Source organism: Pituophis catenifer, unplaced genomic scaffold, assembly GCF_029215685.1.
Source record: "Pituophis catenifer annectens isolate HBS135680 unplaced genomic scaffold, rPitCat1.0.hap2 SCAF_1, whole genome shotgun sequence".
NCBI classification, from domain to species: domain Eukaryota; kingdom Metazoa; phylum Chordata; class Lepidosauria; order Squamata; family Colubridae; genus Pituophis; species Pituophis catenifer.
The window spans coordinates 351,771,329-351,825,507 of NW_027256881.1; the positions used below are offsets into that span (position 1 = coordinate 351,771,329).

The 54,179-nt window shown below is 42.4% G+C and overlaps 1 protein-coding gene and 1 pseudogene across 1 annotated transcript; both read right to left on the bottom strand.

The window, feature by feature from the left end:
- Positions 1-9,239: 9,239 nt before the first annotated feature.
- Positions 9,240-17,255, bottom strand: LOC139313108 (vomeronasal type-2 receptor 116-like; annotated as a pseudogene).
- Positions 17,256-23,009: 5,754 nt separating this feature from the next.
- LOC139313117 (vomeronasal type-2 receptor 26-like) lies at positions 23,010-36,435 on the bottom strand. Its single transcript, XM_070938503.1, has 6 exons — positions 36,319-36,435; positions 29,695-29,826; positions 29,244-29,361; positions 26,523-26,605; positions 25,457-25,586; positions 23,010-23,914 (listed from the first exon to the last, which is right to left on the bottom strand). The coding sequence occupies exons 1-6, from the start codon at positions 36,433-36,435 to the stop codon at positions 23,010-23,012; spliced, it is 1,485 nt and encodes a 494-aa protein (XP_070794604.1).
- Between the last annotated feature and the right edge of the window lie 17,744 nt (positions 36,436-54,179).

The following is a 54,179-nucleotide window of genomic DNA, read 5'->3' on the forward strand; positions in this document are numbered from 1 at the left end:
ATCTTCGCTAGGTACAAACTCCCTTATATTTATCAAAGGGATAGTATTGGTTGTGTGGAAATGATGCCTTTTTATGTCTTCCAGCCTATTTTTCAAGAGGCCATTATGCATTTTGTCATTTCATTTCATGCAATACCAGTTGTCCAAAACTACACTCATCCCAAGTTCAAAGAGAGTGTGTAAAGGCTGATGCCTCACTGTGGGCTCCTGAGTTGAAAGTATTTGTAATGATCACATAGAGTTTTAGACTACAGACACGTTTTCTGGGCTTGCCGTTTTTACAATTTGCACATCAGCATACACACTTTCCAGGGTCTCAACATCTTCAAGATCGTGTTGTCTGAATGCAGTATTCCAAGTGTAACCTCATAAGTGCAGTACAAAACGGTGCTATCACTTCGTGTGATCTTGAACTATGCTTCTGTTGATGCAACCAATGATTGCATTGGCTTTGTAAGCAGCTGCGGGACAATCGTGGCTCACATTAAGTGGTGGCCTATAAGGACACCTAGATCCCTCTCACAGTTGCTACTTTTGAGCCAAGTACCACCTATTCTGCAGGCATGCCCTTTGTTCTGTCCCCCCGCCTCACATAGGCAGACACACGAGCAAAAGCCGTCTCTCAACAATTTATTTTCACAAGCCGACCTGAATCCTTTGGCAGATAAGCGTTCTGGCAGCTGCTGTCCGAATGCCTGCCAAGTTTCTTATCACTTCTAGAAACAGGAGTCAGCATATCTGTAGTCCATTGCTGGGGCAACCAGGAGTTCACAAGGTACAAAAGAGTAGCCAGAAGTCATTCACAAAGTCCAAGCCTTAATTCCAAGAGATATCCCATCCGAAGCTCACGATATGCAGTTTTTGTCCATCACAGAGCCTGCAGAGCAACCCCACCCACTTTTATCCCCTGTGGGGCAAGGCTCAGTGACTCAGCAATCTCTGGCCCTTCCCCACCTCTTCCTTTGCTGTGCACGCCTCTCCCTCCTCAGCTGGGGATAGACTTTTGGTGCATTAACTTCAGTTCTGGCTTTGTAAAACAGAATCCACTCTGTAATCCACTTGGCTTTAAAGTAAATCTTTTGCACCAAAATGGAGTCGAGTGTTTTTCTTGCTTAAGGGATCATGTTGGGGCAGGACCAGGGGTGAAATCCAGCAGGTTCTGACAGGTTCTGGAGAACCGGTAGCGGAAATTTTGCACAGTTCAGAGAACCGGTAGCGGAAATTTTGAGTAGTTCGGAGAACCAGCAAATACCACCTCTGGCTGGCCCCAGAATGGGGTGGGAATGGAGATTTTGCAGTATCCTTCCCCTGACACGCCCACAGAACCGGTAGTAAAAAAAAATTGGATTTCACCATTGGGCAGGACTGACAATTTAGCCCTTCTGCAAGTGTGCCATGTAGCCCCCCCCCCTTTTTTTTAAAAAAAATTGATTTATATGCTGCCCTTCTCCGGAGACTCAGGGCGGCTTACAATGTGCTCAGCAATAGCCTTCATCCTTTTGTATATTTATACAAAGTCAGCTTATTGTCCCCACAACTGGGTCCTCAATTTACCTACCTTAGAAAGGATGGAAGGCTGAGTCAACCTTGAGCCTGGGGAGATTCGAACTTGCAGTAATTGCAGGCAGCTGAATGTTAATAAAAGGCTATTAGTCTGCTGCGCCACCAGGCTCCTTTTGTCTTCTGCCACTTTAGACCTCCAAAACTCTCTTAATATTCTGTGCAGCATTTTGCCCCATTCCCTCATGCCCCACTGTTTAGTTAGTGTAGCAAGCCAGCAAAACATCTTCTCTAAAAGGTAGAGGAACCACAGTTCTGCCCTTGTGTTTTAACACTCCACCCTCCACCCAAAATGAGAATATTTGTGGGCCCAAATGTCATCCATCAAACCCAAAAGAAGTGGCCTAGAGGTTGCTGTGCCCTGATCCTGGGATTAAGCCCTGATGTGCTTAAATTATTCCTAACACCCCACAGATCACTTGAGCAGGTATATATGGAAAATTAGAAGTATGGAAATTGTTGGCAGCTACTGGGGTTCATTCATGTGAATAGTGTGGTTTTTGAAACAGCAAGTCTGGTATCAGATTCTTCAAGCCTGAGACATGCTGTATATAGAAGTCAAACGGAGAGAAGAACTGACTCCATCTCACTTGACAGGGTAAGAGAGGCTTGGATCATTGCAGAATTTCTGATCTGTCCCCGTCCACACACACACACACAAACACAGCCAGCCGAGGGTTAAGAAAGTACTTGGCACGCACACAGGTCGTTATCTCAAACTTGGCAGCAATATAATCACCGTCTGCCAAGAGCTTTTACTGCAACAGATAACATAAAATTACATACGCATTGCAAATAGTCCAGCAAAACAATATCCCTTTCAGCAGCTTCAGACGTTGTTCAAGTGACTAGCCAAAGTTCGTTTTTGTTCGTCACGGGGTTTTACCAGCCACCACCCTCTCTTATATAGTCTCTGGGGTGTGGCCCAGTGACTCAGTTCTAATCCCTAGCACGCCTCCTTAGCTGCTGCAACCGTTTATCACGCCTTCGTTGGCGTGCATCCAGGAATGACGGCTCTCCTTCACTCTCATCCGAGACACCTGGCTCCTGGCTAATCTCCTCTCCCTCGGCCAGCACCTGAGACAGTGTCAGAGGGGAGGGGCCTGGAGAGGGAGGCCTGGCTGACTCCTCTTCCTCATGTTCGGAGCTTTCTTCCTCTGATGAGATAGGCTCAGAGGGCGGGGGCACATCAATTTCTAGGCATGATCAGTGTTGACTTTTATGGGCCAATGTGCACCTTCCAAAAAAGTGTCTCCATGGGTTGAAGGCTGAATTGACCACTAGTATTTCTTTGTTAAAGCTGTCATACTTTTGTTCTGATGCAGTCAAAGTCCTTGAGCAATACACATAAGGCAAAATGTAGTTTCTTTCTGACAGGGACTCCTGCATAAGAACAACTCTTTTGACACCATCGACCATGGTATCATGTTGCGCCGGCTGGAGGGACTGGGAGTGGGGGGCACTGTTTTGCAGTGGTTCTCCTCCTATCTCTCCAACCGGTCGCAATCCGTGTTGACAAGGGGGCAGCGGTCGACCCCGAGGTGCCTTGTTTATGGGGTGCCACAAGGGTCGATCCTCTCGCCCCTCCTGTTCAACATTTATGTGAAGCCACTGGGTGAGATCATCCGTGGTTTGGTGTGGAGTTCCATCAGTACGCTGATGATACTCAGCTGTACATTTCCACCCCAGACCATCCCAATGATGCCTTGGAAGTGATGTCCCAGTGCCTGGAGGCCGTGCGGGTCTGGATGGGGAGAAACAGGCTTCGACTCAACCCTTCCAAGACCGAGTGGCTGTGGCTGCCGGCGTCCTGGTATAGCCAGCTGACGCCATCGCTGGTTATTGGGGGCAAATCACTGGCCCCCACGGAAAGGGCCCACAACTTGGGCGTCCTCCTGGATGCACAGCTGTCTTTAGAAGGGCATATGACGGCCATGGCCAGGGGGGCTTTTTATCAGGTTCGCCTGATACGCCAGTTGCGCCCCTTTCTGGATCGGGACTCCCTATGCACAGTCACTCAAGCACTCGTCACCTCTTGTCTGGACTATTGTAATGCTCTCTACATGGGGCTCCCCTTGGGGTACACCCGGAGGCTCCAACTGGGGCAGAATGTGGCTGCGCGGGGGATTATGGGAGTGACGGGGCGCTCCCATGTGACTCCTCTCCTGCGCGAGCTGCATTGGCTTCCGGTGGACTTCCGGGTGCGCTTCAAGGTGTTGGTGATCACCTTTAAAGCGCTCCATGGCTTAGGGCCAGGGTACTTACGGGACCGCCTTCTGCCACCAATAGCCTCCCACTGGCCAGTTTGCTCCCACAGAGAGGGCCTCCTCAGGGTGCCGTCGGCCAGACAATGCCGGCTGGCGACCCCCAGGAGGAGAGCCTTCTCTGTGGTGGCACCTACCCTTTGGAACAATCTACCCCCAGAGATACGAGTGATCTCTGACCTCCGGACTTTTTGTCGGGCCCTAAAAACTCATCTCTTTCAGTTAGCCGGTCTCTCTTGATTTTATGATTTTATGGTTGATTTTATTTATTTATTTATTTATTTATTTATTTATTTATTTATTTATTTATTAATCAAATTTCTATACCGCCCTACTCCCGAAGGACTCAGGGTGGTGAACAGCCAAGATAAAATACAGACAATACAAATATTAAAAATCCCTTAAAATTATTAAATATTTCAGCCGAAACACAGATTAAAACACCCAATTTATAAAATCACGAATTAAAAAATTTAAAATTTAAGAATTTAAAAGAGGGGAGTTAGGCCAGGCCAGCCTGCTGAAATAGAAAAGTTTTGAGAGCACGGCGAAACGTGCGCAGGTCCGGGATCTTCCATATCTCTGGAGGGAGCTCGTTCCAGATGGTAGGTGCCCCCACAGAGAAGGCTCTCCCCCTGGGGGCCGCCAGTCAACACTGTTTGGCCGACGGCACCCTGAGGAGCCCCTCTCTATGGGAGCGTACTGGTCGGTGAGAGGCTATTGGTAGCAGAAGGCGGTCTCGTAGATACCCCGGTCCGATGCCATGGAGCGCTCTAAAGGTGGTAACCAAAACCTTGAAGCGCACCCGGAAGACCACCGGGAGCCAGTGCAGCTCACGCAGGAGGGGGGTCACATGGGAGCACCACGTCGCTCCCATAAACACCCGCGCGGCCGCATTCTGGACCAGCTGGAGCCTCCGGGTGCTCCTCAAGGGGAGCCCCATGTAGAGAGCATTGCAGTAGTCCAAGCGGGAAGTAACAAGAGCATGAGTGACCGTATTTAACGAGTCCCGATCCAGAAAGGGACGCAACTGGCGAATCAGGCGGACCTGATAAAAAGTCCCCCTGGCCACGGCCGTCATGTGCTCTCCTAAAGACAGCCGTGAGTCCAGGAGGACACCCAAGTTGCGAACCCTCTCCGTGGGGGCCAATGACTCGCCCCCAATAGTCAGTGATGGCGCCAACTGACTATATCGGGATGTCGAAACCACAGCCACTCGGTCTTGGATGGGTTGAGCCTGAGTCTGTTTCTCCCCATCCAGATCCGCACAGCCTCCAGGCACCGGGACATCACTTCAAGGGCATCATTGGGGTGGTCCGGGGTGGAGATGTACAGCTGAGTATCGTCAGCGTACTGGTGGTACTTCACCCCGAAACCACGGATGATCTCACCCAGCGGCTTCACATAAATGTTGAACAGAAGGGGCGAGAGGACCGACCCTTGTGGCACCCCACATACAAGGGGCCTCGGGGTCGACCTCTGCCCCCCTGTCAACACAGACTGCGACCGGTCAGAGAGAAAGGAGAACCACCGTAGGACGGTGCCCCCCACCCCTAACTCCTCTAGCCGGTGCAGCATGATACCATGGTCGATGGTATCAAAAGCTGCTGAGAGGTCTAATAGGACCAGGACAGAGGAACAACCCCTGTCCCGAGCCCTCCAGAGATCATCAACCAACGCGACCAATGCCGTTTCCGTGCTGTACCCAGGCCTGAAGCCCGACTGGAACGGATCCAGATACGACGATTCATCCAGGTACTGGGGGAGCTGTCGCGCTACCACACTCTCAACAACCTTCGCAATGAAGCGAAGGTTGGAGACTGGACGATAATTTGCCAACACTGCCGGGTCCAGGGAAGGTTTCTTGAGGAGAGGCCTCACCACCGCCTCTTTCAAGGCGGCAGGGAAGACACCCTCACTCAAGGAAGCTTTTCTAATCCCCTGGAGCCAGCCTCGTGTAACCTCCCGAGAGGCCAGCACCAACCAGGAGGGACACGGGTCCAGTAAACATGTGGCTGTGCTCAGTCTGCCCAGTATCCTGTCCACGTCTTCGGGCGTCACGGAATCAAACTCTTCCCAGATAATACTCACAAGACCTGCCTCTGTCCTCCCCACTGAATCTACCCAGTCAGAGTCCAGATGTTCCCGAATCTGAGCGATTTTGTCATACAGATACTGTACAAAATCCTCGGCTCTACCCTCCAAGGGGTCCTCCCGCGCTTCCTGGTGGAGCAGGGAGCGGGTCACCCTAAACAGGGCAGCCGGGCAATTATCTGATGACGCAATAAGAGTGGCAAAATAGTTATACTTCGCCACTTTTATCGCCACCAGGTAGGTCCTAATATGAGACCTTACCAGTGTTCGGTCAGATTCAGAATGGCTGGCCCTCCAACCACTCTCCAGGCGTCTTTTCCGGCGCTTCATCTCCCTCAGCTCCTCGGTGAACCAAGGAGCCAGGCGAGATCGACGCCGGGTCAGAGGCCGCAAAGGCACGACCCGATCCAAAGCTCCAGCGGCTGCCCTATCCCAGGCGGCCACCAGCTCCTCAGTCTAGCCGTGTGCCAGAGCCTCAGGAAATGGCCCAAGCTCCGTCTGGAACCTATCAGGATCCATCAGGTGCCTGGGGCGGTACCACCTCAATGGTTCCGCCTCCCTGCAGCGGGGTGCGGCGGTTCGAAGGTCAAAGCGAAGGAGGGAGTGATCTGACCATGACAAGGGCTCGATCACTATATCCCCTATCTCAAGATCACTCAACCACTGACCAGAGACAAAAACCAGGTCTAGCGTGTTTCCCCCCGTGTGAGTAGGGCCATGAACTAACTGGGTCAGGTCCATGGCCGTCATGGAAGCCATGAACTCCCGAGCCACCTCAGACGCCTCACAGACGGATGGCAGGTTAAAATCCCCCATGACCATAAGCCTGGGGGTGTCAACCGCCACCGCGGCTATAACGTTGAGCAGCTCGGGCAGGGCTGCCGTCACGTGGAAGGGAGCCAGGTACGTAACCAGCACACCCATCTGCACCCCATGACCCCACTTCACAAGGAGGGACTCACAACCAGCCGTCTGAGGAACAGTGACCTCCCTCGGACCAAGACCTTCTCTAATGACAACCGCCACCCCCCCCGCCCCTCCCCTGTGTCCTCGGCTGATGGAATGCGCGGAAACCGGGTGGGCACATCTCAACGAGGGGAACCCCCCCCCTCCTGGCCCAACCAGGTCTCCGTAATACCCACCAGGTCCGCTCCCCCCTCCTGAACAAGATCACAAATGAGGGGGGCTTTATTTACCACGGACCGGGCGTTGCACAGCATCAGCCGAAGGCCCAGGGCCTGAGGGTCTGTGCAACCTGGGGAACGAGAGGAGCATTGGAGGCCGGAGCGCGCCACTGCTTGGAGCCAGCGGGCGCGTGCTCCCACAACCTGATGTGGCCCCCTGCTCCCGCCATATCTGCCCCTCCCACCCACAGTACTGATGTAATGACCATCCATAACACAAGCTCTAACCCCCACCTTGACCCCGGTTCCCGCATCTCTAGTGCCGTGCTCTTCAGCCGGCTCTGGCCTCCTCCCCAACAGGTTCTCCCCCAAACCCACCGAACCCACCCCCCTCCCAGAAACCTTTAAAACCTTATCTAAAAATTTCCCCAAAAAACCCCACAACCCCCTCCTCGCCGCATGCCACCTCTCGGGATTCCAAAATCCGTCATCAAGGTAGGCCCTCGATAGTGAGGAGGGCCAAACCTGCGAGAGGGGGGAGTCTCGCAGCGCAAGCAGGTCAGCAGCCGTAAACATCGCACAAAAACAGAGATGGAGAGTCAACTGGTCAGGGCTTCACCAGATCGTCCAATAATACTGGGTCAAAGTAGATCTTCATATCAGGAGCTGGTTCACTGCCCTCTCACGACAGTGAAAGGGGCCAGTGACATCCCCCCACATCTGGAGGATAATTATCCCAGTCACCCTCTCACAGTGACTGGGGCAGATGACACCGACAATAAAGTCACAATAGTCCATCCTTTCATCTGGCGGATGACAAACAGCCCCCTCAGCACCTGCACACCATTTTGCCCAGTTCTCCTCCAGTTTGGGGTCGCACAAGAAGCCAGCAATTTGTAAAGTTATTAAAAACAATGATGATAATCCCACAGGCACAAGTTCTTCTCTGGGGCGAAAGTAGGGATAGCAGACAAAAAACCCAGTCCAAGTCCAGGGTGGGTGGCCATCAAAGGCCAACACCCACACATACCTGAGGGAAGAAGGGGGGGAGAGAAGCCACCCGAGGCGACCAATAGAGCCCTGGTCAGCCTCCTGCCTCTCCTGTCCCAAAACTCCCCAAATCCCCAGTCTCAGCTCTGATGACAAACAAACCCCGGATAACAGGGGTCAAGGCTCAAAAAAGAGCAGATGGTAATCCTGAGGGCAAGGCAAGGCTGTCCGTATTCCCCCATCCACCTGCTACAAGTTCTTTCCACAGCTGGATGATCCGTGGCTGCCATTGCCTTCCGCCGGCGCCGCCGCCACCACCGCCGCGGCTGGCTCGTAACCGGCACCCTGGGCTCCCCATGGCGCCTCCAGGACCCCCGAAAAACGTCCGGAGAGCGTCCCAGAGATCTGTGAGGGGCGAGGGGATGAAGGGCACCTCCAAGCCGCCGCCGCAACATAGTAACGCCGCCCGCCGCCAAAACGCTCCGGCTTCCACTCCTCCCGGCACTGACAAGCCGGAAACAGCTGTTTTTAGCAGGCCGCCGCCCCATCTCCCGCGGCGGCTTCAAACAGCACGTCCCGCCCTGCCCTGATATTCCGGAGGGCGAAAAAGCCCTCAGCAGGCAGGGTGGGCATTCCCCTCATTGGGACTGGAGCCGGAGATTGTTAAAGCGGCTCCCGAAGACCCCTGACACCAGCGACCTCTCCATCTCCTCGCGGAGCTCAGCCGGCCGCCGCCATCTTGGGACAAGCCGGAAGAAGAAAATCTTAAATTTTAAATTTTTAAATCAAAATTTTTAAATCAAAATTTTAAATTTTGATATGGATTTTATATTGACAAATTTTAAACTATGGGCCAAATTTAATTATTTTAAATTTATTTTTAATTGTACTTTATGTATAAATGTTTTATTTTGGCTGTTCACCGCCCTGAGTCTGAAAGGAGAAGGGCGGTATAGAAATTTGAATAATAAAAAAATAAATAAATAAAAATAAATAATAACTCTGACAGTTACATTGGAAACATCAGCCTGGATGACAAATCTCTTGGAGGAATTGGAGTGTTGAAGGTACACAAAGAACTGCACTAACTGCACAGCAATTATTAAATGGACAAGTTCCGTCTTGGTTTCATAATTTTTAAATAAATGTCATCTTATTCTAAATAAGACTAAAACACAAATATAAATGTGGCCAGTTCCTGCATGAGTTAGAGATTTTTGTTCCTTATCATATTTTCTTTACAATTCAGATCGGGCCTCAGCAGAATAATGTAGCATTTGGGGAAAAAGATACAAGCCAAGAGAGCAGCTCCAGAGGTCAAAATGGAGAAGATCTCCACAGCCACCATGGACTTCCCTTTGGTGCTCAGGTAGGTGGGGAGGAAGGAGATCCAAACACTGCAAAAGACCAGCATGCTAAAAGTAATGAACTTGGCTTCGTTGAAACTATCAGGCAATTTCCTAGCTAGAAATGCCACTGTGAAACTGATGAAGGCCAAAAAAGCTAGATAGGTGAGGACCATGTAAAACATTAAAGCTGAACCTTCCTTGCATTCCAAGATAATATCTTCTCTCAATGAATGGAAGTTCCAGTTGGGAAATGGGGAAGAGGTTACCAACCAAGTGGCACAAAGAATTGCTTGGACCAAGGGACAGGCTACAACAATGGAATTAGTCAGTGGTTTTCCTAAGAGTTTCCTTGACCTGTTTCCAGGCTTTGTGGCCATGAAAGCCAAAACCACCATGACAGTCTTTGCCAACACAGAGGAAACTGCCAGGGAAAAGAGAATGGCAAAAGAAGTTTGTCAGAAGAGACAGGTGAGCTTCCCAGGTTGACCAATGAAAAGGAAGGAGCAGAGGAAGCAGAGCAGGAGGGAGATGAGGAGGATGTAGGTGAGTTCTCTGTTGTTGGCCTTGACTATCGGTGTGTCACGATGCTTAAGGAAAATTGCCAGGACTGCCAATGTGATTAAGGACAGAGAAACAGTGAGAGAAGCTAAAGTGTATCCCAGGGTCTCTTGATAGGCAAGGAAGTGGATCTTCTTGGCAATGCAGTGGTCCTTGTCCTTGTTTGAGTATTGGTCTTCTGGACAAACCTTACAATGAGCTGCATCTGAAATCAAGAGTCTCTGTTTAAATATTTCAGAGTTACTGATAGAGAGCATTTATCTCTCCCAACTAGGATCCCTTTCTGAGAGTCCAACTCAAAAAGAAAGTGAAGGAAGTAACCTGTAGGCAGTTTATGGTGCCTTAAAGGGGCAAATTGTCCAAATGCCTGATGTTTAGTTGCTCACAGATAAGGATCTCTCCCTCGCCTGTCACTGGGCATGTGCAGGATTATTTAGACTTTCTATGTGAGAAATTGGCACCTGATTATTTTTCTCTTTATATGCAAACCCCACGAAGATCGACAGATCTGTCATTCTAGAAACCTATTTGCTGTTTAGAGACATTTATCTGTTGGTATGTCATAATATGACACACACACATTGATAGGAACATGCACATATGTGAAATGGGGGGGGAAGGGAAATTTCTCTATTTAAAATGAGTTTCTTGCATCATGCTGTCAGACGTTTTGCAGGGAAGGGCTAACAGACATAAATAGGTTGATCTATTTCCTGAGCAGGCTATAAATTTCCAGCAAGATCGATAGTTTAGACCAGTGGTGAAATCCAAAATTTTTTACTACTGGTTCTGTGGGCGTGGCAGGTGGGCGTGGCAGGGGAAGGATACCGCAAAATCCCCATTCCCTCCCCACTCTTGGGGCCAGCCAGAGGTGGTATTTGCCAGTTCTCTGAACTACTCAAAATTTCCGCTACCGGTTCTCCAAAACCTGTCAGTACCTACTGGATTTCACCTCTGGTCTAGACAGAAACAGGTGACTATATAATTTTTGAGCACCTGGATGCACTGTGTCATTCATTTAGAAAAAAATATCAGTAGTTGTTTTCCCACTGATGTGTGACAGGAGGAATAGCAATAGAAATAGCACTTAGACTTATATACCACATCACAGTGCTTTACAGCCTTCTGTAAGTGGTTTACAGAGTCAGCATATTGCCCCCAGCAATCTGGGTCCCCATTTTACTCACCATGGAAGGCTGAGTCAACCTTGAACCAGTGAGAATCAAACTGCCGAACTGCAGCCAGCAGTCAGCAGAAGTAGCCTGCAGTACTGCATTCTAACCACAGTGCCACCATGGCTCATGTCCTGAAAGTTCCCTGGGTTTTAGGAGGTGACAATTTCAGAAAAGAGATGTGAGCTCAGAGCAAGATGGTAAGGAAGGATGGAAGACTGAGTCAATCTTGAGCCAGTGAAAATTGAACTGCTGGCAGTTGGCAAAATTAGCCTGCCATACTGCACTCTAGCCACTGCACCACTGTGGCCCTTCCTTCCTTCCTTCCTTCCTTCCTTCCTTCCTTCCTTCCTTCCTTCCTTCCTTCCTTCCTTCCTTCCTTCCCACTGAGCACTTAGACTTATATACTGCTTCACAGTGCTTTACAGCCCTCTCTATGCAGTTTACAGAGTCAGCATATTGCCCCCAACAATCTGGGTCCTCATTTTACTGACCTCAGATGGATGGAAGGCTGAGTCATTCTTGAGCTGGTGAGACTCGAACTGCTGGCAGTTGGCAAAATTAGCTTGCAATACTGCATTCTAACTACTGCACCACCCCAGCTCTTGCAAAGGGCAGCAAGAAATTTACAAATTGCTGCTTTGAATGCACCCCATGAGGAGAGCAGTCCAGCCAATCCTCGTTTCTCAGAGTTGGGAAGTTAGATTGGATGGGCAGAACAATTTGTATCTGCATTCGGAAGCATGCCGAGCCTAGCTCAAATGACCAAAAAGTCCTTAATATTTTGATCAAATGAATGGTTTATTCCAGAGCTCTTCAAACTTGGCAGCTTTAAGACTTGTGGACTTCAACTCCCAGAATTCTCCAGCCAGCTATGCTGGGAGTTGAAGTCCACAAGTCTTAAAGCTGCCAAGTTTGAAGACATCTGGTTTATTCAATTCATTTTAAAGGTACTTTACCTGTTTGATTAGAAACACTCCCATCTGGGCAAGGAGCACATTGGTAGCAGCAAACCTGTTCACCTTCTGGAATACTTCTCCTCTCTCCTGCATGGCACCTCTTCATGCCACACCTGGCAAAGGGTAACTTCTAAGAGAAAAAAGAGAAAGGGTAGAGATAGTTAATTTGATCAGGTGGCTACTGTGATACTGCAACGGCCATAATTTTGAGAAGTATAAGTATCATTCATTTCGAACTGTCATCACTGTCAGAGTATGAATATTCATAATTGGAATAGGCAACAGGTCAGCCAATTGGGGCACTGTTTGGTAATTGAAACATAGTATTTGTTGTATGGGGCCATAAGAGAAAGTTTGGAGCCTGGGCGTGGCTTCACTGTTCTGTATATAAGCTTGAGGGCACTAGCGTCTCTCACCTCTATTTTGACTTCTCCATTTTGTGCTTCCATTTTGTGCTGTGTTTGTACTTGCTATTTCTCTTCTCAACAACGTGAAAAAAACCTATAAAGGCAATAGTGAAACAAGGGTTTCACTTACCTTCGCTACCGATTTTGAACTGTGAGTGTGTGAGTGCAAATGGCGCTTCTGTGCATGCACAGAACCTTCTGCTCATGCACAGAGCGTCCGCGATGACATCCGGGTGGGAGGGCGGAGCTTTCCACTACCGCTGCTACCGATTTGCCCAAACTGGGGTGAACCGATAGAAACCCATCACTGCTACAAGGGTATTGTATGCCTTTTATGTTGTTATGTATATAAAGACGTTTTGAATCCTGCTGAATTGTCTGATCGTGTGTGCTGCAACACACTCTGACAATCACTTCAATCAGTCCCTGAAGAAATAGTTGCTGAATGAGGATTTAGCTATAATTGTTTTCTTTCAGAGCTGAAGAAGCTTCTTGGATGAGAAGTGAAATGTCTTCAAAGAAAAAAAAAAACCAAGAAAGTCGTTACCTCTTGAAAAAGCACCTTTGGACAACCAGGACCTGGATGACGGAGAATCTCCATAGACATTTAGTGATATAATTGTTTTCTTGCTCTCTGCCTTTCAGTTACATTTTTTAAAAAAGAAAGAAAGAAAGAATAATAACCTAACAAGAATGATCCATGGAATTCTCTGTTGCCTAGGCCCAAGTAGTTATTACCAGACACAATCAGTCCTAAACAAACATATTTTATTAGAACAGCTGAGAATTACTTCATTCTCAGCTTAGTCCAAATTAAACAGTCCTTCCGCCTTATCACAAACCTTTGTCTTCTTTGGCACCCTGCCAAGGCTTTCCTTGGCAAAACCCCACAAAGTTCAGAAGCAAGAGATGCTGACAAGAAACAAATGTAGCAACGTTGCTTTTGTACAAAGGTCCCAAGAGCCGTTGCTGCTCTTTTAAGCCTTATGGGAGGGGCCAATCATCTCCTGGCCTTACTCCCGAGTTGTCCTTTTTGCTTTAGCTGCTCTTGCCTTCTGGCAGCTGTTCGCATGCGTGCACTAGGAACAGGCTCCTCCTGTTCCTCTGCCTCTCTGCTATCAGCCTCTGGAGGCTCCGGAGTCCACGCATCACTCCCAGATGGCCCTGGCCCCCTCTCTGCCTCTGATGCAGCGCCCTCGTCCAGGCCTTCCCCTGACTCCAGGACTGGCCCATGGTCCTCCCCAGCCTCCTCACTGTCCAACTCCACTGCCAGCTCCGCACGCTGCTGGTGGACCACAACAATTTCAATCAGAATTCCCACCCCCTCACCCCCTGATCACAACCCTTATTGGATATAGCACAAATCAGATTTGAATCTATTTGATGAAAAAGAGACTTTTCACCACATGGCTATTGTCCTCTCTGAGTCAATCTGCCTTTTTTTTTCTAGTTAGAAGGACATTCTGCATCCCCCCCCCCCCGGGAGAGAATAAATTGCTGAATATTAGAATATTTCCTTCCAACTCACCTTTGTGGCCCAGATGATTTCATCCAAGTTGATGGTGAAATCCTGACCTGAGGGAGCCTGGGGATCTATTAGCCCAATTTTGATGGGGACAAAAGACAGATTGGGGAGAAAAATCCAGTTGAGAAGATCATAACGAGCAGACACCAATCCATTTTCTGAGAAGGAGATTTCATCTCCAGCACTGTTGTTGAACTGGACATTCTTCAAATAGGGAAGAATCTGAAAGAAAACAGCCACCATGTCAACTTGCAAAGCATTCCTGGTCTGCTCTCCAGTTGCCATGGGGAGGAAAGTGGGGGAGGACTGACGAAGCAGTTCAGCAGCCATGTTCAAAAGCACATTCCACACATACCTTCTTCAAGGTTGGATCTTGAAGCATGTGAGGCATGGTTTTTACAGCCTGTGAAAGTGCCTTGTTGGAGAATGTGATTTATGACACAGACTGAGAGGAGGGGGGAAACAGGGTCAGAGTTGAATTGTAAATTATGTGCGGCAGAGTTGACTTCACCCGGGAAGTTGCTGACATGTTGCTCCTAATAAATAACTGGATTTCTTTTGAAATTTGGCTCGAGGCTCATGAGTTAATTAGGGCATTTGTTGGAACCCCGACACACAGCCTGTCTGGTTCTATCCCTCCATGAATGCAAAACCACCCAGGTTAAGTCTTTAATACAGGACAACTTGATAAATCTCACAGCAGGAGATCTTTAGGACCACTTTTCAGTGAGCCCTTCTATATGTATTGAGATTCACAAAAGCTTCTTTCACACAACAAGTGGAGCAGTACAATAAATGGTATACTAAACGAATGATCTGTGTTCACTCAGAGTGCTAAGCCATAGAAAAATGGGGGAAGCTAAAATTGAGTTGAGTAATTGCAAAGAAGTTGAGTAAGTACAAAAAAGAGAAACTAAAATGATTAAAGGCCAGGAGACTAAAACATCTGAAGAACGGTGGCAGGATTTGGGTTTGGCTAGTCTAGAGAAAAGAAGGGCTAGATATCAGTGTTCCATTATTTGAGAGGCTGCCACAAAGAGGAGGGGGTGAATTTATTTTTCAAAGTACCAGAGGGAAGGACAAGAAACAATGGATGGAAACTAATCAAGGAAACATCCTAGCAGTGAGAACAATTAACCAGTGGTCCAAGGTCCCTTCCAGCTCTATTCTGATTGGGTGTTTTATTTATTTATTTATTTATTTATTTATTTATTTATTTATTTATTTATTTATTTTTATTTTATTAAAGTTTTATACTGCCCTTCTCCTGCTGGACTCAGGGCGGTGAACAGCCAAGAATAAAAAAACATCCAATACAAAATTTAAAATTATTAAAAGAATTAAACAAATTTTGGCCCAGATTTAAAACATCCCAACTAAAATCTGTTACAATTAAAATATCGAAAGGGGGGGGATTTTAACAGGCTGGATTTAGGTTACAAGCTAAAAGAATGATAGGTGGTTCAGCAAATGTGGCCAGTAGGACTCCTACTGATCTGTCGAAGCATCTTGCACAAAGATAATCAGATGTTCATATTGCTTTGGGCTCACACCTCCTCCCTGGAAGTGTGATTTGTCCCTGGAAATTCACATTATTGAAGATGTTTCAGAACCTTATAGGAAGGTCTTTCCCTTATGGATCTTATGGACAACTGGTTTGGGTAACTTCTCTCTCTCTCTCTCTCTCCCATTCTTCCTCTCCTTCTCCCTTTCTCTCCCTCCCCACTCACTCTCTCGTTTTCATTAAAACATTATGGCTAGTTCACTTTACTATATTTTTATAATTGCACTTTTAATTTGTTTTCGTATATACCATGTTTCCCCAAAAAGAAGGCCTATCCTGAAAATAAGACCTAAGTTGATCTTTACATGTGCGTGCAATATAAAACCAACTCCCAAAATAAGCCCTAATTAAGATCCCACCCACTCCGGAGTGCACAGGGTGGGATGAGGATTGATCTGGAGCTCTGTTATCGGCTGCAGAGGCCATCAGGAAAGCCTTGCTGGTCTTGCTGGCTGCAGAAGAACTTCCTGAAGGCCTCTGACAGTGAAAAGGAGGCTGGGGGTGATGTGCACAAGTGAGGTGAGTTAGTGGAAGACATCCCCCCAAAATAAGATCTGTTGCCATTTTTGGTGGCAAAAAAAGAGAAGAGAAGAGAAGAGAAGAGAAGAGAAGAGAAGAGAAGAGAAGAGAAGAGAAGAGAAGAGAAGAGAAGAGAAGAGAAGAGAAGAGAAGAGTTGGAAGTGACCTTGGAGGTCTTCTAGTCCAACCCCCTGTTTAGGCAGGAAACCCTACACCACTTCAGACAAATGGTTATCCAACACCTTCTTAAAAATTTCCAGTGTTGGGGCATTCACAACTTCTGCAGGCAAGTTGTTCCACTCATTAATTGTTCTAACTGTCAGGAAATTTCTCCTTAGTTCTAAGTTGCTTCTCTCCTTGATTAGTTTCCACCGATTGCTTCTTGTTCGAAGACCAGGTCTTATTTTTGGGAAAACACGGGTAGTTAGATAGACAGCAAAGGAGCATTTATTAAGTAAATCAAGAAATGCCCATAGGAAATGGACATTTAAATGGACAAAAAGCCACTCAGATTACCTGCCAGGATTGGACATTTGAGATCTTCTTTCCGAGTCTCACCATGGCTGGTTGTGGTCCTGATCCCTGCATGGCATGTAATGCATGTGCCACAGCATAAATGGCATTGTAGATGTTGTAACTTTTACCCATCATGCTCACTTCAAAAATGTAAGATGGCAGATTCTGTAAATCCTCCTTTCCTGTACATTGTTTTTTCTTCTTTTGAGGGATCTCTCCTGGTTTGTAGATCTTGCAGTCCATGATGGTTTCCCACCATGGAGGGAGAAAGACATCTCCTTGTGGGTTCAAGGGGTCTAAAGACAGAAGGAAATGTCTGAATTCTGAGACGTCATGGGTATGGTCCCTGAAATGCAAAGAACCATGGAATGGCTTTAGGATTTTTAATAATTCTTGAGGTTCCAGTGCACTAACTTCCCAATGAGAAGTCAGGATCCAAACCCTTCCGAATGGTGCCTCAGTCTTTTGTTCATACATGGGCAGAGCGATATATAGCATTACAATTTTACTGGAGTCTCCAAACAAAATAACCACTTCAATTTTAATCCATGTTTGGAAAAAAGCTATTAAGCTAAGTAATATCTTAACAATATCACCAGTATTCACTATTTTGGTGAAGGCCAGACAGATCTCCTTCTCCTTCAACATTGGCATCAGAGTTGAGATGAAGTATTCCCCACTGTCATCTTCAGGAGCCACAAGCCCAACCCAGTTCCACTGGAAATGCAGAAGTAGTTGGACTAAACTCAAATACTGAAGAAATTCTTTGGGATTAATCCGGAAGAAGGAAGGATAAATCTTTCTGTCTCCTGGAGTGAACTTGAGGAAGTCAAATCCGAGCTGTAGAAAAGGAGAACCTTTATTTGGAAATGAGTTTTGGAAGATGGTCAAATGTTATGCTGATTATAAAGAAAATGTGTATAAGATGTTTTACAGATGGCATTTTGCACTGCAAAGGTTGGAAAGGATGTTTAAAGACAAATCATGGCTTAGGTCCAAGGTATTTGGCAGACCATCTGTGGCCAGCGACAGCTCTGCATCACCCGGTGCGTTCCCACAGGGAGGGCCTCCTTGGGGTGCCTTCGGCCAGACAATGTTGGCTGGTGACCCTTAGGGAGCAGGCCTTCTCTGTGGGCACACCTACCCTGTGGAATCAGCTCCCCCTGAGGCTCTGGGTGGCCCCTGACCTTCGCTCTTTCCGCCGTGGCCTTAAAACATGGCTATTTCATCTGGCCGGCTTGGACTGGAGGGGTTTTAGAGGGGATTTTAATGGTTTTTATAGTTTTATAGTTTTATTGGGTATTTTTAAAGGAAGGATTGGACTTTATGTGTTTTATTGTTGTGAGCCGCCCTGAGTCCTTTGGGAGATAGGGCGACATATAAATCCAAATAATAAATAAATAAATAATAAATAAATAAATAAAATCAGCTAATTGCTGGAAGTGTCATCAGATACCTGGATCATACTACGTATGTGGTGGACATGTGTAGAAGCCAAAAAATATTGGGCAAGAATACATACGTGGTTGGAAAAGATGATACAACAGCATATTGACTTAAAACCTGAAATATTTCTATTGGGGATTATACCTGAAATTTATAGTAAAGAGAACGTATATTTAATTATCCATGTATTAACTGCAGCTAGAATTGTATTTGCACAAAATTGGAAATGTAAAGAGATTCCGACGGACGAGAACATGATCAGAAAAATATTAGAATGTGCAGAAATGAATAGATTAACACTTGCAATCAAATAACTTTGGGTCCATTTGTGTGTGCTTATGTTTTTTATCTGATCCACACAGAGCCCCCTTACCTGTGGGACCTTGAAGGTGCTGAAGATGGAGGCCATCTGCCTTGAGGATTTGGTGTTCAGATCTCCAATGACAGAGAACAGAGTGTCCTGCCTGTCACATTTATAACCTGGAACCATTTCGCCTCTTGTAGACAGTAGTGAGAGGTTGTTCCATGAAATCCTCCTAAAAACATGTCTGTTGTCATAGATTTGGAAGCCGAGTGTGATGTTGGGGAGGAGAACCAAATCTTTGTTGATCTTTGTTACCGCAAATACCAAGGCCAGAAATAGCTGGTAGTTCTTACGTATCATACTAGAATGAGAAAACACTTTGGAATATTAGAATGACTTGTGTGTAGTGGTGTAGTTTTCCTTTCCTTCTCTCTCTCTCTCTCTCTCTCTCTCTCTCTCTGTTTTCTTCTGGACTTTGGGATGGTGAATCCATTTGTTGTGAGCATTTTGTTGTGACCAAAATGTAATTGAGATGTTATGTAGATGATACTGCCCTAACATTATGGTAAGTGCAAATAGGAGCTGAAAAGTAACAGATTTGCAACCTTAAACAGCCAAGGCTCATACATGTGAGTAATCTCTAAGGTTGCTTTAGCAGTTTGATTATCCTTTTCAAAACCTGTTTCATCTATGGCAACCACTGAGTCTCACAATACTCCACAACATAATTAGCTAAAGGCCACCAAATAGCACTAATGATTTCAAAAGTAGGTTGGTCTTTTCTAAAAACACCTCCACTCTGTAAAAGCATTGACATTTCTTTGAGTTTTCCACCATGACTTTCTCAACTTCCTCTCTAGGCCAGCACAGTTTCTAATATGTTCCCCCTTTCTCACTGTGTGTGCATCTTCCTTATGAAGAGTCCTGTGAAACTAGAACATTCATTCCTAGTTTATAAGATAACATTTATTGTCACTTTTTCTATGAACACACTGGCTCACATTTAAAAAATGAAATTCTCATGCCTGCTCACAAAAGAAAATAAATATATCCATACATATATATGACACATATACATTTTATATAGCTATACCTATAGATATAGATAGTTAGAGACAGATATGATTGACATAGAGATAGATAAATAGAGATAGAGATAAATAGATAGAGACAGAGAAATGATAGGTGAATGATAGAGAGATGGGTATAAAGATAGATATAGAGATAGACATAGAAATAGAGACAGATACATACATAGAGAGATAGAGATAGAGAAATAGATAGATATATAGATATAGATATAGATACACACACATACACACATTAATCACAGTCCATTTTAAATACATAGTGGAAAAAAAGAGTCTTGAGAGTTAACAAGATGGATACTATATGGTACAAAGCTATTACAGAATCTAGTTGTTCTTCTTCAGATAGCACAAAGCCTTCTCCTAGAACGTAACAAAGAAAACTGGTCAAGGAGAGGATATGTAGCGTCCACGACATTACTGCGAACCCTGGTCAAGCAGCATTTGTATGCCACATCCTGAATAGAAGGAAGTGAATATCCAATAATCTTTTTTTGCTGTCCTCACCACTCTAGCCAAAGCCTTTCTGTCTGAAACAATGATACCTCCAAACCAGACAATAATACAATATGACAGGAGGCTTTCAACTGTCCCTCTATAGAAAGTGGTAAGGTTAGGGGAAGTAAGACATGCTCTTCCCATATGACGCAGAAAATGCAGGCACTGCTATGACTGATTCACCAGTGTCTCACTGTTTATGAGCTTGGCTCTTCATCGAGAAAAGTACCAAGGCTCCTGTACTGCACCAGGGCACTGCCAACATCACTAGAAGAACAATTTCTGAAAGGAGCCCCTGAATCCAAAACAAAGTATAATCTTCTACCTCCTTTTTTTTTTTTAATTTGATTTATATGCCACCCTTCTCCGAAGACTCAGGGCGGTTTACAAGGCGTTAAGCAATAGCCTTCATCCTTTTGTATATTTTATACAAAGTCAGCTTATTGCCCCCACAATCCGGGTCCTCATTTTACCTACCTTAGAAAGGATGGAAGGCTGAGTCAACCTTGAGCCTGGTGAGATTTGAACTTGCAGTAATTGCAGGCAGCTGATGTTAATAAGAGTGCTTTAGTCTGCTGCACTACCAGGGCTCTTTCCCCTCCAAATGAAACAAATGGCCGATTTGTTGAGTTATTGCTACCATGGGGGTGGATAGGTGGGATTTATGGGTTTTATCTTGCTGATTTTTAAAGTTGTAAACCTCGCGGAGTCCCCTGGGAGTGAGTTGAGCGACTATATAAAATTGGTTAATAAATAAAATAAATAATACCGTTTTGAAAGTGGCATCATTGATGGCTCACTGTTGAATTCCATCTTTCTAAAGTCGGAAAAGGTTATCAGGGGCAAATTCCCCCCAATAATGAGATCACCAGGCTTATAATAGTCCTCCAGAATCTTCAAAGGGTTCCTAAGTATGCACACACCTTGCATTATCTGATGAGTGGTTGAAGGCAAGAGCCAAAGGAGAAGCAACAGCAGAATCATCCTGTTCATGATTCTCACCTTAATTCCTAGATCAAAACTCAATGTTTATTGAGAACTTATTTGGCCCCCAGGAAACCTCACCAGAACTTTAACATAGAAGAAGCAGGCTACGCAACTTGGGTAGGTTCAGGGCAAATTTATATCAAGTATGCTTTCTCTTAGCTGTGTTTGAGTTGTCACCAAAGAGAAAATTAACATGAGTGAAGTTTCATTGATTGCAAGAAATTACCACTTTGCAAGATATACTGAGGTGACATGTCTAGCCTTCCTTGGGAGAGCCCAGAGCTTATTTTTTTTCAAGCAGGTTTTATCTTGGAAATGTTTTCTGGGTAGAAATCCACAGGGGATACATTAAGAATTACTGTTCTTCTGATAATTGCAAGGCAGACTAACATTCTACCCTCCTTAGCGATAGTGTCTCTTCATACACCAGAAGAGGAAAAACATGTTGGTGTCTTTTATTGATACAAGGATCAGATGGACTTGAGGATCAGGATACAGGTGGTATTCGGCCTACCTGAAACCCAAGATCGAATCTGGCCTGTGCCTTAGTTTGTTCGGACAGAGTTAGAGTCAAGGGGAAAACTTCCAGAATAACAGAGTTGGAAGGAACCTTTGAGGTCTTCTAATCCAACTCCCTGTTCTGGCAGGGAACCCTATACCATTTCAGACAAATGAAACTCTTAAAAACTTCCAGTGTTGGAGCATTGACAACTTCTGGAGGCAAGTTGTTCCATTGGTTAATTGTTCTAAATGTCAGGAATTTTTTCCTTAGTTCTAGATTGCTTCTCTCCTTGATTATGTTCTGATCCATTGCTTCTTTCAGAAAAAAAATTGAATAGTAGGAAGGAATTCTACAAAGCCTCGGGAAGCAAACACTCACATTGAACCTAATCCTTTAAAACTAAAGGATTTTATTATAATATTTTAAAGCTAAAATATTTTTTAAAAAAATTCAATTAAAAGGAATAAAAGGCATGCTTCTCGCTTTGTATATCAAGCTGGGATGACCATCATGCCTTGAGTGACTGTGCAGACTTTACAGGAATGCAGTTGTCATAAGGCACACATAACACAGAGATGGTTAAAGCAATATGTATAGTGCTGACATTATCATCCCAATCAGAAAATCCACCACTATCAGCCAGTCTCAGCTTGGACACTTAGGAAAGAAAGACCCTTGACTCCCTTAATAGAGAAAAGGTATACTCTTACTAAAGTGAAGTGGTTACAGTCTAAGCAAAGCCAGATCTGAATATTCCCGTGCAATTTTGGTGTATTTTCCTTCTCCCAAGTCCTCTCAGGTCCTCCCTCCCTTTTGGTCATCTGGTCAGTGTCCACTAGCATTCAAAACAATTGTTTTGGTAACAGTTCTGGTTTTGGCACCTTCTTGGTAGAGGTTTGAATTCTCTTCTCATGAGTATGTCCTTGGATCTCTCAACCATTGTCTCTGATTGGCGTCTCTGGTTCCTATCATTTCCCCCCTTACACACCCTTGCCTATTTCCCCTTTTTGGCAATATCCCAGCAATGGGAAAGGAAGCTGAAGTGACGTGCTGGCAGATCTGACGGTCACATTGATGAGGTAGCACAGCAGCATTGGATGAGTAGTTGAGAATTTAAATTCTACCATAAAAAAATTAAATGAATAGAAGCATGGAACAAAGCCTCAGGAGACTATGAAAACAAGCAAATATGCTCAAAAACAATGAAATGGAATCAAACCCTTTAAAACACAACATTGTAAAATATTGAATAAAAAGAAATAAAATTAGAAAATATCCAGTTTGAAATAATGAACACCAAGCTTTGTTTCTACATAGAGCACTGGGTCTCACGGAGGACGACTAGAAGGCAAGAAATGAAAAACACTGTATGATTATTGCTGAAAACAGGAATATTTATTTATTTATTTATTCAATTTGAACATCTATCCAACTCAACCAAGTCAGTCCTATTATGACCAGTTATAGCACTTGAGTAAGGCATTATTAAATGGATCTGTTTCTTCTTCTCTGTCATGTTTTAGAAATATCATCGGATACTAAACATGCCTCAGGAATAAATATGTTTCCTATCCCTGCATGAGTTAGAGATTTTTGTTCCTTATCATATTTTCTTTACAATTCAGATGGGGCCTCAGTAGAATAATGTAGCATTTGGGGAAAAAGATACAGACCAAGAGAGCAGCTCCAGAGGCCAAGATGGAGAAGATCTCCACAACCACCATGGACTTTCCTTTGGTGCTCAGGTAGGTGGGGAGGAAGGAGATCCAAACACTGCAAAAGACCAGCATGCTGAAAGTAATGAACTTGGCTTCATTGAAACTATCAGGCAATTTCCTAGCCAAAAAGGCCATGATAAAACTCACGAGGGCCAGAAAACCCAGGTAGGCCAGGACAGTGTAAAACATTGAAGCTGAGCCTTCATTACATTCCAAGATTGTCTCTCCTATCAAGGAATGGAAATCCAAGTTAGGAAACGGGGGAGAAGTTATCAGCCAAGTAGCACAAAGAACCGCTTGGACAAGAGGACAGGATACAACAATGCAATTGGTCAGTGATTTTCCTAAGAATTTCCTTGTCTTGTTCCCTGGCTTGGTAGCCATGAAAGCCAGAACCACCATGACAGTCTTTGCCAAGACAGAGGAAACTGCAAGAGAAAAGAGAATGGCAAAAGCAGTTTGTCGGAAGAGACAGGTGATCTTCCTCGGTTGACCAATAAAAAGGAAGGAACAGAGGAAGCAGAGCAGGAGGGAGACCAGGAGGAGGTAGGTGAGATCTCGGTTGTTGGCCTTGACGATCGGTGTGTCACGATGCTTATGGAAAATTGCTAGGACTGCCAATGTGATCAAAGAGAGAGAAAGAGTAAGAGATGCTAAAGTGTATCCCAGGGTATCTTCATAGGAAAGGAAGTGGATCTTCTTGGCAGTGCAGTGGTCCTTGTCCTTGTTGGGATATTGGTCTTCTGGACAAAGGTCACAGTGAACTGCATCTGAAAACAAGAATCTTTGTCTTAAGAATTTCAGAGGCACCCACAGTTAGGATTATCTCCAATCCAGCCTAAAATCTCATTTGTGACTTTTCTGTTAGGTCCAATTCAAGAAGAATGCAAAGAAAGGATCCCATAGACAATTTAGGATGCCTTTAACAGCAAATTGTCCTTGATTCCAAATGCCTGAGAATTAAATGCCTGGAGATTAGATGTCCTTCTCCTGTCACTAGGCATTTGTATTATTATTTTGGCTTTCTTTGTGAGTGAAAAATTGGCACTTCATTTCTCTCCCCCCCCCTTTATATTTAAAGCCTAAGAAGATTGACTGATCTATCAGTCAGGAATCTTGCTATTTGCTGTATTATCTCAGGGGTGAAATCCAGCAGGTTCTTACAGGTTCTGGAGAACCAGTAGTGGAAATTTTGAGTACTATGGAGAACCGTAGCAGAAAGTTTGAGTAGTTCAAATAACCAGCAAATACCACCTCTGGACGGCCCCAGACTGGGTTGGGAATGGAGATTTTGCAGTATCCTTCCCCTGCCACGCCCACCAACCACTCCCACCAAGCCACACCACACTCACTAAGCCATGCCCACAGAACCAGTAGTAAACAAAATTGGATTTTACCACTTGCATTACCTGTTGGTGTGTCATAAAATCAGCAGGTGACACACTCACATGGAGATGCACAAGTGCACACACACAGAAATGTTGAACAGGAGTGGGTGAGAAAATTACTCATTTTTTTCCATCATCCTCTCAGAATTTTTTTTTTCAGAGAGGAGCTAACAGACATTGGTAGATTGATCCATTTTCCTGACAGGCTACAAGTTTCCAGGGAGATTGAGGGTCCTGATAGAAGCAGCACTATAAGTAATATCAGTCTTGAAAACCTGGACACACTGTGCCATTCATTCCGAAAAAGTATTAGTGGTTGGTTTCCCTATTGTTATGGAACAGGACTATGGAAAGGACAGCCATTTTTTTTACAAATTGCTTCTTTGAATCCACCCTGGGTGAGGGGAGCAGTCCTGCCAATCCTCGCCCCTCCGTGGTGGGAGGTTAGACTGTGCAGGCAAGACAATTGAAATCTGTATTCTGAAACGGGCCAAACCTAGCACCCCCTAACTCTGTGGTTACTTCCCCAAACCCCCATAACTTTAACCTTAGACTGTCTACTGTTGACCTCACCCCATTCCTAAGAGGTCTGTAAGGGGCGTGCATAAGAGCACTAACATGCCTGTCCTACTGTCCCCATTTATTCGTATCCTCATCCTGTATTCATAATCATGTTTGTACTTATATCTGTTATCTTATACGTGTTTGACAAATAAATCAATAAATAATTGACCAGAAAGCTCTTAATATTTTGATCTACTGAATGTCTTCCTTGATCCATTCGAATGGTCCTCTATCTGTCTGATTAGAAATTATATTTTATTCTTGATACTGTTTCCAGAAATCACCCAAAATTTCTTAGTGTATTGATCCAATGAATGGCTTCCTTAATCCTGAAAGTTCTACCTTTCCAGTATACTCTACCTGTCTGATTAGAAATGGCCCCCTCTGGACAAGGGGCACATTGGTAGCAGCAAATCTGCTCGCCCTCTGGGACATGTCTCCTCTCTCCTGCCTGGCACCTCTTCAGGCCACACCTGGCAAAGGGCACCTTCTAAAAGAGAAAAGAAAGACTGGAGATAGTGTTATTTGATCGCCTGCTTGTAGGGACTCTCCAATGGCCATGATTTTGAGGACCAGGCATAAGTAGCATCCATTTGGTGCTGTCATAACTTCAAATGGTCACTAGAGGAATGGTTGATCAACGCAATTATGTTCTTGATTTCTGCCTTTGAGTTACAATCACTCAATCAGAATCAGAACAGAGCTGGAAGAAAACTTGGAGGTCTTCTAGTCCGACTCCCTGCTCAAGCAGGAGACACTATACCATTTCAGACAAGTGACTGTCCAGTCTCTTCTTAAAAACCTCCAGTGTTGGAGCACCTACAACTTCTGGTGGCAAGTTGTTCCATTGCTTAATTTTCCTCACTGTTAGGAAGTTTCTCCTTCATTCTAGGTTGCTTCTCTCCTTGATTAGTTTCCATCCACTGTTTCTTGACCTGCCTTCTGGTGTTTTGGAAAATACATTGAACCCTCCTCTTTTTGGCAGCCTCTCAAATACTGGAAGACTGCTATCATGTCATCCCTGGTCCTTCTTTTCTCTAGACTAGCCATACCCAAGTCTTGCAACTGTTCTTCACATGTTTTAGCCCCCAGGCCTTAAATGTCTTAGTTGCTCTTCCATCCACTTTTTCCAAAAATCTTTTTTGAAATGTGATGACCAAAACTGGATGCAGTATTGTAGGTGTAACCTTACTAAGACTTTGTAAAGTGGTGTTAATACTTTACATGATTTTGATTCTATGCCTCTATTTATACAACCAAGGATTGTATATTCAAACATGAATCTGATTCATAAAAAGCAGATCCTTCACCACACAACTTTTATCCTTTGTGAGTCAATCCACTTTTTTCCAGTGAGAAGGACATTCTGCATCTCCATTAGAGAATGAATCTTTCCCTAAATTCAGAACAACTCCTTCCAGCCTACCTTTGTGGCCCAGATAATTGCATCCAGGTCGATGGTTAAATCCTTGTCTGGGGGAGCCTGGGGGTCTATTTGCCCAACTTTCACTGGGACAAAAGACAGATTGGGGAAATAAATCCAGTTTAGAAGATCATATTGAGCTGATGCCAATCCATCTTCTGAGAAGAAGACTTCATCTCCAGCAATGCTGTTGAAGTGGACATTCTTCAAATAGGGAAGGAGCTGAAAGAAAAAAAAGATACTTAGGAACTGGGATAATTAAAAATGACAAGCCATGGCTTCTATCATTCTATGATTACTATCATTTTAGAAGATAATTGGAAGCCTGTAAAGCTAAACCTGTTAGTGTGTTGGATATTTGAGTGTTGAGGAGCAGTATCAGATCACAGGCTTCACAAAGGCTTCTTTTCACACAACTATTTTAGGAGTACAATAAATCTTACAGCAAACAATTGGTCTGTGTTCACACAAGATGCTAAACCACAGAAAAATAAAGGAAGAAAAATCCAGTCCAGTTTCAATCTGGGAGAAAAATGCTAGAAATAAAATGGAGGCTGGCTACAAGGTTTATTTGGTTTTCCAGAAACTTCAGTCACAGCAGCATGTTTCTGAGATGGCTGACAAATTGGCTGGGTGAGTGGATGGATTTTTATAGGGTTCTGGGGTTTGGTGATTGAGATGCTTCAGGGGTGTTGTGCAATGTAATGAGCCTTGTGTCTTTTGCTATTCTAATGGTGGTGGGTAAATCCTTATATGTCCTAAAGGTCATGTCCTATCCTTAGAATTTGGGTGGGGGAATGTAAATTCTTAATCCCATCAGCTTCAGCCTTCTGTGGGAGCTGTGGCTGAAGGCGTTTTGTTTATGAATAGATTGACCCAGTCTTTCTTAATAGGTACAAAATATCCATCTCTAAAGAAGTAAGCTTGAGGCTGTGGCAGGAAGACTGGGGTTGCTTTCTGCCTTTGTTAAGATTTTTTTCTCCATTTCTCCTTTGGGGAAATATAATATTCTGCCTCTTTTAATAGTCCCCAAAATATTTCATTCTCTAAGGAGGGGGAGACTTCCTACAGAAGCTAAACTGAATTGTCTTTTTACAGGCTGGATTCAGACTATGTTAAAAATGAAATTTAGGTAGCTCTGCAAATGTGGCTAGTAGGACTTCTACTGATACTTTGAAGCATCTTGTACAAAGGAACTCAGATTATCATCTTGCGTTGGCTGACATCTCCTCCTTGGAATGGGAAACTCAGGGAACTGTTCAGAATTTTATAGGAAAAAAACTTTCTCTAGGGATCTCATAGAAAACTGGCTTAGTTTACTTCTCTTTCCTACTTCTTCATCAAAACATTATACGTAATTTATTTTACCATATTGTAAATAATTGACATTTTTATTTGTTTTGAAAAATAGTTAGATGGGTAGCATGGAAATTGTCTACGGAGATTCTCAGTCATCTCGGTTGTCCCAAAGGTGCCTTTTCAGAAGGAAACTGGCCTTTGTTTTTTCTTTGAAGACATTTCACTTCTCATACAAGAAGCTTCTTCAGCTTTGACTGGATGGTGGGGAATGGAAGGATTTTTACTTCTTACAGACAGCTGCTCATTTGCATCCTTTTAGAGAGTAGTTGAGGGCACTTGGAGGTTAATCGCAGGGCAGAAAACATCCTTCAGCCAAGAAGACTCCACACCCATTTGTACTACCCAAGTGACCCTGACTACACAGATAAACCTCCAAGTGGCCTCTACATTCTCTCTAAAATAATGCAAATGATCCCAAATGTGTCACCAATGTGTTGGAAATACAAGTCACAAAAGGGGTCATACTACCATCTCTGGTGGTCATGCAGAAAGACACAACACTATTGGCAAGAAATTAAGAAAATGATTGAAGAAATAATGAAACAGAAAGTCAAAATGAGACTGGAATTTTTTCTACTCGGAATAATTACCCCACAATTTACTAAGGAAATAAAATATCCCACAATACATATCGTAACAGCGGCAAGCGTACTGTATGCTCAAAATTGGAAATCTGAACAACTGCCAACAGAAGACAAATTAGTTGCCAAAATAACAGAATGCGCAGAAATGGACAGACTTTCAAAGCAATTACAAGAGAAAGATGATTCTGAATACTATTTAGTTTGGCAGAGATGGTATTCCTGGTTAGAGGGAAAGATAAACTTAGGAAAATAATGTAGCCTGAATGTCTAAACAGGAGCCATGGGTAGCTAAGCAAGAAGTAGATTATAATTGATTTGTGTATAATTATGTAAATAAATGAATACGTAAAATAGATATGTATAGAGAAAAATAGGTGGAACAGGAAAATAACCCACTGATGCAACAAATTTATTTTCTTTTTGGTGTTGGTTTGTTTTTCATATTGTCTTACCGTATTTATGTTTGTTTGTATTTTATTGTTGTTTTTCTTTTTTAAACAATAAAAAAAATAAAAAGAAATAAAATAATGCAAATGAACAACTGTGTGCAAGGAATATAAGCATGGAAATATTTTCTAAGGTGATTAAGAAATATCCATGGGATCTTTCTTCTCTAAAGATCTTTCAAATGGATGAAAAGTCACTGAGATTACCTGCCATGGTTGCACACTTGAGATCCTCTTTCCGAGCCTCCTCATGGCTGGTCGTGCTCCTGAGCCATGCATGGTATCTAATGCATGTGCCACAGCATAAATGGCATGGTAGATATTGTAGCTCTTACCCATCATGCTCACTTCAAATGTGTAAGATGGCAGAGTCTGTAAATTCTCCTTTCCCATACAGGGTTTTTTCCCCTTTTGAGGGATCTCTCCTGGTTTGTGGATCTTGCAGCCAAAGGCCTGTTCCCACCATGGAGGGAGAAAGACATCTCCTTGGGGGTTCAAGGGGTCTAAAGACAGAAGAAAGTGCCTGAATTCTGGGACATCGTGGCTATGATCCCTGAAATGCAAAGCACCATGGAAAGGCTTTATGATTTGAAATAATTCCTTAGGTTCCAGTGCACTAACGTCCCAATGAGAAGTCAGGATCCAAACTTTTCCAAATGGCACCTTAGTCTTATGTTCATACAGGGGCAAAGTCATATACAGAGTTACAATTTTACTGGAGTCTCCAAACAAAACAATCACTTCAATTTTAAACCATGTTTGGAAAAATACTATTAATGTGAGTACCGTATTAAGATCCATAGTTAACATTTTAGTGAAGGCCGGGCAGATCTCCTTCTCTTTGAGCATTGGCATCAGAGTTGAGATGAAATGTTCTCCCTTGTCAGTTTCTGGGGCCACCAGCCCAACCCAGTTCCACTGGAAATACAGGAGCAGCTGAATTAAACCCACATATTGAGGAAATTCCTTGGGATTAATCCGGAAGAAGGAAGGGAAAATCTTTCTGTCTCCTGGAGTGATTTTGAAGAAATCAAAACCAAACTGTAGAAAGGGAGAATCTTGTTTTAGAAAGGAGTTTTTGAAGACAAGTTCAAAGGTTATGCTGATGTAAAGGATCACCATCCTGTGGTTTTTGGCTCCACCAGTCAAGCTGTTTGACTTTGATTGGAGTGAGAGTTCTCCAGTTACGTTATACTATAAAAAGTCTGCAAGGAAAAATAAAGGAAGTCCAGTTGCTTCTTGAAAAAAGCACCTCTGGGACACCTATGACATAGTTTGCCTGCCTCTGGCATGTGAGAAGCCAAGAGAAAAAACGATCAACCTGATTCACACAATAAATCAGACTGAAGAGTGGCTACATTTAGAAAGAATCACTTAGGAAGGAAATCATGGAGTGAATCCTTTCAGAAAGACGTTATTGTCGACCTCTCTGTCATGGGGGTATCAAGAAAAGTATCCTGACAGACAAAATTCAAAAATACACTATTCAACTCTTGCATGAGTTCTCCAAATCATGGACCCCTGATTGTCCAAAAATAACATTGACTTCGTCTTTGGATTCTGAGTGCACTTCCGTTCTGTATCTGCTCCCTACTGATATCCTTTGGAACCCCCTTGTCAGATGTAAATGCCTTATTCTCCAATGTGTAAATAGTATATGAACGGGGTATCAGGGGTTAATTTATTCTTCACTTCTTAATGTATTCATAATTCACCACTCCCACATCTAGCTCCTCCCATTGTATATATAAGGAGCTGTCTGCATCCTTTTCCTTGCTTCTATCTGTGAATATTCAGTGAATATAGAATGCCTATTGTAAATAAAAGAAAATATATTCAAACCTCTAACTCTCACTAATATTATTGAGTCTGATCCTAAAAATATTGCAACAAGCTGGTAGCAGAGGATGGTTAATTGACTCAATAAAAACTTAAAAATGTCTAAGAAAGATAGGCCCAACACCAGGGCATACAGCAAAGAAATGGAAACAGAACAAGAAATAACCAACGAATCCACAAACGCAATTTCGAGAGAATCCGAAGAATACACCACTGAAGACGAAGAAATTATAGATGAAAATGATGACCAGGAGGAAATCGAAATAGAGAATAACGAACTCAGGTCAGAAATATTAAAACTATTAAAGAGCCAGAAGAACGATGAAAGCCTCATCGCGAACCTCCAAGATATGCTGAAGAACAGCGGAGCAGCGAGAGAGAAAAACATCACTAATGAAAAGTCTAAAGACCCAAAAATAGTGAGTGATATGACTGCAGAAAAAATTATTGTGAAGAAGAAAAACGGTGATCCAGCGCGAAATTTTGAATGGCGGCCATCTTGGTTTCAACAGGCCTCCAAGGTGAGCGAAGCAGAGCCAATCAAAAAGCCCAATTCAAAATTTCTGGCGCGAAAAACGTTATCAGACAACGAAAATGAAAAAGAAGATTCAAACTCCTCAGAAGAATCAGAATCAGAAAGTGAAGGTGATTCAACAAACTACCAAATAAAATCAGCAATGAAAACGCTTTTTGCTGCATTTGGGCCAAAACTAAAAATTACTAAAAAGCTAACGAAGAAGCGAGCGAGCAAGCCTACGCCTCAAGACCTGCCCGCTCCCATCCTGACTACGAGAGCGCCGACGCCCGAACCCAGAGAGCCCTGCCGATACCGCCCCACGCCACAGACCGAAACAAGCACCAACGCCCTCAGAAGAAAGGGAAGAGCAGCCGCCGTCGTCAGGACTCCCAAAATCGAACCAGAGACCGATTCATCTGAGGAGGAGCGGAGCGAGCGAGCCGCAGTGAGGAGAACCTTTCACGACGACTCCAAGGAAGAAATGGACAACGCGCATGCGCAAGACTACGCAGATGGCCCGGGAAGACATGAACTGGCGAGGAGACCATGCAGGCTCGTTGCGAGCATCCCCATGCCGTTTTGTAACTTTCTGCATTTACGAGACCACGGACTACCTCAGGTTGTAAGTAATGGACCTAATAATGTCGGAAATTTACCCAGTGACTTCCCAAAGCTAAGGGTAGATGGCATTAACTTGCAAGAATGGTATCAACAGCTCCAGGTTGTCTTTATGAAGGAAAACTTACTATTTTTTATCACTAGTCCCCCAAAAAGACCTTGGACTCTAAAAATAGATCGTTTACACCATAGAGCATTTTTCTTATTAATATCTAGTGTGTCTCCTGCAATGTATCACAGCATTAAGCCAAATCTGACTGTTTCAGAAATTATTCAATGCATGTTTAATTTGTTTCACAGTGACAGTGTAGCTACCACCACAAGGATGTCTAAAGATTTCTTTTCATCTAGGATAAAACCAGGGGTTTCCATAAGTGAGCACTTAATATCTCTAAACAAAATAAGAGCTGAGCTGCATTTGAGGGGGGAAGTGATTTCAGACCAAACAATGAAAAGTGTTATTATCAACTCACTTGATCCATCATGGGACAATTATATAACACATTTAGACACAATCAATCTAGGATACTTATCCATAGAAAGTCTATCCAATAAATTAATAGCAGAAGACAATTCAAGAAGGAATCGTTCTAACAATCACATAGAACACAAAACATATAGGAAAGTAGCTTTCCAAGAAAAATATAATGAAACATTTAAATGTCATAACTGTGGATCCAGGGAACACAATAGGAGAGATTGCCCCAAGATTTCAAAAGAAAGACATAGGTCAGAATATAGAAACAAATACAATTATAGACAGTCTTCCATAGATAGACATAGATATAGAAGCCCACCAAATTACAAAGAAAATAGAGGGGGCAGAGATAATTCAAAAGATAGAAAATCTGGTTCACTAAATGGATTAAATAAACAAGACAACACTAACATACAGCAAAATGAGAACAATAATTGGCTTATTGATTCTGGAGCAACTAATCACACCACTAATAACAAAAATATATTGTCTTCATTTATAGAAGATAAATTTGTAATAAAGGTAGCTAACCAAGAAAAGGTTCAAGTATTAGGTAGAGGGAATGTAACCCTGCCTGGTCTAGGAAAAATAGAGGGGGTATTGTTAATACCTGAAATACCTCATAACATACTAAGTGCCATAAAACTAAGTAGAGATTCTGACATTAACATTGTTTTTTCTAAAGGAAAAGCGACCTTGGAGAAGAATAAAATAAATATAGGCACTGTGATGATTAAAGGAGGCCTACCTTATCTGATAACAAAGGAAAAATGGTTGCATAACATTGATTCAAATATGGAAGATTGTATTGAAGTAGATAATGAAAATGTTAGCAACAGTGACAATGATGAATGTAAAATATCTCATGATCACATAAATACACACAATGAAAAAAAACCAAAAATAGGTAAGCCAATTCATGATGAGTGTGCTCACATCTTACACAGGAAGTTAGGACATGCCAGTTTTCCTGTAGTACAAAAAATGACTGAACACGCAGAAGGTGTTAAAATAAAAAATTGTGAAAACTATTTGGAATGCTCAGTATGTAAATCTACAAAACTAAAAACTAGTCCCAGACCAAGAAAATCTACTAGATCAACCAACAAAATTTTTGATTTAGTACACATGGACTTAGTTGGCCCATTAACTCCATCAATCATTTATAGAAAACGTTACTTCTTGACAATAGTAGACGATTATAGCCGCTATGGATTTGTTTATACATTAAAACACAAAGATGAAACCTTTCAAAAATTTAAGGAATTTTACAAACGCATAGAAACACAACACAATATCAAAATAAAACAAATCATGACAGATAGGGGATGTGAATTCATGTCTAAAGAATTCTCCCAATGGTTAAAAGACAAAGGAATGTTACATTACACATCTAGCCCATTTTCTGCGTTCCAGAACGGGATTGCGGAGAGGAAGAACTCAACATTACAAACCATGATTAGATGCACATTGGAAGATGCTGACTTAAGTAAACAGTTCTGGTCAGAAGCCTTACATTATTCAAATTACACACAGAATAGAACATGGTCCAGCATTGTAAATAAGACACCATATGAAGTGATGTATAATAGGAAACCAAAATTAGCACACATGCACATATTTGGAGTCACTGCAGACGTACACATACCTAAGCAATTAAGAAGAAAGGGGGAAAACGTATCCAGAAGACTCAGGTTTATGGGTTACGAGACAGGCACCAAAGGATACAGATTCATTGATAATAATAACAGATTTATAGTCTCCAGAACAGCTGTGTTCCATGAACAGGCCAACTGGTCTAAAATACATCTTAATGAAATATTTCCAAATAAGAACAAAGATACAAAATCTCATGTGGAAGAGACTATAGAAAAGCAAGATATCAACAAATATAAAAACAAAACCAAAACATGGACAAATAGCCAACATAAAATAAAAACAGATACACTAACAAAAAAGGAAGCAAGATATTTGTATGATAACGATAGTAAAACTGAAAAAACTATTAGAAACACCAGAAATCAAATACCAAATAAATACAAGGATTATATAATGCATATGGATGGTGAGCCTACAACACCTAATACATATGAGGAAGTGTTAAAACTCCCTAGTAGAGAAAAAGAAAAATGGGAATTAGCGATGAAAAAAGAGATGGAAAGTTTACAAGGTCTAAATGTATTTACACCTGCAGTTGCACCTAAAGATAAAACAATTATTGGTACCAGGTGGATATATAAAATTAAGAACTTAGAGGGAGGCAATACCCTATACAAAGCTAGACTAGTTGCACAAGGTTATGCACAGAAATATCCGGAGGACTATACTGACACGTATTCCCCCACTGTAAGAACAGAGAGTGTCAAAACAGCTCTAGTGGTAGCATCAGCACTCAACCTTGATGTATTCCAATATGACATACAGACTGCGTATCTACACGCAAAACTAGATAAGGAAATATATGTAAGAGCACCTCACAGTCAATACACAAACAAAAATGAGATTTGGTTGTTAAACAAGAGTTTATACGGGTTAAAACAATCTGGTAAACAATGGTATGATTGTTTAGTAAAAGTACTTAAAACCATGGACTTCAATGCTACCACTGCTGATAACTGTTTCTTTGTCAAAAAGGGTGATGATTACATAGAATTTGTATTGATTTATGTGGACGACATTTTATACATAGGAAAACATAAAGAGAGAAGAGAAACTTTTGTAACTAAGCTAAATGAACATTTCTCGTTAAAATCCCTAGGCAAAGTAAACAAATATCTTGGTGTTCAAATTAATAAGACTAAAAGAGGATTCAAACTTACTCAGAGAGATAAGATCATAGAACTTTTAAATAAATGCAATCTAAATAATGCCAAACCTTGTGATACTCCTATGCAAACTGACTTTCTAAGAAATACTGATGAATCTTCTCCTGAATTCAAAGATAACACATTTTATAGATCAATCATAGGTTCACTTCTTTATATATCTAATTGGACAAGACCAGATATCGCTTTACCACTCAATTTATTATCCAGACATGTCAGCAAGCCAACAATGTATCACTGGGAAGCTGTTAAAAGAATTTTAAGATATCTGAAAAGTACACTAGATTATTGTTTAATGTTAGAACCTAATGATAATAAAGAACCAAAGCTTACATGTTACGCAGATGCGGACTGGGCTGGAGACACCTCCTGTAGAAAAAGCACATCTGGCTATATATTCCTCTTAAATGACTGTCCTATTTACTGGTACACTGGTAAACAAGAACTAGTGGCCACTTCAACGACAGAAGCAGAATATGTTTGTTTATCCAAAGCTGCAAATAACCTTGTATGGTTTAATGATTTAATTTCAGATGTTTGGAAAAAACCTGCTTTGCCTTTTGTCATGTATGAAGACAATAAAGCAGCCATTGAAATATCTAGATCTGACGCCATTGGACAAAGGTCCAGACACATAGATATAAAATTTAAACATGTGAGACAATTATCTCAGGATGGATTTATTAAAGCAGTGCATTGTGATACTTCAGAACAATTAGCTGACATATTGACAAAGCCTTTACCTTCTAAGCAGCACAAATATTTAACTTCTAAATTGTATGTTTTGTATTGTCCTGAATCTGAATGTAATTGGTGTTGTATAACGAATCGGCATTTAGAGGGGGATTTGTCAGATGTAAATGCCTTATTCTCCAATGTGTAAATAGTATATGAACGGGGTATCAGGGGTTAATTTATTCTTCACTTCTTAATGTATTCATAATTCACCACTCCCACATCTAGCTCCTCCCATTGTATATATAAGGAGCTGTCTGCATCCTTTTCCTTGCTTCTATCTGTGAATATTCAGTGAATATAGAATGCCTATTGTAAATAAAAGAAAATATATTCAAACCTCTAACTCTCACTAATATTATTGAGTCTGATCCTAAAAATATTGCAACACCCCTTACCTGTGGGACCTTAAAGATGCTGAAGATGGAGGCCATCTGCTTTGAGGATTTGGTGTTGAGATCTCCGATGACAGAGAGAAGAGGGTCCAGCTTGTCACATTTGTAATCTGGAACCATTCGGCCTCGTGTAGACAGCAGAGAGAGGCTGTTCCAGGAAATCCTCCTGAAAATATGTCTATTGTCATAGATATGGAAGCCAAGTGTGATGTTGGGGAGGATGGCCAAATCCTTGTTGATCTTTGTTACTGCATGTACCAAGGCAAGAAAGAGCTGGTAGTTCTTGCAGAGAATACTAAAATGATAAAACGCTTTGGAATATTACAGGGAAATTTGTGTGTTGTGATGTACTTTTCCTTCTCTCTGTGTGTGTGTGTTGTGTATTTTCTCCTAGACATTGGGATAGGGGAATCCATTTCTTGTGATCCTTTGGTCAAAAATTGTGGTTAAAATATTATATAGATGGTACTCTCCTAACATCATGGTAAGTGCAAATAAAGGCTGAAATTACTAAAGGACAGTTAAAAAGAGCATTAATGATTCCAAAAGTAGGTTTGCCTTTTTTTTAAAAAAAATACAGAATAATAGACTTGGGACACTGGAGGTCTTCTAGTCCATCCCCCTGCTCGAGCTGGAGACCCTACACCATTCCAGACAAATGGTTGTCCAGTCTCTTTTTGAAAACCTTCAGTGATGGTACAACCACATCTTCTGAAGGCAACCTATTCCCTTGGTTAATTCCTCTCGCCATTAGGAAATTTCTTCTTAATTCTAGGTTTCTCTTCTCCTTGGTTAGTTTCCAATTATTGTTTCTTGTCTTGCTTTTGGTGCTTTTGAAAATAGTTTGATCCCCTCTTCTTTGAAGGAGCCCCTCAAATATTAGAACAGTGCTAAATCTGTTCTCCAAAGACACCTCCATTCTGTAAAAGGACTAGCCTTTTCTTTGAGTTTTCCACCATGACCTTCTGTCCAAATTAAAATTATAATGAAAAGAAGGACTAGGGGTGAGATGATAGCAGTCTTCCAAGATCTCAGGGGCTGCCACAAAGAAGAGGGAATCAAGCTATTCTCCAAAGCATCTGAAGGCAGGACAAGAAGCAATGGGTGGAAACTAATCAAGGAGAGAAGCATCTTAGAACTAAGGAGAAATTTCCTGACAGTGAGAACAATTAATCAGTGAAACAACTTGCCTCTATAAATTGTGAATGCTCCAACACTGGAAGTTCTAAAGAAGAGATTGGATTTACTATTTGTCTGAAGTATTGTAGGGTTTCCTGTCTAAGCAGGGCATTGGACTAGAAGACCTCAAAGGTCCCTTCCAACTCTCTTATTCTATTCTAATCTATAAGTTTTCACTCAGTTGGCATAGATTCTAGCCTGTAACCCTTTCCTCAATGTTAATGCATTTTTATCTTGATGAAACTGGAACATTCTAATCTATTTAATGAATCTTTATCTGGGAAAGAACCAAGGCTTCTAAACTTCACCAGAACATTGTGAACATCACTAGAAGAATAATTTCTGAAAGGACTCCATGAACCCAAAACAAAGAGGACAATCTTCTCCTCTTTCCCCTTCAGATGAAACAAGGCATTGAGTTGTTAAGTTGCTGCTGCCCTGGGGGTGAGGATGGATAGATGAGATATATGGGCTTTTATATTACAGATTTCTAAAGTTATGAGCTGCCCAGAGTCACCATTATGTGAGATGGGCGGGCATATAAATTTGTGTAATAAATAAAATAAATAATACCGTTTTGAAAATGGCATCAGTGATGGCTCACTGTTGAATTCCACCTTTCTAAAGTCGGAAAAGGTTACCAGGGGCAAATTTCCCCCAATAATAAGATCACCAGGCCTGTAATAATCCTCCAGAATCTTCAAAGGGTTCCTGAGTATACATACTCTTTGCATTATCTTATCAGTCGTTGTTGAAGGCAGGAGCCACAGGAGAAGCAACAGGAGAAGCAGCCCATTCATGATTCTCACCTTCCTTCCTGAATCAAAAATCAATGTGTCAGCATTCCGAGTAAAGCACCCATTGAAAGGAGAACTCTGAGGCAGGTGGATTCCTCAAAGAACATGTTTATTGGATACATCATATCGGCACAGCCGGTGAAAACCAACTCTGAACATTCCCACGGTTTTCACCTAATTAGAAATAGAATAACAGGGTTGGAAGGGACCTTGGAGGTCTTCTAGTCCAACCCCCTGCCTAAGCAGGAAACCCTACACCACTTCACACAAATGGTTATCCAATATCTTCTTAAAAACATCCAGTGTTTTAAAATTAAAAGAGTAAAACTTCCCCGCTCCCAGGTGTCACCAGTCACATTTTCCAATGAATACAGCTGGCAGGCTCCTCTCCTCCTTCATCAGCCACCTATTACGATGACCTTAGTTCCCACAGGAAAAACTTTTTATTTTGACTGTTAGGTGGGCTATCTACTTCCTCCCTCCCTTTCCCCACTTAGGCTTCATGGCAGCTATGAGGCAGCACAAGATGGCTTCAGCCACGTCTGCTTCAGAGTTGACAGTATGTTCATCAAGAATCTGAACTGGATTTGTTTTATGTTTTATCGAATTTAGTCCCCAGGAAATCTCACTCAGACTTTAACACAGCAGTCTATGCAACTTGGGTGGCTTCAGGGCAAATTTGTATCAAGAATGCTTCCACTTACTGGTGTTTGAGTTGTCATCAAAGAGAAAATTGATACCCATTAAGTTTCACTGTTAGCAAGAAATTTCACTTCTGTGCAAGACTTGCTGAGGAGACATGTCTAGCCTTCCTTGGGAGAGCCCAGAAATTATTTCTTTCAATTAGGTTTTATCTTGGAAAAGTTTTCTGAGTAGAAATCCACAGGGGATACATTAAGAATAACTGTTCTTCTGATAATTGCAAGGCAGACTAAGATCCTACTTTACTTAGCAATAGTGTCTCTTCATACACCAGAAGAGGAAAAACATGTTTGTGTCTTTTACTGATGCAAGGATCAGATGGACTTGAGGGTCAGGATACAGGTGGTATTCGGCCTACTTGAAACTGAGTACCTGCACCCAAGATCGAAGCTGGCCTATGACTTAGTTTGTTCGGACAGAGTTAGAGTCAAGGGGAAAAGTTCCAGAATAACAGAGTTGGAAGGGACCTTTGAGGTCTTCTAATCCAACCCCCTGTTTTGGCAGGAAACCCTATACCATTTCAGACAAATGATAGGGTTAATTTAATTTAATTTAATTTAATTTAATTTAATTTAATTTAATTTAATTTAATTTAATTTAATTTAATTTAATTTAATTTAATTTAATTTAATTTAATTTAATTTAATTTAATTTAATTTAATTAATTTAATTTATATGCCGCCCTTCTCCGAAGACTCAGGGAGACTCACAATACATTTTAAAAAATCATTACAAAAAACATTTAAAAATTAAAAACATTAAAAAAACATTAAAAACTCATTCACACCATTCATGGCCAGATCTCGCCAGAACACAAGAGCGAGATCAACGGCCCCAGGCCTGCCGGAAGAGCCAGGTCTTCACCGCTTTTCGGAAGGCCAATAGGGTGGAGATGGAACCAGAGAGCTGGGGCAGCCACAGAGAAGGCCCTCCCCCACAGGCCCGCCAGCCGGCATTGTTTAGCTGATGGGACCCGGAGGAGACCAACTCTGTGGGATCTTACCGGTCGCTGGGAGCTATGCGGTAGAAGGCGGTCTCAAAGATAACCTGGCCTAAGCCATGTAGGGCTTTAAAGGTAATAACCAACACCTTGACTTGTGATCGGAGACCAATAGGGAGCCAGTGCAGCTCGCGGAGAATTGGTGTAATGTGGATGTACCTAGGTGCACCCACGACAGCTCGCGTGGCTGCGTTCTGGACCAACTGTAGTCTCCGAACACTTTTCAAGGGTAGCCCCATGTAGAGCGCATTGCAATAATCTAACTGTGAGATGACAAGGGCATGAGTGACTGTGAGGGGAGCCTCCTGATCCAAGTAGGGTCGCAATTGATGCACCAGGTGAACCTGTGCAAAGGGTCGCAAGGTACTAATATGGTAAAATAAATGTGATGTGGTATTTGTGTGGAAGGATTATTTATTCCTGCACAGTAAGGGATGATCTTAGAAGCTTATATCTTCCATTGCCCTTAATAATAGAAAAGGAGTTACTCAAGATGGAAAGCTAATTTAAACTGTGCAAGAGTGTTTTTTAACAATTAGTTAGAACCTGAGAAATTTGTCTGCTATCAGCCAGTGGGGAAAAAATACTTTCAACCACAATATTGTCATGGACTCACTCTGTAGAACAAGATTTGGAATATTGTTCCTAGGTGTCTTTCCTTTTTCTCTACAGCTGACTCCAGTCAGTGGAGCTTGGAAACAATACAAAACATTTTAAAAGCAATAAATTATGCAAAATAAGTATACACAGCATCTGAGATAGTAAACCACCAGGCACGCTACCTTTCCTGAATCTGAAGTCCCTGCACTCCATCACTCAAGCCCTAATCATCTCTCATCTGGACTACTGTAATGCACTCTACATGGGTCTATCCTTGAAATCCATTCATAAACTTCATCTAGTACAAAGTACAGATGCTCGAGCAGTCTTCAGGGCCCCTAGAACAGGGATGTCAAATTGGCAGCCCACGGGCCGAATGCATAATGCACAGGCCACACCCATCTCAGCTCCACAAATGGAAAAAATGTCACAATACATCATGTGACAGCAACATGACGCGGTGAGCTTGACACCTGTGCCTTAAAATATCAATAACAATAGCACTTAGACTTGTATACCACTTCACAGTGCTTTTCAGCCATCTCAAAGTGGCTTACAGAGTCAGTATAGTGCCCCCAACAATCTGGGTCCTCATTTTACCCACCTTGAGAAGGAAGGAGGGTGAGTCAACCTTGAGCTGAGGAGAACTGAACTGCTGACAGTCGGTAGAATTAGCCTGCAATACTGCATTCTAACCACTGTGCCACCATGGTGCAGTGGTTACACAGTGGCCCATATTACACCTCTGGTCCATGATTGTACTGGCTGACAGTCTGCTTTCCAAGTGCAGCTCAAGGATTATAACCGTTAAAGCCCTTAATGGCATAGGTCCAGGCTACCTGGATCAGGCCCACTTCACTCATGCTGGCAGAGATAGCTACTGCAGATCTCATTCGTCAAAGAACACCAGGTGTCAGTGTCTACAAGAAGAACCTTCTATTCTACAACATCCGCCCTCTGGGACATCCTACCGCACAGAGTGAGATCTGCTCCCAACCAGGGGTGGGTTCTAAATTTTTTACTATTGGTTCTGTGGGCGTGGCTTATTTTGTGGGTGTGGCTTGGAGGTCATGTGACTAGGTGGGCGTGGCTAGCTGGTCAGAGTCATTTCTGGAAGGTCCTCACACTTACAACCAGTCCTCGCACTTACGACCCGACTCATTTGTTTGCTTTTAACACTGATCAGCTGTAGGATGGCCCTTTGAAGCCCTGCGGCAAGATTTTAAACAGTTTTTTTTTCCCTCTAGTCATCAGCTGGGACTCAGGAGGCAGCAATAGATTGGGGGTGGGACCAAATAAAAGATAAGAATAACGTGGGTGGGTGGGGGGGAGGGCGGGGGGGAGAACAGGTTCAGTGACGTCATATAGTCACCGCTACCGGCTCGGATGAACTGGACCGAACCGGGAGGAACCCACCACTGCTCCCAACCTCCTATCTCTCTTCAAGACCTGCCTCTGCCAACTGGCCTAGGGACCCAATGAGGGATGTTCTGTCCCCACTACATTTTAGTCTGTGTGCAGCTTGACATGCAGCTAAATCCACCTATCCTCCAATATAAGAGACCGGGTGCATAGATCTGAAGGCTTTATTGAAAGAACAGGATATGGTGAAACTGGGGAAAATAGGGATACATACAATGAGAACCAAATACTAGATAGGCAGTATTGAGTTACTGCTGAACATAACAATTAATAAATACAAGCAATCTAAACTAATCTAAACTAGCTGAAGCTGGCACTGATTGTGCTTTCTTCATTTTGTGATGTCTTATATCTTGTAATCCACCAGGTGTAAAAAATATAATTCAGGTTCAATTTATAATCCAAATATAGGTCCTGCAGCAAGAAAGCAGGGAAGAGCAAGGAAAAAAAAAGAAAGAAAGAAAGAATGGAGAAAAAAAAAACAGGAGGAAAAAAAATGTAGTCCAGCTCCAATCACAGTCCAAAACCCAATCTTTGATGTCCTTTTCAGAATTTTTTCCAGCTTCTTTACTTCAGGTTTTTCTAACCTTAAAACAAATAGCCTCTAAACGAGGAGTTTATAAAATAAAATTTTATAATCCAAATTGGCTCACCAAGCCCCCCAAAAACCAAAACAACAATGAAAAACCAAAAAGAGACTCAAGAAAAATCCATGGATGTCAACCCTCAGAACAATGGGGAAAAAATTATAAACAGAGAGAAGGAGAGGAAAAGAGTCTTATCACGCCTGGACTACTGTAATGCTCTCTACATGGGGCTCCCCTTGAGGAACACCCGGAGGCTCTAACTGGTCCAGAATGTGGCTGTGAGAGTGGTTATGGGAGCGACGTGGCGCTCCCATGTGACCCCCCCCTCCTGCATGAGCTGCACTGGCTCCCGGTGGTCTTCCGGGTGCTCTTCAAGGTTTTGGTTACCACCTTCAGAGCGCTCCATGGCTTAGGACCAGGGTACTTACAAGACCGCCTTCTGCCACCAGTAGCCTCTCACCGACCAGTACACTCCCACAGAGAGGGGCTCCTCAGGGTGCCGTCGGCCAAACAGTGTCGACTGGCGGCCCCCAGGGGGAGAGCCTTCTCTGTGGGGGCACCTGCCATCTGGAATGAGCTCCCCCCCGGAGATACGGAGGATCCCAGATTTACGCACTTTCTGCCGCACCCTCAAAACATTTTTATTCCAGCAGGCTGGTCTGGCCTGACTCTCCCTTTTAAATTGGCTTTTAAGTTTTATACAAATTGGGTGTTTTAAATTCGTCCTGAGCCTAAATTATTTAATGTATTTTTAAGTGTTGTTTTTTTTTTACTTTTGTATGATGTTTTTTACCTTGAGGCTGTTCACTCCCCTGAGTCCTTCGGGAGTAGGGCGGTATATAAATTTAATAAAATATAATAAAATAAAATAAAATTTCAAAATGCCAGTGTAGATTTCCTTAGTTTGTCTCTGTTGTTTTGTTTTTTGCCTTTTAGGTTCTAAGAGTTGTACTGTTCTCAAAGAGAAAAAACAAAATCTCCAGTGTTTCACTCTATATCTTGAATCATTTAGTCAAAATAGCTCTTCATCAATTTAATTCACAAGCTTTCTTAGTTCCCAAGGTCACATTTCATCTTTGTTAATATATCCTTCAATTTTAGCTATTGCCTGCAGGTGGCACTGTTGCTTTATTTCTCTCGCCTTCTTCCCTTCTTTATGTACCGTCAGAGCAAGTTAAAATCCAAACTTTTAAAAAAAAGTTCCAAGAAAGTTCATCTAATCAAGACTTCTTTAATCAATAATCCCCAATTTAAAAATTGAAGTATCCAGCCTGGATTCAGACTTTACTCTTCAGCCCAATCTTTATAACCCATTTTTTTCTCTTATTCCTTTATTTCCTTGGCCCCACCCACCTTCCTTGCTGCCATTCTTCTGGGGGTAGAATAGGTAAAACATCCAATTCCACCTCCTCCTTTAAGGTCACACTCTCCTCTGCTGTTCCAAAGAGGTTCTTCTTTAATTCAGTTTTTGGAATGAGCTGCCCCCAGGGATACGACTAATCCCGGATCTCCGGACCTTCCGCCGGGCCCTGAAGACGTTTTTATTTCAGCAAGCCGGGCTGGGTTAAAAATTTTTAATTGGTGGGGCTTCCGGTTTGCTCTTCGTAGCCACCAGACAGTCTCTTGGGACCGCCAGCCCCTTCGCCTGTAAAGAGCCGCCTGTACAGCGCAAAGGCGGCTCGAAAAACCCCATTTCCAGGAGGAAATGTGGGATAGAGCAGGTGAGTGTAGGTAGAGCTCTCCGTAGCCCCCAGGGGTTTTTTTTTTTACTCTTGGGGGCGGGCGGAGGAAGCTCCCTATAGCACTCGCCGCCCGCTCCGGGCGTTGGGAGACTTCTGCCTTTTTGCAGAACAAGGCTACGAAGACAAGCCTTTTAAGATATTTAACAGATTAACTAAAGATGATGAGATTTGGATTTGGATCTGTGACCCTAAATTGCAAGTATTAATACTTATTTTACAAAGGATATTCAACAAAGTAAAAAAGACCTTTTAAAATGGCGATTGCCGAAACTGGAGCAGGGAAGCTGAAAAGAGAAAGTCCTTCCGTTTCTTATTAAGTTACAAAATAGCAGAATAAATGCTCCTGGTTACATTTGAAGGGATTTGAGCTGGACCTGTGACCTCGAATTGCAAGTATTTCACTTATTTTATAACAATTATTGAAGAAGGAAAAGGAAAAGGAAAAAAGAATCTTTAAAAAGGGCGACTGCCGAGGCTTGAGAAGGGGCTGAAAGGGAGAGTCCTTCCGTTTCTTATTGAGATACAAAGTAGCTGAATAAATATTTTTGGCTACACTTTAAAATAAAGCTCTACTTTTGTGTTTTTTCTTTTCCTGGAGATTTGATATTCATCTTGGTTGGAAAGAGGTTTTTTTTTTTTTTCTGCTGCCTCTCTTTTCTTTTTAAGAAAAATAGTTTGTCTGTGTTGAAACATGGCATTAAAGTTGGACAAACAAGCAATGGGGGGGGATTCCCCCATTAACAAATTACGTGACCAAGTTTTAAAGCTCCAGTCTCAGAAAACCGATTTTAATATAATTGAATTTCTTTTGGAGGAGATTGTAAGAAGGGATGAGATTGTGAATCAGAACTTTGAAAAATTTAAGCAGGAAATTAAAGAATTAGTGCAATTAAAGTTTGATATTTTGAATCGAAAGATTATAAAAATGGCTAATGATCTTGTAGGATTTATGACTAAGTTGGATGAAAATACTAACTTATTAGAGTCTAAAGTGGAAGAAATTGAGGACAATTTGGATAATAAAATACAAAAAATTGAAAATGATTTGACAAATACTCAAGACAATAGCTCAGAAGAAAAATCTAAAATGGAGGTTGAACAAAAGTCTTGTAATGTAGAAAATTTACAACAACGGATTGAAAGAGAGGTCTTAATGATGCATTATAATTTTACAGAATATGCGATCAGACTCAGAGGTTTACAGGAAAATAACAGAGATGATTTAAGGAAAATATCTTCTGAAATTCTGGCTGGGATTTTAAAGGTTCAACCTGAGGAAGTGTTTTGTAGGATCGATAGAGTGTACAGAATAAACTCCTGGATTGCAAAGCAAAGGCAATTGCCTAGAGATGTGGTGATTTATTTTACAGATAAGGAAATTAGGAATAAAATTGTGCAAAATTCCTTCAATTCTACTTTGCAATTGTATGGAAGGAAGATATGGATCTACAAAGAGCTTCCCCCCAAGATGTTAATGGAAAGGAAGAAATTTGGTTTTCTGGTGACTGAGTTAAAATACAGAAATATTCCATTTAGGTGGAATGCCCCAGTTGGCATAATATTGAGATATCAAGGAGAAAGATACCAATTAGATACTGTTGAAAAAGCGGAAGAATTTTATCAAAAAATTCTGAAAATGAACTTAACATCTATAGGCACAATACAGGATAAGCAGAAGGAGTTGGAAATAAAGGGAAAACATCGAATTACAGAGGTTGTGGTAGACAAACTGTCTTTGGATTCTCTTGATACTCCAGCTGGATTATCTACAAATATGAGAGAAGCGGCATCTGATTTCAACGTGATGATCCAACAAGATCAGTTTATAAAGCAGAATGAAAACCGATCAGTTGATATACAACTTGTAGAAAGGAAAACAGGATGGAAATCAAACCCACAAAAAGAAAAGAAAAAAAGAAATAGGTCTCATAAAAACAGAAATTTCTAAACTAAGCAACGGTGAAGCCAGTGATTTTAAAAAAAATGAATGAATATGTGAAAAGATAGTGGAGGCGAAGTATTGGTTAATATCATCCTGAGGACAGTGACAGACCTCTGCAATGCCGTAATTTTGGGATGTGAAAAGAGCCTTAATCTGTTGGATTTGAATTATCTATTTTGGATTTCTTTTCTTGTACTGATAAATATATTATAATTATTCTGAGCTACAAGGCAAGAGAGTTACGTTGGGGCATGCAGAAGATCTGGTTGTTACCCATTACGATGATGGGAATTAATAATCCTGATGAAAGCCACAATTACAACTATATGGAATACAATTATAATGTCACTCGGGTGGTTGTTTTTATTTTCATATATATATGAGGATATTCATTACTGATGGGGGCAGATGAAGACTGAAGACTTTGAACAAACTGTTGCACCAGGATGCTATGTTACCCAATTATGGATGGGGGACTCAACAATCTAGTGGAAAGACATCAAAGAAGATATTATATGGATTATAAATTTAAAGTTATTGTCTTTTTTTTTTAAATAACGGAATATATGTATATATATATATATATTAGCAGAGTGGGCAGATATTAAGAATTGAATTGTTGTGTATGGTAATTTTGTAGGGAAGTGGGTGGAAATATGTTAGTCTACTGATGGATTAGCTTAAGAAAAGGGATGTTTAAGTGATATATTTAGGGTAGTGGAGGAAATGGACAGAGTTGAATAAATGTTAAATTAGGACTTATGTGGAAGGCTGCTTTGAAATGTTATATTAATATACACAAAGAATAAATGTTAAAGTAGGATTTATTATACAGTTTTAAAGTGGAAGGTTGCTTTGAAATGTTGTAACAATACATAGATATAAGTTTTGGGGAGGACAAAAAGGGTAGATTATTGCTAAATTGGGAGTTATAATAATATTATGCTAAACTAGAAGTTATCATACAATGTTATAGCAGACTGCCTTTTTTTTTTTTTTTTTTTTTTGAAATGTATGGTAAAAGGGGAAAGTAACAATATTAATAATATTTTTAGTAAGTAAGGGTCAGTATATAGAGGAGAGAGTAAGGCGATGGTAAAATATTATGTAATCTGTTATGAATTAGGTTTTTGGTGTGAAGAAGTCACGGGGGGGATGGGTGGCGAGGGGGGGTTAGGGAGGAGGGGGGGAAGGAAAAAAGGGGGAAAAATTTGTATTTGAAAACTTTTTCAATAAAAAAAAAAAAAGATGTTGAGACTCTAGAAAGAGTGCAGAGAAGAGCAACCAAGATGATTAGGGGACTGGAGCAGGGGTGGGTTCTACTTACCTTTATACTGGTTCGCAACGGGGCGCATGCACAGAAACCTCCTGATGATGTCAGGGTCAGTGGGCGGAGCCTCCCGCTGGTTTTACTACCGGTTCTATAGAACTGGTCTGAACCGGGGGCAACCTACCATTCGACTGGAGGCTAAAACATACGATGAATGGTTGCAGGAACAGCATGGCTAGTCTAGTGAAGAGAAGGACCAGGGGAGACATGATAGCAGTGTTCCAATATTTCAGGGACTGCCACAGAGAGGAGGGGCCAACCTATTTTCCAAAGCATCTGAAGGCCAGACAAAGAATAATGGATGGAAACTGAACAAGGAGAGATTCAACCTGGAAATAAGGAGAAATTTTCTGACAGAACAATCAACCAATGGAACAACTTGCCTTCAGAAGTGGGAGCTTCATCACTGGAAGCTTTCAAGAAGAGACTGGACTGCCATCTGTCAGAAATGGTGTAGGCCAGAGTCTCCTGTTTGGGCAAGGGGTTGGATTAGATGACCTACAAGATCCCTTCCAATTATGTTAATCTGTTAAAAAATTTTGATTTGATACTGGTTTTTAAGTAAAGGTAAAGATTCCCCTCGCACATACTGTATGTGCTAGTCGTTCCTGACTCTAGGGGGAGGTGCTCTTCTCTCTTTGAAAGCCAAAGAGCGCTGTCCGAAGATGTCTCTGTGGTCATGTGGCCAGCATGACTCAGCGCCAAAGGCACATGGAATGCTGTTACCTTCCCACCAAAGGTGGTCCCTATTTTTCTATTTGCATTTTTTACGTGTTTTCGAACTGCTAGGTTTGCAGAAGCTGGGACAAGTAATGGGCGCTCACCCCGTTATGTGGCACTAGGGATTCGAACTGCTGAACTGCCATCCTTTCGATCGACAAACTCAGCGTTTTTACTGGTTTTAGAGGATCCTTTAAAGGGAATTGTAACATTAATAGGAAAAATAAAATAATTTGGTACATCAACAGGTTTTAAGATTAACAAATGGAAGACAAAGACATTACCAAAACATTCTGTATATATTAGTAATGTGTGGGTGCAGTCAAAACTAAAGTGGATACATGCTGAATAAAAACATTTTTAAAACAAAAATTTTTAATTGGTGAATTTTATGGGTAACGGGGTTTTAAATTGGAGAAGCCTAAGATAATTTAATTCTGTTTTAATGTATTTTAATATTTGTATTGTGTGTTTTTAATTTTGGCTGTTCACCGCCCCGAGTCCTTCGGGAGAGGGGGCGGTATAAAAATTTAATAAATAAATAAATAAATAAATAAATAGGTAGTAAAAAATATTCAAAATATCTCATCCAGACTGATCACATTTTTCTTTCACTTCTGTGTTCTGCTGTGGCTGCCCCAGCTTTGTAACAACTCATAATGGTCACCTTCCCAACCATTTGTTTAGGGAGCTTCTCCAGCTCTGTCAGGGAATTTGCAGGTTCCCTGAGATCCACAGAGTGTGCTCCCCTTGCTCGTTGTCCCTACAAGACAACTCAGGTCCAAAAGGACCACCTAACAGCTGGGATATCAATGGTCCCTTGGAAGCTCCCAAAAGATCCATCGTTCCGCCACGATGCTAGCCATGCCCCCTCAAGTTGGTTCATTTCAAGGACCCTCTAACTCTCTGCTTACCCAAAATTTTCATTTGAATGAAGAATTACTTGGATAAATAATGAAAATGTCTCAGTTTTAATCAACTTTGGTTCAGTTGCCACTTTTAGATACAATGATACTAAGCTTTGATGGAATAACTGGTTTGTTTATAGCATTATGGCAGGAGATGGAATTAAAAATTAATTTCTCCCACAGATCTTAAAAATAGACAAGAGGATCCCTGACGATGTTAGGCAGATTTAAAACTCTACGGGGATAATGATGAAGATGACAATCATGATGACAATCATGATGATGATGATGATGATGATGATGTTATCCATTCAGTTGTGTCTGACTCTTGATGATTCTATGGGTCATGTCTCTCCACTCTCTGGAAATATTATCTAACAACTAGTTGAAGCCAGAAAACCTTGTTTGCTTTGGAAAGTATATTTTGTGTTTGTGTTGTGAAGTATGGTATCCCGCTGGCCTGGCTGGAATAATAACAATTAGTTCACAGTGTTATGTGGTTATCTCCTTTCTCTGAAGCAAATTCCAGTCAGTATTGGTTGGAGGGTACTTCTGAGAGGCCTTCTCTTTTTGAGGTCAGTAGTCATGATGACATTGATCAAATGTAATCAACCTACTAAAACACATTTTGGAAAGCTTTGCCTGAAGTTTGCACCTAGAATAGCCCTCTTAGGTCCTTCCTCACATAAAGAATAAAAGCAAAGGTTCCCCTTGCACATATGTGCTACTCATTCCTGACTCTAGGGGGCAGTGCTCATCCCCATTTCAAAGCCGAAGAGCCAGCGCTGTCCGAAGACATCTCCGTGGTCATGTGGCTGGCATGACTCAATGCCAAAGGCACATGGAACACTGTTCCCTTCCCACCAAAGGGGGTCCCTATTTTTCTACTTGCATTTTTTACGTGCTTTTGAACTGCTAGGTTGGCAGAAGCTGGGACAAGTAATGGGAGCTCACTCTGTTATGCGGCGCTAGGGATTCGAACCTCTGAACTGCCGACCTTTCGATCGACAAGCTTAGCGTCTTAGCCATTGAACCACCACGTAAAGAATAGTTGCCTCCAAAATGGCGCGCCTGACACAACTGTAGTAGTATCAAAGGTTTATACCAGTGGTGGGCTGCTGTCGGTTTGGACCAGTTCGGGCGAACTAGTAGTTGCAACCTACGGGTGGGTTGCACCCTACCCCACCCTCACCCACTCGCCCGGGCGCAATCCTGTGCTATATTGCTGTGTTGTTTGATGCCAGACATGTGCAAATGGCGCACGCAAGCAAATTCCTGTATTTTGTGATGCTGCATGTATGCGTGGACTGCACACTCGTATTTTCGGTGCTGGGTGAACTGGTTGTTACAGTATGTGATGCCCATCTCTGGTTTAGACCTCATTTTGCTATGGTGACTCAACCCTTCTCAGATCCATTAAGAAAAGCACAATCCTCCAGGTAGACCTCAACTTACAACAGTTCATTTAGTGACTGTTCGAATTTACAACAGCACTGAAAAAAAGGTGACTTTTGATCATTTTTCACACTTTTGACTATTGCTGCATTCCCATGGCCACATGATCAAAATTCAGATGCTTGTTAACTGGTTCATTAGTTTAAGTGTCCCAGGGATCTAACTGGAACGGTTATGTCAGGTCTATTCATATGTGCGAAGTACTGTATAGTAGTTTTCCCACAACTGTCTTACAGTGCTTGCCAGCTTGCTTTGCTTTCCTCCTCTGTTCGGATATCCAAGTTACCGGGAGGTCATTGACTGCTTGGTCTCACTGAGACCTAGAAACTTTATTAGGCCTATTATCTTTTGTTTCTGATTCGGCAAGTAGATTCCACTTTGTCTTTTTGAAAATTTCAGTTCCTAGATAGTGGCTAATATCCCTAAGATGTTTTACTTCTACTGCTGTATTGGAATTGTTCACTGTCTCCAAGCTGTCTCTTTTGTCCTTCACACAAACAGCGAGATCACCAATGGAACAGAGAATGCACAAGCATCTTCCATTGTTAACTCTTGTATACAAGTACGGATTTGCATTTTCCTGTTTGAAAGACTTGATTCTGTTGAGTACAGTGATTATCTGTAAGTTATCTGAACAAGCAAGACCACATCTTTGTCTTCCTCCTTACTCAATAATAAATGAGTCATGATATATTCATACCCTTCCTTCCTTCCTTCCTTCCTTCCTTCCTTCCTTCCTTCCTTCCTTCCTTCCTTCCTTCCTTCCATCCATCTGCCCATCCTTCCTTCTTCATAATATTTCAGAATGGAAAAAAAAATAGAATAGCAGGGGTAGGAAAATACCCATTAATGCCTATTTCAGATGATATATATTAATAAAGTATTTATAAATAAAGTAAAATGACTCATTTAAATGCTAGAATTTTTTTTAAAAAAACTAATAGTCAACTGAATGAAAATGTTAGTAGGGCACTTAACAATATTTGTAGATCTATGGAAAGAAACATGTTTAAAAACATGAATAGTGAATCCAACCCATTTTTTAAAACTGATTTGATAACAAATAAATGAAGAAACTGTACAGGTGGAAATTCTTAGCCACTTATTTAATCTCAATGTTGATTTCCATGTTCATTACCAAGTCTTCTCTGGGGACAACTGTCAAAATACTCCCAAGCCGAAATCAAAATTCCCAAATCCCATACAAATCAGAGATTTCTGTGCTTCATTATACTTTCTTTACAATTAAGATGGGGCCTCAGTAGGATAATGTAGCATTTGGGGGAAAAGATACAAACCAAAAGACCAGCTCCAGAGGCCAAAATGGAGAAGATCTCCACAGCCACCATGGACTTTCCTTTCGTGCTCAGATAGGTGGGGAGGAAAGTGATCCAAACACTGCAAAAGACTAGCATGCTAAAAGTGATGAATTTGGCTTCATTAAAGCTGTCAGGCAATTTCCTAGCCAGGAAAGCCACTGTGAAACTGACAAGGGCCAAAAAACCCAGATAGGCAAGGACAGCATAAAACATTGAAGCTGAGCCTTCATTACATTCCAAGATTATCTCTCCTACCAAAGAGTGGAAGTCAAAATTGGGAAATGGGGGAGAGGTGACCAACCAGGAAGCACAAAGAAGGGCTTGGACCAGAGGACAGGCTATGACAATGGAGTTGGTCAGTGGTTTTCCTAAGAATTTCCTTGCCCTGTTCCCTGGTTTGGTGGCCATGAAGGCCAGAACCACCATGACAGTTTTTGCCAAAACAGAGGAAACTGCCAGGGCAAAAAGAATGGCAAAGGCAGCTTGTCTGAAGAGACAGGTGATCCTCCCAGGTCGACCAATGAAGAGAAAGGAGCAGAGGAAGCAGAGCATTAGGGAGACCAGGAGGATGTACGTGAGATTTCGGTTGTTGGCCTTGACAATCGGTGTTTCGTGATGTTTAAGGAAAATCACCAGCACTGCCAATGTGATCATAGAGAGGAAAAGAGCGAGACATAATAAAGTGTATCCCAGGGTCTCTTGATAGGCAAGGAAGTGGATCCTCTTGGCAATGCAGTGGTCCTTGTGCTCATTGGGGTATCGGTCTTCTGGGCAGAGGTCACAGTGGGCAGCATCTGAAATCAAGAGTCTTTGTTTAAGGATTTCAGGGGCATCTGCCATAAGCGTTATCCCTCCTGTCAGGGTGACATTACCGGCTCCTTTCTGCTGTGGGAAACAGAGAGACTTAGTGATGGAATGAACTATGTGTATTACATAGTTGATCAAAAAGAGCACATAATCCTTCACGATGACACTGAGGGTAGGTTAAAGATAAGAATCTGTTCATCCTCAGCTGTTTGATCAGTTTATTCTGGAATAAAGGCAGTGGTGGGATTCAAATAATTTAACAACCAATTCTCTGTCTAATGGGCTGGTGGGGAAGTGTGGCCATGGTGGGCACGGCCAGGGGGTGTGACAGGTACCATTCAGCTTCCTACACACACACCCCGGGGTACTCCGGGAAGGGGCGGGGTGGGGAGGGGCCAGCAAGCAATTTAACTACCGATTTGCCTAAATCTGCCCAAACCGGTTGAATCCCACCACTGAATAAAGGGTCTCTCCAATCACTGGGCACATGAACGCCTATTGTACATTTCAGAATGAGAGAAATTATGAAATGTGGGTTTTTTTCAAATTAATATTGAAACCCCCAGAATTCTGATAGATGTCGAGAGCCCTCGACACCTCGTCGGGTAGCAGCGGTCCTGACCTTACTCCTGGACTCGCAGCCTGGGCTCCTTAGCGGATCAGCGGCACAGCTGGGGGGGGTCTTGGGCAACAATGCCATATCACGGTGGTGGAGGGAGGTGTTAACTTCAGGAATTCAGGCGGTCGGTCACTCCTGCGGCCGGGATAGGGCTGGTGTCTTTAACGCTCTCCGCTCTTGCGGAGCCATGGCGCTTGCGCTGTAGTTGCCCAACCCGGAAGGGTGTGTGCTTTGACGGCGCGAATGTTTAAAAGGCGTTGGGAGGCAGCCGCTCCCAACGCCGACTTTGTGCACATCGCACCAATCTCACCTACCGCTACCGTTGTGGCCCGATTGGATTAAAGACTTCATGCACACCAGAACTGGCATTCGAGTCATCCTTTCCTTTTGGGTGAAGCAACGTACGGGGGGGTTGACAATAGATCTGTAAGGCAGGAATCTTGCTATTTTGTTTATGCGTACCTTGTTCATTCTTCTGGACTGAAAGAGTCACGAAATGAGAAAAGAAAAGGACATGCAACTGTATATTGAGTATTGTAAGGGAGAAAGATCTCTTTTCTCGTTCAACCTCGATTTACCAGGAAATTGATTGTAGGAGAGAGAAAGGAAACAAAGATGCAGAGACAATACAGCATTGAGAGCTTTCTGGATCAGCATCTCTGTTTGTATTTCAAATCGGCCCATTCAGATTGTTTTTCACTCCAGGGGAAGGTTAGCAGATAAGTGTAGATCAAT

What these genes read in the sequence shown, in the direction of transcription:
- LOC139313117 (XM_070938503.1), bottom strand. Translation starts at nt 36,435, where the DNA reads ATGGTTCCAGATTACAAATGTGACAAGCTGGACCCTCTTCTCTCTGTC. An exon ending in ATTTGAAGTGAGCATGATGG is followed by an intron (nt 26,606 to 29,243) that starts GTAAGAGCTACA and finishes CTTTTGTCCCAG; the next exon opens with TGAAAGTTGGGCAAATAGAC. An exon ending in GGCCATTTCTAATCAGACAG is followed by an intron (nt 23,915 to 25,456) that starts GTAGAGTATACT and finishes TCTTGTTTTCAG; the next exon opens with ATGCAGTTCACTGTGACCTT.